This window comes from Dryobates pubescens, chromosome 30 (genome assembly GCF_014839835.1).
Source record: "Dryobates pubescens isolate bDryPub1 chromosome 30, bDryPub1.pri, whole genome shotgun sequence".
NCBI classification, from domain to species: domain Eukaryota; kingdom Metazoa; phylum Chordata; class Aves; order Piciformes; family Picidae; genus Dryobates; species Dryobates pubescens.
Genome location: NC_071641.1, coordinates 12,361,720 through 12,430,082, shown reverse-complemented (window position 1 = coordinate 12,430,082; position 68,363 = coordinate 12,361,720). Strand labels below are relative to the sequence as shown.

General features: G+C 54.9%; 4 protein-coding genes across 4 annotated transcripts in view; all 4 read left to right on the top strand.

The window, feature by feature from the left end:
- The window catches only part of LOC128898696 (electroneutral sodium bicarbonate exchanger 1-like), a 22,407-nt gene extending 17,748 nt beyond the window's left edge, over window positions 1-4,659 (top strand). The window contains 3 exon segments of the mRNA XM_054174628.1: window positions 3,562-3,691; window positions 4,342-4,412; window positions 4,587-4,659. Of these exon segments, the coding sequence (XP_054030603.1) occupies window positions 3,562-3,691; window positions 4,342-4,412; window positions 4,587-4,659 (274 nt within the window).
- Window positions 4,660-5,172: 513 nt separating this feature from the next.
- On the top strand, window positions 5,173-13,394 carry LOC128898695 (electroneutral sodium bicarbonate exchanger 1-like). The gene is given in 19 exon segments (XM_054174627.1): window positions 5,173-5,243; window positions 5,458-5,618; window positions 5,949-6,080; window positions 6,204-6,359; window positions 6,362-6,584; window positions 6,924-7,011; window positions 7,266-7,412; window positions 7,579-7,670; window positions 8,133-8,307; window positions 8,451-8,584; window positions 9,479-9,724; window positions 9,826-9,931; window positions 10,120-10,395; window positions 10,753-10,914; window positions 11,246-11,497; window positions 11,852-11,920; window positions 12,462-12,635; window positions 12,727-12,861; window positions 13,266-13,394. Coding segments are annotated over 19 exon segments (2,913 nt in total). The 5' UTR covers window positions 5,173-5,187.
- Window positions 13,395-32,522: 19,128 nt separating this feature from the next.
- LOC128898694 (electroneutral sodium bicarbonate exchanger 1-like) lies at window positions 32,523-51,716 on the top strand. The gene is given in 23 exon segments (XM_054174626.1): window positions 32,523-32,593; window positions 32,808-32,968; window positions 33,298-33,429; window positions 33,553-33,708; window positions 33,711-33,933; window positions 34,262-34,349; window positions 34,604-34,750; window positions 34,917-35,008; window positions 35,471-35,645; window positions 35,789-35,922; window positions 36,521-36,766; window positions 36,868-36,973; window positions 37,162-37,437; window positions 37,797-37,958; window positions 38,290-38,541; window positions 38,896-38,964; window positions 39,506-39,679; window positions 39,771-39,905; window positions 40,310-40,398; window positions 50,547-50,553; window positions 50,661-50,726; window positions 51,377-51,455; window positions 51,622-51,716. Coding segments are annotated over 23 exon segments (3,120 nt in total). The 5' UTR covers window positions 32,523-32,537.
- Window positions 51,717-52,199: 483 nt separating this feature from the next.
- On the top strand, window positions 52,200-60,263 carry LOC128898693 (electroneutral sodium bicarbonate exchanger 1-like). Its single transcript, XM_054174625.1, is given in 19 exon segments — window positions 52,200-52,270; window positions 52,482-52,642; window positions 52,974-53,105; window positions 53,280-53,384; window positions 53,387-53,609; window positions 53,949-54,036; window positions 54,291-54,437; window positions 54,604-54,695; window positions 55,158-55,332; window positions 55,476-55,609; window positions 56,385-56,630; window positions 56,732-56,837; window positions 57,026-57,301; window positions 57,661-57,822; window positions 58,152-58,403; window positions 58,757-58,825; window positions 59,367-59,540; window positions 59,632-59,766; window positions 60,171-60,263. Coding segments are annotated over 19 exon segments (2,826 nt in total). The 5' UTR covers window positions 52,200-52,214.
- The last annotated feature ends 8,100 nt before the right edge of the window (window positions 60,264-68,363 follow it).

Genomic DNA, 68,363 nt, shown 5'->3' with positions numbered 1-68,363 from the left:
GTTCCTAACCCATCGCAGTGTGCTCCCATCCAAGCCATGGGCTGACAGCTTGGCCAGGAGTTTGCTATGGGGAACGGTGTCAAAGGCCTTGCTGAGGTCCAGGTAGACTACATCCACAGGCCTCCCCACATCCACCAGGCGGGTCACCTGATCATAGAAGGAGATCAGGTTGGTCAGGCAGGACCTGCCCTTCCTAAACCCATGCTGGCTGGGCCTGATCCCTTGGCCATCCTCTAAGTGTTGTGTGATTGCACTCAGGATGACCTGCTCCATAATCTTTCCTGGCACTGAGGTCAGGCTGACAGGCCTGTAATTCCCTGGCTCATCCAACCAGCCCTTCTTGTGGATGGGTACCACGTTGGCCAGCTTCCAGTCAGCTGGGATCTCTCCAGTGAGCCAGGACTGATGAAAAATAATGGAGAGTGGCTTGGCCAGCTCATCTGCCAGCTCTCTCAGCACCCTAGGATGGATCCCATCTGGTCCCATGGACTTGTGGGGGTCCAAGCTGCTGAGGAGAGCTCCTATCACTTGCTCATGGAACACAGGGAAACCATGCAGCTCCCTGGCTCCCTCTGCCAGTTCTGCAGGCCAGCTGTCTGGTAGACGTTCTTTCCAGCTAGTAAAAACTGAGGTAAAGAAGGTGTTAAGTACCTCTGCCTTTTCCTCATCCTGTGTTACAACATTTCCCTCCATGTCAACCAAGGAGTGGAGGTTGTCCCTGCCCTTCCTCTTGCTATTAATATATTTATAGAAGGACTTTTTGTTGTCCTTCACATCAGAGGCCAGTTTAAGTTCCAAATATGCTTTTGCCTCCCTAATTTTCCTCCTACATGCCCTAGCAACCTCTTTAAACATTCCATGGGTTGCCTCACCTTTCTTCCAAAGACGATACACCCTCTTTTTTTCCCTTAGTTCTATTAAAAGTTCATTACACAGCCAGGCTGGCCGTCTGCCCCGGCGGCTCCTCTTCCTGCACACTGGCACAGCCTGCTCCTGAGCCTTCATCAGCTCTTTCTTGAAGCAGGTCCAGCCCTCCTGGACCCCTTTATTTTTAAGGGCTTTCTCCCAAGGAACCCTCTGAATTATTTCCTTGAGCAACCTAAAGTCCGCCCTCCGGCAGTCCAGAGTGGAGGTCTTCTTGCTGCCCCTCTTAGTTTGACCAAATACCGAAAATTCAATTATCTCGTGGTCGCTGGCCCCTAAACAGCCTCCGACCACCACATCACCCACCAGCCCTTCCCTGTTGGTGAAGAGGAGGTCAAGCAAAGCCTTGCCCCTGGTAGGCTCACGCAGCACCTGGGATAAGAAGCTGTCCTCCATGCAGTCTAAGAACCTCCTAGACTGCCTCCTCTCTGCTGTGTTGAGATCCCAGCAGATGTCAGGCAGGTTGAAGTCGCCCATGAGGACAAGGTCAGGAGATCTTGAGACAGCCTTAAGCTGTCTATAGAATGCTTCGTCGACATCATCCTCCTGGTTGGGTGGTCTATAACAGACTCCAACCAGGATGTCTGCCCTACCGGTCTTCCCTCTAATTCTTGCCCACAAGCATTCAACCTGATTGTCCCTAATCTCTAGCTCAAAGATCATCTAGATCCAAGCCCCTGCCATGGGCAGGGACACCTCCCACCAGCCCAAGCTCCTCAAGGCCTCATCCAGCCTGGCCTGCAACACCTCCAGGCAGGAGGCAGCCACAGCCTCCCTGGGCAACCTGTGCCAGTGTCTGCCCAGCCTCACTCTCAACAATTTCTTCCTCCTCTCCACTCTCAATCTCTCCTCTCTCAGCTCAAAGCCACTGTCCCTGGGCCTGGCACTCCCAGCCCTTGTCCAAAGTCCCTCCCCAGCTCTCCTGGAGCCCCTTCAGGTACTGGAGGGCTGCTCTGAGGGCTCGCTGGGGCCTTCTCCAGGCTGAACAGCCCCAACTCTCCCAGCCCTTCCCCATAGGGAAGGTTCTCCAGCCCTCTGGTATCTTTGTGGCCTCCTCTGGACCTGCTGCAGCAGTTCAACACCCGGAAGAAAGTGGAGAATGCATCCAAGGGAGCAGAGAAGAATTTTGTGTTTGGAAGCAAGAGAAAGGAGAGCAGGAATCAGAGAGTGCTCCGGGTGCCGCAGGGCTGGCAGCCCTTCTGCCACTGCTGCACCACAGCAGCACACACAGGGACACACTGAGGCTCAACACCAGCAGCCTCCCTCTGCCTGCAAAGTGCCCCTCCCTGTGCTGCTCTGGAGCTGCTCAGTGCCAGCAATGCAGCCAGGCTCACTGACAACACCTGCATGGCTTTGTTGGGAATGCTCCACATCACCACAAGCTGCTTCTGCCCACCTCTGTGCTGGCACATCCCAAAGGCACACTGTCACTGCTCTCCTTCAAGGGCTTGGAGCCTGCCAGCTGCTTCAAGTGTTCCTGAGCAGTTTTTGACTTCTTTCCCCTCAGAACTCAGACTGCTTTTGGTGGTGCTACTGGCAGCATTCTACACAGTGCTTTCCACCCTCTCAGGCCAGATAGGAATTACTGCAGGAGCAGCCCTGCAAGAGCAGGGCTTATGGCAAACCCCAGGTGGGGACAGAGAAGGAGTCCTGGGCTTTGGGTCTGCTTTGGAGGGGTGGAGAAGCCTTTGGCCTTTCGAGTCTCCCCCAGTGGCCATTAAGCAGAAGAGCTTTAGCTGCCCCCCAGCACACTTCCCAATGGAACTGACACAGTCAGACAAGCTCCGAGAAGCAAAGGCAACATCCGAGACAGAGTTGCTTTCTTTAATTACTTTGAAAGGCATTTTAGAGCCTTTAGAGTCTGCCCCAGTGCCCATGAACCCCAGACACCATGGCAGTGCCATCCTGCCCTGTCAGCTGCTGCCCCAGCACCAAGTGCTGCCCCACGGCTGGGTGCTGCCCCTGTGACAGGGGAAAGAAGAAGGGTTGAGAGTTGTGGTTTGTTGTGGATCACTTGGAGTTTTCCTGTAGGGAACGGTGCCTGTGGAGTCTCTGTGCCCTCAGTGTTTCCCTAGGACACCAGGGGCAGCAGTGCCAGCCCAGCACATGCCCACACAGCCCTGTGCCAGGCTGTGCCAGGCTGTGCCAGGCTGTGCCCCTGGCCCGGCTGCCTGGGCAGCCGCACTCAGGCCAGGCTGGCAGCGCTGTGTGGGCACAGGTACTGGCCCTGCCCCAGCCTCCCTGCCCTGTGGGAAGCCCTTGGCGCTGGGGGGCAGGCAGCAGCTCTCCTCTTGCCCTCCCAGCCCCTCCCTGCTCCCTGGCAGCAGATCTCAGCCCCTATGGAACAAAGGCAAACAAGGCCCTGAGCAGCTTGGCCCCCAGGGCCGCTCCAGAGCAGCCCTGCCTTGTCCCCAGCCTGCCTTTGGTGTCTGTTGGGGTCTGTGCACCAGCCCTGCTGGCCCTCCTCTTCCTCACCCCATTCCAGCCCAGGGGGACTTTTGCTTTCCTCTGTGCCCAGGCCTTTGCTGTCCCTATGAGTCTGACTGCCCCCATTATGAGGTCACCATGGGCCATCTCTGTCTCCACAGTGTTGGTGCTCCCTGGGAGCCACTTGAGCTTCAGCTCCTCTCCGTGCAGGCTGCTCTGCTGTGCTGGGGGAATCTGCCCCTTGGTTGCTCTCCAGGTGCAATTGTCTCCCAAAGCAGCCAGCGAGGCGAGGATGGACGAGAACGGAGGATACCGAATGGCCTCCCTGAAGGAGTTACTGGTAGCGTGGCTGGGGCTCTGCCCAGGGGCCCAGCATCCCCCACAGACAGGGCAAAACCGTCCCCCACAGCCCATAGGCATTTCCCCAGGGGGCAGAGGCATGGGCAGGAGGAGATGCGTTGCTCTGCTCTGCTTCAGCCTCGCTGCTCGGAGCAAGGAGGGGATGGGAAGGAAAACCTCCTGCAAGCCAAAGCTCCTCCAAACCTCTCTCCAGCTCCCTGGAAGGAGGCTGGAGTGAGGCTGCTGTTGGTCTCTTCTGCCAAGCAAGAAGTGACAGGATGAGAGGGAATGGGCTTGAGTGGTGCCAGGGGAGGTGTAGATTGGACATGAGGCAAACTTCTTTACTGAGAGGTCAGGCACTGGAGCAGGCTGCCCAGGGAGCTGGTGGAGTTGCCATCCCTGGAGCTGTTCAAGAAGCTGGAGGTGTGGTGCTTCAGGACACAGTTTAGTGCTCCTGCTAGCTGGGGTCTGGTTGGACTCGGGAATCTTAAAGGTCTTTTCCAACCTTCCTGAAGTCCACGTTTTTGGGTTTTCCTGGAGGAGGAGGAGGGGGCATGCAGAAATGGGATCCTTGTGGACTTGTGTGGGCACAGGGGGGGAGGAGGTAAAGGACCTCTAGACAGCTTTGCCCCTCTTGTCCTTGCTGAGCAGGAATACGACGAAGAGGCAGTGATTGACCAGGGCAAATGGAGCAGCACTGCCAGCTTGCACTATGAGGATGAGTTGGAAAGTAAGGCTGCACGGAGAGCCTGGCAGAGGAGCCAGCAGCCCAGTGCCTTCTCCCCAGGCACCAAGGTGGTGCTTCCTCCTGGGAAGGGCTGCTCTGGCTGAACAGTGGCACTGCCTCCCCCACCTCTGCAGCAGCAAGAGCACTGCAAGTGACTCTTCTTTTGCAGGCCACCGTGCCCGGGACGTGGGCAGGAGGCGGGTGATGAGAAGCCGATCCCCCCGCTGTGGCAGGCAGGGTGAGTGCCCCCCAGGCTGTTCCCTAAGCTCCTTGGGCTGTGTGCACCTGGGGGCTTCTGCAAGCAGCTCCCTGTGTCTTGCTTGTGTGGCTTGCTGCCCTCCTGAGGCAAATGGCAGCGTTTAGCAAGGCCTCCTTTGGCCAGGCTTTGCTCAGGAGGGGCTGGCAAGGCAGTTCCATGCATAATGGACTGAGGCTCCTCTTCCTTAGAGGGATCCTGGCATTAAAAATGGCCCTGTGGGGAAGGGAAGCTGCCCACCCTGTGTCAGAGGTGGAAGAGATGCTGCTCCTGCTCCATGGCTGTGTGCAGGCCTGGGCAGAGGAGGAGTCCAGGGGAGAGGAGCCAGGAACCAGCCCAGCATCTGTGGCTGAACTGGTGCTCTCTTGACATGAGAGCAGGACAGAGCTGATTCAGGCAGGCTGAGAGCACAGAGCTTTGTCTTCTGCCCCCAGCCAGCCCATCCCAGCGGGTGCAGCCCATCCTTGGGAGCCAGGAGGACGAGCAGCACGCTCCCCACAAACTCTTCTGCCAGATGGCTGAGATCTGCGTGGCAGAGGGTGAAGCTGCTGAGTGGAAGGATGCAGCAAGGTAAAGCCCTGCTGCTGGCAGCGGTGGGAGAGGAGCCCTGGGCCAGCAGCACTCAGAGCTCTCCTTTCCTCCCTGAGGGATGCAAAGCTCTCACAGCTGCTGCTGCTGCTGCCAGGAGCCTTCTTCTCTTGCTACCCCACAGCTCTGTCAAAGGGCTGCCAAAGCTGGGGGCACTTTTCCCATCGCTGGGGCTGATCACATCCTGTGCCTGCAGGTGGTTCAAGTTCGAGGAGGACATGGAAGACGGTAGTGAATGCTGGAGCAAGCCCTACGTGAGCACACTGTCCCTGCGCAGCCTCTTGGAGCTGAGGAGCTTGATCAGCAGTGGCACAGTGCTGCTGGACATCGGTGCCAACAGCATGGAAGAGATTGCAGGTACCCTGCGTTCTGTGTCCCTCTGGCAAGAGCCCAACTCAGCTGCCTCTGCTGCCCTTCCCTCCCCAGTCAAACCCTGCCCCAATGGCAGGCTCCTAGCCAGGAGTCCTGCTGTGGGTTTAAGCAGAGGCTGGGTGCCCAACCCTGGCACTGGGTTTTGCCTCCAGGGTGGGATCCTCTTGCAAGCAATTTGTGGGGTTAGAGAAGCGACTGCAGAGCATTCTCCAGCCAAAGAGAAGCAGGAGTCAGGGCTTGGCAGGTTGCTCTTAGAAGCAGGGTTGGGACTGGGGGGTTCTGCTCTGATGGCTTCTTTCCCTCTGCCCCCCCTAGATGCCATCCTGCACCAGCAGGGACAGAGCTCAGGGCTTGATGAGCAGGCACGGGCGAGAGTGCGAGAAGTGCTTCTGCTGCAGCATCACAACAAGGAGAGGAAGAGCTTCCTTGCCAGGGCTGTGGCCCGAGGTGAGCTGTTCTCCAGGGCTCTGACAGCTGCTGAAGGCTTCTGCAGGGCTTGGGTCCCAGCAGGCTCATCCTGGCAGAGCAGTGGCAACCTGCCCACCTCTCCAAGTGCCTTTGTTTCCCTAGCAGTGTCAGCACTCAGCCCTGAGCCTTCTGCAGACGCTGCCGTGGCTGAAGGAGGAAGGAAGCAGGAGAGCTCCACAAGGGCTTTAGGCAAGGTGAGAGCCCTGCAGCTTTCTTCTGCCTTCAGGGCCAGATTGGCTCTGGCAAGGTGGCCCCAGGGTGGGCTGCAGAGCGTCGAGGGCTTTGCTCTCGGGGCAGCTGCCTGAGGATTGCTTCTTGTGGCCAGGAGGAGCTGCGCTTGCTGAAGAGAATTCCCAGCGGGGCCGAAGCCTGCAGCCTGCTCGTAGGGGAGCTGGGGGCCCTTCAGCAGCCCCTGCTGGCCTTTGTCCGCCTGGCCCAGGCTGTGCTGCTCCCGGGGCCGACCCAAGTGCCCATCCCAACCAGGTCTGAGTGAGAAGCACACAGCTTTGCTTTCCCAAGAGCCCCCCACCACGGCATCCAGCTCCACGCATCAGTGGGGCTGCCAAGGGAACAAGCCCCCCCCCAAACCCCCTGCCCTTGCCTTTGTGTCTCCCTTCCCTGCTGGAGCTGTGATAGCCACCAGCCCATCTGAATGGCCCTTGGCCCCAGACTAAGTTTGGGATCGATTCTGATGAAGTTCAGATTCATTGCCTGTGTGTCCCCACTGGAGCCAGACTCTGGGCTGGCAGCTCCTGGGGCTTTCCTTGGGTGCTCTTGGAGCAAGGACACCTTCTTCTTCCTCATCTTGCTTTTCTTGCCCAGGTTCCTGTTTGTTTTGCTGGGGCCAGCAGGAAAAGCCCAGCAGTCCCATGAGGTCGGCAGGGCCATGGCTACTCTGATGATTGATGAGGTACCACCAGATAAGGGAGCTCTGGCTCACCTCTGGCTTCAAGCAAAAGGCTGTGGGGTGCCACTGGGGATGGGGACCTTGTGCAGGAGATGATTGCACCTGCCACAGCGGACAGATGTTTGCTCTGGGGGAATGTTGCCTGCCCCCAGCAGGAATGGTGGGGAAGATTCCCCTGCATTCAGGCAGGAGCCGATTGCCCCGGAGAGGGCATCCAAGGGGGGCTGTCCTCTCAGCAGCTTGCCTCCTGCTGGCAGGTTTTCCAAGCAGTTGCCTATAAAGGCAAGAAGCCAGGGGACCTGCTGGCTGGCCTGGAAGAGTTCCTGGAGCAGGTGAAGGTCTTGCCAACAAGCCAGTGGGATCCCTCCATCCGAATCGAGCCCCCGGAAAAGGTCCCTCCCCAGGTGGGTGCTGCAGGGAGGGAGGCGTGAGGGGCACGGGCAGCGTGGCAGCACGGCTGGGGATGTGCTCAGGGGGCCAGGCTCTCCAGGTGCCCCTCTGCCAGTGCCAGAGCCAGAGCAGGAGGAATGGTGACAGGTGGGCATCTGTACCTTGCTCCCATTTTCCCAGGAGAAAAGGAAGGTGCCAGGAGCTGTGGGTGGCAGTGCTGCGCCCAGCGAGCCGGCGAGACACACTGAGCCTGAGCTGGAGCGGACAGGAAGGTGATGTGAGCTGCCCCTGGCTGGCCTTGGTTCTGCTGGCCTTGGAAACGGGAGCCTGCAGCTGCCCTTCTAGCAGGGCTCTGGCCTTAGCTGCTTTGGGGCAGGGGCTGCACAGCTCCACCTCCCTGCCCTGGGCCCGGCAGGGGGAGAGGTGGGCAGCTGGGCTCAGGCGCAGCGGCATCGCCCCTGGTTTGCTGGATTTGGGGTCGGGGCAGAGGGGTAGAGACCCCCAGGGAGAGCACTGCTGCTGCTCAGGGTCAGAGGGGAGGGGCTCTGGGCTCAGGCCTGCTTGTGCTGCAGGAGCTCTGGTGTGTGCCTCCCTTTCTCCTGGCTATAAAGCAGGCTCCAGCAGACTTGTGCTTTGCAGCCCTGCAAGCTGCCCTGAGCTTGTGGCTGCCCGTGTGCAGCAGAGAGCTGCACAGCCCCTCCCGCAGCACGCTCAGGCTCTGTTCTTCCCTCCAGGTTCTGCGGAGGTCTCCTCCAGGACGTGAAGCGCAAAGTGCCCCGGTTCTGGAGCGACTTTCGGGACGCCTTCAGCCTGCAGTGCCTGGCGTCCGTCCTCTTCCTCTACTGTGCCGGCATGTGCCCTGTCATCACCTTCGGCGGCCTGCTGGGGGAGGCGACCCAAGGCTACATAGTGAGCAGCTCTCTCTGCCGGCTGGCACGGGGAGGGCCCGCCCTCGGGCACAAGTCCCTGCTGCGCTCACCTGGCTTTGCTGGGGGGTTTTGCCTTGCCCTGGATGATCTCTTTAGTGCCTGCTGCCTCTCTCCCCCGCGCAGAGTGCCATGGAGTCCCTGATGGGTGCCTGCCTGTGTGGCGTGGTCTATTGCCTCTTTGCTGGGCAGCCTCTCACCATCCTCGGCAGCACCGGACACATCCTGGTCTTTGAGAAGATCATCTACCAGTTCTGCAAGTAAGGCTGGCTGCCACAGCCAGGGGCTGGCAGAGGCTGCAGCAGGAGACAGGGAGGAGGAAAAGATGCTTGGGCTTTGCTGTTCTGGGTGGCAGTTGTTAGGTTTCAGTTGGCCTCTGTGGCAGAGCTGGTGCAGGCTGCTGCTGCTTTAGTAGGTGGTGGTGCAGGGGCTCTGAAGGGTGGAGGAGGGGAGTTGTGGGGGGTCGGTTGGCAGCAGGTGACTGGGCACAAACCCAGCCAGTGCTGGTGTTGGGGCATGAGAGTGATGTGAGAGCACAGCACCTCCCACAGCCGGCGCCTGACCTCCACTAGCCCCCAGGGCCTTAACCCAACTGCTGATAGAATAGAATAGAATAGAATAGAATAGAATAGAATAGAATAGAATAGAATAGAATGAACCAGGTTGGAAGAGACCTTCAAGATCATCGTGTCCAACCTATCATCCAACACCACCTAATCAACTAAACCGTGCAACCAAGCATCCTGTCAAGCCTCGCCCTGAACACCCCCAGTGACGGCGACCCCACCACCTCCTCCGGCAGCCCATTCCAATGGGCAATCGCTCTCTCTGTGTAGAACTTCCTCCTAACCTCCAGCCTCAACCTCCCCTGGCGCAGCCTGAGACTGTGTCCTCTTGTTCTGGTACTGATTGCCTGGGAGAAGAGATCAACCTCTGCCTGACTACAACCCCCCTTCAGTCCTTGGCCTCTCCTCCCGCGGCTCCAGAGCCCAGGCTGCAGCCCCGAGGCTGTCTGTGGCACTTGATGGAGACTGCCTTCCCCCCACCCCCAGCCTGGCCACGCTCCTAAACTGCTCCCAGCTTTGCCCAGGGAAGGCAGAGCTGGCAGCCCCGTGCTGGCCTCTCCCCCTTCCCACCTGGCTTTGCTTCCCTAGGGAGCAGGCACTCTCCTACCTGTCCCTGCGGGCGTGCATGGGGCTCTGGACCACCTTCTTCTCCCTGGTGCTGGTGGTGACCGACGCCAGCTCCCTGGTGCGCTACATCACTCGCTTCACCAAGGACACCTACGCCTCCTTCATCTGCCTCATCTTCATCTACGAGGCTCTGGAGAAGCTGAGTCAGCTGCGAGTCACCTACCCTCTGCACATACCCATCGCCATCGACTCCCTCACCAACTACGGGTGAGTGCTGCCCTGCTAAAGGCCGCTGCCTCTGGCCAGGAGCTCAGGGCTGCCTCTCCTTTGCCTTTTCCTTACCCCTCTCCTGGCTTCTCTCCCGCCAGCTGCAAGTGTGTGGCACCAGCCCAGCCCAGCCTCGAAACCCTGCGTTTCTGGGAGAGCATCAAGCTGGACGTGCCTGGCATCGCCTGGCAAAACCTCACGGTGACTGTGAGTGCCCCGAGCCACTGCTTCCTCGTGCCGCCGCCAGGGGGCATCCCCCCGGTGCACAAGACAGAGCCCTTCAGCTGGGAAGGGGCTGCCAAGCGTGCTGCTGCCAGATCCTCCTCACCCCCTCCTTACCCAGCGTGTCCTGGCCACACCTTCACCGCCTGTGTCCTGACTCTCTGTCTCTCCAGGAGTGCCGGCACTTGCGGGGAGAGTTCCGAGGCCCTGCCTGTGGGCCCCATGGCCCCTACGTGCCTAATGTCTTCTTGTGGTGCTGCATCCTCCTCTTCTGCACCTTTGCCCTGGCCAGCTTCCTGAAGAACCTGAGGAGCAGCCCTCTCTTCAGCACCAAAGTACACTCCCTCACCAGGGACTTTGCTCTCTTCCTCACCCTGGTCACCATGGTGCTGATCGACTCCCTGGTTGGGATCCCCTCGCCCAAGCTCCCGGTGCCCAGTGAGATCAAGGTAATGAGGCTGCTTGGCTTGGCACTGGCTTCAGCCCTCGGGGGTGCCACAAGGGAGGGGATGGCAGGGCAGGCTGGGGCTGAGCCTGCAGGACATGCTGGTGCTCTGCCCATCTCCTCTTGTGCCTCCAAGGCACGCGTTCTTTGTGCCAATGAGAAGCCAGCCCCTAAGCTGGGCACCTCCAGGAGAAGGATCTGCAGGTGCCTGCAGAGAGGCCACTGGCACTGCTGGAGCCCACCAGAGAGGGTGACCTGAAGCCAAGGCTGGGAGATGCTCTGCCTCAGGAGGAGAGGCAAAATGCAAGGCAGGGAAGTGTCTGGGCTGAGAGCTGCTGCTGAGGCCTGTGCTTTGCTGCAGCTGACCAGGGACGACCGCGGGTGGTTCATCAGCCCCCTAGGACCCAACCCTGTGTGGACAGTGTTCGCTGCGCTCATCCCAGCTCTGCTCTGCACCATCCTGATCTTCATGGACCAGCACATTGAGGTTGCTGTCGTCAACAGGAAGGACCACAAGCTGAAGGTAAGAGGCTGCAAGAGATGAGCCCATCCCACCCCGCCCTGGGCTGCAGCCAGCATCAGGCTGGGTGGCAGGATGCTCTCCTGCAGCAGTGGTGCCCCAGGGAGCAAAGCACAGGGGAGCTGAGACGAGCAGTCTGCTGCAGCAGCACATGGAGCTGGGTGCAGGAGAGCAATGTGCTGTGCTTGTGAAGTGGTGGCAGCAGCTGAGGGAAGGGAGCCTTCTGCTGTGCTGCCAGGACCGGCTCAAGCAGGGGCAGAGTCTGACTTGTGAGCCTGCCCTTGCTCTTGTGCTGTGGGATGCTCTGCTCCTTCTTTTGCTGCCTTCCTTGCAGAAAGGACGTGGCTACCGCCTGGACCTCTTTGTGCTGTCTGTGCTGCTCGGGGTGTGCTCCCTGATGGGCCTGCCCTGGTTTGTGGTTGCCACTGTGCTGTCCATCACCCACGTGAAGAGCCTCAAGGTGGAGTCTGCCAGCTCAGCTCCAGGAGAGCAGCCCAGGTGCCTGGGGGTGCGAGAGCAGAGAGTCACCGGCGTGATGGTCTTTGTGCTCATGGGCTGCTCCGTCTTCCTGACCTCGGTGTTAAAGGTGAGAGGGCAATGCCAACCCCCGACCAGCACCGGCTTTGTGGCACTGAGACACACACATCGCAGCCTCTGCAGCCGCCGGGAGCTGTGGAGCGGAGGAGGAGGTGATCCCCGAGCCTGGGGCTTGAGCTGTGCCGGGAAGCAGCTTGGGCTTTGCTTTGCAGCCCTTCGGCCCCCAGCGGGGTGCGCTGGAGGCAAGCGAGCAGCGCCCAGCGCTTTGGGCTCCAGCTGTCTTTGAGGGCCAGCCCTGCTGGGGGTTCAGGCGGCCGTGGGCAGCGCCCGCAGCGCCCGCAGAGCAGGGTGGTGAGCCTGCCAGTGCCACGGCAGGCACAGACCGTTGCCTTCTCCTCCGCAGCTCATCCCCATGCCTGTGCTTTACGGCATCCTCCTCTACATGGCTGTGTCGTCGCTCCGAGGACTCGAGGTACTGCCTCAGCGGCAGCCTGCAGCACGGCTGCTCCCTGCTGCCGCCTCTGCCCGGCAGCAAGGCCAGCGCAGGGCCGCGGCAAAGTCTCTCTGCAAGCGCGCAGGGAAAGCATTGGGTGTGAGGGAGAGGTTGGTGGGGGCCCAGGAGATCTCTGGGGCTGGCAGCAGCAGTTCCTCGGCGTGCTCGGCTCAGGGGCTAGGGCAGGGCAGGGTTTGCTGAGGGGAAAAGGGGGGAATTCAGTGCCGAGGGAAGGCAGCTTCCACTGCTGCTGGCAGCGCTTGCAGGGGCGTTCAGTGGGCCAGGAAAGGCAGAGAAGAGAACAGCATGGAGGAAGGGCAGGTCGGTGGCAGCTCCCGTGGGCAAGCCGGTTGGTAGCTGGAGGGGAGGGAAAGTGGCTGCTGCCCCCAGGAGGAGCGTCCAGAGCAGGTTTCGGGCCGCCTCCTTTCAAGCAGCATGCTGCAAAGAGCCTCCAGGTGTCAGCAGGGCCAGAAAGCTTCTGCAGTGCTCAGCTGGCAGCTCTTGGCCTGTGCCTTTGCAGTTCTTCAAGCGCTTGCTGCTGGTTCTGATGTCAAGGAAGCACCAGCCGGACTACATCTACCTGCGGCACGTCCCCCTGCGCAAGGTGCACCTCTTCACCTTGACCCAGGTCCTCTGCCTCACCGTGCTCTGCCTCATCAAGATGTCCCCTGCTGCCATCATCTTCCCCCTGCTGGTAAGAGCTGGTGCTGCTCAGCAGGCCATGTCTGCAGGGAGATGGAAGGCTCAGCTCTGGCCTCACCCTATCTGCCCTCTTGTTTGTGAAGAATTTGGCTGTGGTCTTGGTGCGGAAGGCGATGGAGTTCTGCTTCTCCAAGCGGGAGCTCAGCTTGCTGGATGACCTTCTGCCAGAGAGGAGGAAGGAGGAGGAGAGTGCCAAACCCGAAGGCCAGCAAGAAGAGGTAAGGCCTGCTGGGTGCCCGGGGCTGGGCATCTCCCTCAGGCTGGGAGGTTGCCTCTTTCTAGCACAGCTTCTCCTGACATGTTGGGGGACCATCAGAACTCCAAGGGAACTGATCCTAAGGGCCTGGATCCTGCTTCAACCCCTTGAGTTAGCACTGAGCTTCCCCCTCGGAGAGCTTTCTCAGTCAGTCATTTCTCATCAAGATGATGATTGTCCTTTTGCCAGGACAGTGCTTTAAACCCTCCCCAGGTGCTGGCAGTGAGCTCTGCCCCCTGCTGCACTGCCAGCGGAAGCTGCCCCGACTCAGCAGCAGAGGGCAGCGGGCAGTGATGTTCCTGGCTCTGGAGTTTCTCTCTGCTCCAAGGCAAGACAGACAGCTTGATTTGTCCCCTTTTATGGCAGGAATCCATGGAAGCTGCTGGTCCCAATCCAGTTCAGCTGGAGCTGGGGAAGACGGGCGACTTGGATCCCCCAGAGCAAAGCAGGGACAGGTAAAGCCCCAGCAAGGGCCAGGACCCCCAGCAGGATTAGCTGGCAGGTGTCTGGTGTGGTTTTCTCCACTTGTATCTTTGGGGTGGAGCATCCCATAGGAAGCAGCAGTCACAGTGGTGGGACAATGAAATGTGTGGGCAAGGCTGCCCGAGGGGATGGCAGGGCTCTGACCCTGACCAGCACTCGTGGTGGACCCCAAAACTTGCATCATCAGGGACCTGACAGTAGCTGCAGAGCCTCATTCTGAAACAGGTGGAGCTGCAGGCAGGATCTGTGCCAGCTGTTGCTAAGCCCCCAAAAGAGCCACTCCATGGAGCTGTTGCTCTGCAGCTCTCAGGCTTGCCCCTCACAAGTCCTCCTCCAGCCAAGCCTCCCGTGCTTATGCTGGGCTTTGATTCTCCAGGTCCCCTGTTCCTCTTGGCAAGGCTGCTAATGCCCTTGGTGACCTCAGTTCCCCTCCCCAAGACTGCCATGGAAAACCTCTCTTGCAGGGCTGCTCCTGCTGTAATCCTTATCGAGGCTGAGAGGGTGGGAAGCACTGTGCAGAAGGCTGCCAGCACCACCCCCAGCAGCAGCAGGCTGAGTTCTGGGGAGGAAGAAGTCAAGAACTGCTGAGGAACGTGCGAAGCAGCTGGCAGGCCCCAAGCCCTTGAAGGAGAGGAGTGAGAACATGACAGGCACCAGCCCTGCACACAGTGCTCCCTGCACCTACTTTTGCTTCCGAACTCCATTGTTACAGACTCTGTTGTTAGGAACTCTGTAGTTGTCGACTCTGTTGTTCTAAACTATTGCTTATACACTCTCTTGTTATAAACTTTATTGTTATGAACTCTACTGCTTCTCAACTCCATTGTTACAGACTCTGTTGTTAGGAACTCTGTAGTTGCAGACTCTGTTGTTCTAAACTATTGCTTATACACTCTCTTGTTATAAACTTTATTGTTATGAACTCTACTGCTTCTAAACTCCATTGTTATCAGCTCGGTTGTTATGACACATATTTCACCGTACCATCAAGGGTTTCATGATTCAGACTGGTGATCCAACTGGTACAGGAAGGGGCGGTGAAAGTATTTGGGCAGGAGAATTGGAAGATGAGTTTCACTCAACTTTACGACACGACAGACCATATACTCTCAGCATGGCTGATGCAGGACCAAATACGAACGGATCTCAGGTTTTTATAACAGTGGTTCCAACTCCATGGCCAGACAACAAGCACAGTGTGTTTGGACGGGTGACTAAAGGAATGGAAGTTGTGCAGAGAATCTCAAATGTAAAAGTCAATCCCCAAACTGACAAGCCCTAGGAGGACATCAGCATCATTAATATCACAGTGAAGTGATAAAGGAGATGAAGATTCCAGACAGAAGTTCAGCTTCCAGTGGACACAAAAAAAAGAAAAGAAAAAAAAAGAGGGGGAAAAAAGGCAGCTCAGCTCCAGGAAAAGCTCGGCACCATAGGAGCCAAAACAGGACCGAGAAAGAACAGGAGCATTTCTGAGAACTTCTGGACATAGGAAGTGCCAGGACAGAGCAATGGCTAGTTGTGCTGTTTTTAATGAACCTAAAGTGCCCTAAGATTGTATTCTGGTACTTTTGTATTTTAAAGTAAAAACACCTGGATGTTTGTTACAAAATCTGCTGGTTTTGTTGCATCTCTTCGATGCAAAACTGAAGATCAAACCCCACGCCCTGCCTCGTGACAATGGTTGTAAAATATGATCAAGGTGTCATTTGGAAATTGTTCATGCTATTTCCGTCTTTTGTAACTACTTACAGGTTCTAAAAGAAATGTTATGGGTAATAGGTTGGACTTGATGATCTTGAAGGTCTTTTCCAACCTGGTTGATTCTGTGATTCTACTTCATCCTTTTCACAGTATTAAACTCGGTTGTTCTGAACGTGGTTGTTAGGAGCTCTGTTTTAGGAGCTCTGTTGTTAGGAGCTCTGTTGCTGTAAACTCTGTTGCTGTAAACTCTGTTGTAAGGAATGTTCTAGAATGTTACCATCTTGAAAAGAATTGAAATAAAACACAAACCACAAACCACAAAAATCATTTAACGCGAGAGGTCTCAATTCCTTCTCTGGGGGAAACACACAAGTGCCAACAGGATGGGACCCAAAGCAGGCAGAATTGGCTAAGAGGGAGTTGCAAGAGCAAAGGAAGCAGCCGACAGCTCCCCTCTCCTCTGTGTATGTCAGTCACAAAGGGCCTCTGCTAAGTGCCTCCCCTGAGGTCTTGCTGTCAAATCAGCAGGAGGCTGTGTGAAGAGGGCAGACACCGAACAGAGCCTCAACTGCTGAACTGTTAGGACAGAGCAAAGGCTTCCCAGGCTACTGCATGTTAACTTCTCCCCCCAGAGGAGTGAAGAACCTAATTGAAATGCAGTTGGGATGTGTGATGCAGGGGGTTCCATGTGAAGGGGGACATGCAGGAGGCGTTTCAGGGAGACCGTAAATCCTGAGTAGCTCTGCCAGGGGGGAAAGGGAGAGGGAAATGTGTGTCTGGGAATTGAGGCTAGAAGGGAAGCTCTGCCTTCCAGCCATGGGAGAGACCCCAGAGGGAATGTCCGGTGGACTCTCCCTTGATACAAATAAAGTTTTACAAGATTCCTCTTGTCTCCTCTGTGAACAGGCTGACAGACCACAGGATGCTAGGGGTTGAAAGGGACCTCCAAATATCATCCAGGCCAACCCCCTGGCAGAACAGGAGCATAGAATCCAGCACAGGTCTCACAGGAACACATCCAGACAGGGCTGCAAAGGCTCCAGAGCCTCCTTAGGCTCCACAACCTCTCTGGGCAGCCTGCTCCTGGTGTCTGGAAGCCTCCCAGGCAAGAAGTTCCTCCTCATGCTGATCTGGAACCTCCTGGGCTGCACTTTCCATCCATTGCCCCTTGGCCTATGCCAGGGCACAGTGAGCAGAGCCTGTCCCTGTCCCTTCCTTCCTGACCCCCAGCCCTCAGACAGTTATAGACATTTTTCCTTACAGTTTGGATGCTCATCCTGGTGGGTTGGGGCTGTTGGTTCTATCTATACGGATACTGTGTCTCCTCATCAGCCTTGCAGGCCCCAGCAAGTCATCTGGGAACCCTCCGATGGGAATTGCTCCTGGGCTTTGTAAGGGTATGGAATCACACAGCTCAAGGGCTGTGCATAGCATTACAGAATCATAGAACCACAGAGACACAGAGACACCTGAACACTGGAGGTGCTCAGGAGGAGACTTGATAGGGTGCTTGGTTGCATGGTTTAGTTGATTAGGTGGTGTTGGATGATAGGTTGGACGCAATGATCTCGAAGGTCTCTCCCAACCTGGTCTAGTCTAGTCTAGTCTAGTCTAGTCTATTCTTCTACCATGTTTTGGTTTAATTGGAACTCTCGATTCTGGTCAGGGAGCACCTTTTACCTCAATGGTTTGAAAGGCCCTAACTTCAGAGATGTCAACAGAAAACATCTAACTTAGACCTGAATCTCATAATCGCTTAATTGATTTGAGAATATGTTCACATGGTAACTCAGCAGTCTGTCATGGTCAAATAATAATGTCAAAGAGTTAAAGGGAAGCTCTCATCCTCTGTGGCGGTGGCCATCCCTTGCGGCTCGCGTGGTAACACCTGGTGATTCAGGTGTGAGAATGCGCAGCTCCAACCCTGCACGTGCGCTACAGCCCTCTGTGGCTCAGCCATGATGCCGTGGCTCAGCCATGATGCCGTGACGCACGTTGAAATCCAGGCCATAACTGGCAAAAGAGTTTCTGTTCTCTCTCATTGTTTCCCCTTTTGCTGTGAGCCCCACCAGCGCTGAGCCAACGGCATGGTGTAAGCTGCCTTGCAAAACAGAACCGCTGTAGATTTTGTTGTTAGGGCAAGGTGAGAGTTGTCAAGAGTTTGAAGGCTCGTGTGGCATGAATCTGTTAGAGCCTTCGGTCTCTCTACATAAGCACATTCAAGAACTGGAATAGAGAGCAACACATTTGCAGACTGATAATGAAGGTTGGTTGGAAGCATTGTGTAAAGGATGGGCCTTCTCTGCTTGGTTTCTTTCGCTTGTTAGAGCTGGGTCCTTAATATTGCTAATTGTGATTGTGATGTTACTGATGTTGCCTTGCCCGATTAGTCTCTTGCAAAGGGCCCTGCAGCAGATGATCAAACCAACATTTGCAGCAGAAAACCAAAAGCGGGGAATTGTGGGAAGCTGTGATGAATTTGTGGAGCCTTTGATGGGCCAAGAAGAGATTGACCTTGCAAGTATTGCTGTGCATCGGTGAGCAAATGTTGTTATGTGCCCGTGAATGAATACATTGTCATGCAGCTTAGAGTATCTGGCAAGCCCCTGCAATGAATGTGGAGTTAGTTTAAGGCTGAGAAACTGCAAGAGAAGAAATACACCGGTGGTTACAAGAATCCAGGCTTTAGCAGGGTGGAATCTCATAGCCGAGTGGTTTCAGTGCAAGAAATCATTTAGCCCGATTCCGTTTGTACTCCTGCAGTGCTGTCTCTATAAACAATCTGAAATGGCAGCAATATTAAACCAGGGGACAACACCTGGCAATATATATTGGTAACAAAATAAAAAGGGACAAACCATCTCTGAGATGAGGGCTTTGAAGCAGAGATGAGTCTGCAGATGAGCCTTTAAAAAATGCTCTATAGTGTTTGACAAACCCATTGCTTTTTTTGTGTGCCATTTTGCTCTGTGTCATAGAAACCTCTTTCTAAAATAGCCTGTACCCTTGCACTTGTGCACCCAAGTGCATGTCATCTGGCAGAGCAGATTTCTATGATCTTGGAGCTGTGCTACTTTTTGCTAGAAATAGAAGAGAATAGAGTAGAATAGAGTAGAATAGAATAGAGTAGGATAGAGTATAGAATAGAATAGAATAGAATAGAATAGAATAGAATAGAATAGAATAGAATAGAATAGAATAGACCAGACCAGGTTGGAAGAGACCTTCAAGATCATCAAGTCCAACCTATCATCCAACACCACCTAATCAACTAACCCATGGCACCAAGCACCCCATCCAGGCTCTTCCTAAACACCTCCAGTGATAGTGACTCCACCACCTCCCTGGGCAGCACATTCCAATGGCCAATCTCTCTCTCTGTGTAGAATTTCTTCCTAATATCCAGTCTGAACCTCCCCTGGCACAGCTTGAGACTGTGTCCTCTTGTGCTGGTGCTGGTTGCCTGGGAGAAGAGACCAACTGCCTCCTGGCTACAACCTCCTGTAGAGAGCAAGAAGGTCTCCCCTGATCCTCCTCTTCTCCAGGCTAAGGAACCCCAGCTTCTTGACACATCTGCTCTCAATTTCACTGATCACTTGCTCTTGCTTAGAATAGCCCAGAAAACAGCAACAACAGGAACCCCAAACCAAACCCACACACCAACCAACCAAACCAGAAAAGGGATTCAAAGAGCCAGATGTATTATGGAGCTTGAAACAGGCATCATTGACTATTGTATCTCACTTGTTGAAGTGCAAGATAACATCCAGAACTAAATATTAAGTATTAAGCCTGAGAGCTTTCATTTATAGGATAACACCTTGCAGGACCTGCTGTCACTTGACCATCTCATAAATTTGGTGGAAAATGTCTGTTGTGATAGGATGAAGTTTCCTTGGTTACAGCAGCTGAAGCCCTCTCTGTGCCTTAGTAAATAACCTTATTTGCAGACTTCTCACCTCCCTGACAGTCAGTCCTTTCTTTGCTGGACAAGTCCCAAAAGTCCATTCTGAGCTGATTCCTTTTGCATGTAGAGCATGTGCTCCATTGCATGGGGATGTGTGCACACATGCTCCTGCATACATGCAAGGCTCTGCTTAACAAGAAATGCTCATGGACTCAATCTCTGACAAACAGTACTCAAGGACAGGTCTTATGAGGAGCAGCTGAGGGAGCTGAGCTTGTTTAGTCTAGAGAACAGGAGGCTGAGGGGAGACCTCACTCTCTACAACTGCCTGAAGAGAGGTTGGAACAAGGCAGGGGCCAGTCTTATCTCCCAAGTGACAGGATGAGAGGAAATGGCCTTGAGTTGCACCAGAGGAGGTTTAGGTTGGATATTAGATGAAACTTCTTCACCAAAAAGGTTCTGAAACACTGGAATTGGCTCCCTAGGGAGGTGGTTGAATCCCCATCCCTGGAGGTGCCTTAAAAGAGGCAGAGAAGTGGTACTGAAGGCCACGTTTTAGCACCAGACTTGGTAGAGTTAGAGAAGGGTTGGAATTCATGATCTTAAAGGTATTTTCCAACAAAAGCAATGCTATGGTTCCATGATGCTTGTGTGATGTTTTCATTTCACTGTCCCAGGGTCAAGTGTGGAAGTTGTTGCAGCTCTGGCTCACTGTGATTGTCTCTTGTGGGCTGTGCTCAGTACACCAGGGAGCTCTGCGTACTGAGGAGCACGCAGCCATGTGTCCTAACTAAGGATGATGACTGGCAGAAGAACTAAATAGTCTGGAAGGCAGTAGTTGTGATAGGGACCAGCCATCTTGACACTGCAAATGTGATCAATCAAGAGGCTGCTTTCCAGAGGATGTGATCTGCATCAAATGGGCTCCAGGCATCTATCACAGCACAAGAAGGCTGCACAGAGGTGTCGTGTCGGCAGACCTTCGGCAATGCCTGCTCTCGTTTTGCTAGCTTTGGTGAGCTTGTTAAAACACCTGAGAGGAAAGTTGACGAGAATGGAGACAGGGACAACAGCACTCAATATGAGTGATAGTAATCATCCAACTTTATTGTTCCACACTTCATTATTTATAGTCTTATACACAGTTAATTCTTTTCTAATTTAACACATACTATTGGTTTCTCTCTAACAGGTTACAGCATTGTTTTCACTACTCTATGGAATTTTTCTACTCAGTCTAATTGCTCTTTTTCCCAGCTCTTTGCCTGCTCCTTATCTTGTTTGCCTCCATTCTCAGGGGCAGCTTGACTTCAGCATACCAAGCAATCAGAACTTTTCCACAACTCCTACTCCATTGCTATGTTAATAACAGAAAATCCTTCAAGGCCCGGCTTGCACAGGTGTTCCTGGGACCCATGTCCCCTCTTGCTCAAACCAATCCCCAACATTTCCCCTGTTTTTCTTTTGTGCAAGTAAGGCCTTGGAGGTTATTCTTTGAACACTTTGCATAATACAATTATAAACAAGCTTAACAATAATCAAAATTTGTACAATAATACCAGAAACCTTAAAACTTCTTTTATCAATTGTATAACCCACTGTGACACATTCCCAAGTACTGATCTTAACCAATCATCTAAGGGACTTTTTACCATTGTAACAACACGTGTATGATTCTTTAGCCACCTAATCTCAGCATGCATCAACACTCCATGACCAGACAAGTTAAAACAACACATTCCTTCAAAATCTTCGCATCCATGCCCTTGAGCCAACAACAAAAAATCAATTGCAGCAGGATTTTGCAGTAACGCGTGTTTCAATGACTTTTGGTCTAACAATAGCTCTTACAACACCTGAGTGGTAACATTTGTGTTTTTACTGACCAACACGCTACTCCTTCTACTTCACTCAAAGCCTTGCTGTCCTCGAAACTTTGCTCTGAATATCATACATGTGTGAGTAGGTTAGCTGATGCATTGCCAACTTGTTGTGAGCCCAGCAGTCGTAGTTCTTCAGGATCATACGGTAACCGCTGAATCAGTCCCTTAATCAATAATGCGCTACAATTCGCCACCTCACTCTTATTACCACAATTATTACTACTATAATTAACAAGCATATTTACATCAAATCTGGGTATCCCTATTAGACACATCTGAAAAGGTTCACCCACAGTTTGTAAGCTCAAACAAAATTCATTATAGCCTGTTATGTTGGCCCATGTTACCCATACAAGGCACGGCGCTTAAGCTGAACTAGTTAGAATGTTCTAACAGCGTTGGCATAATACATGGTCAAAGATAACAGACATTGTAAAGAAGAACTTGGATCTTAATAGTTCCGATCTTTACATTTCACTTATTGACAGAGAAGACCTGATTATGCCTAAACACATTGCACACAGAGATTAAGACACAAATGCAATCCTTAGCACTATCTTTTACAATCTGCTTTAGGGTTATGTTGGATTTTTATGTGTTCTAGGATGGTCAAAAATCATCAATTGTTGAATGGCAGCAAGATTTCTTTAATCTGTAAAGGTAGATCTGGCCAGGCTCTAGCTTCACAGACAGAAAACTTGCAGGCAAACAGCAAGAGCAAAAAGGGCTTCATTGCTTTGCCCAATATAAAATTACACATAATAATGTGTTTTTTTTGCTCATCCTAGTAATACTGATCTCCTATTGGTACCATTAAAAACCTTTTTGCTATTTTGGCTATGGGGTATTCTCCCTTCCCCCCCCCCCGTGGTCATTTGAGGCTGTGCCTTTAAGAACAAGCAGTGCTGAGACACTGGCTAAATGTTTTCGGTACTAGAACCAAAACATTCTGATATTCTAAACGACTTTCATTGGTTGATAAACAAAAATGCAGCTTTAGATTGTGAAGCAGTTGGAATTTTTTTTTCCTCAGTTCAGTTCGGTTTGGGAGTTGGGGGAGTGTGGGTTTCAGCCTGTTCTCCCTGCCTGCTTCTCTGCGAACTGCTGGAGTTGGCCTTCAGATAAGCAAACACTAATCCTGCATGGGCTTTTGAAGCTTACTAACAACTCTTCTCCTTAGTAACTTGCCTTCCTCTCTCTCTAACCACTTTTTGGGGAAAAAGGGAGGTAGGGGAGAGGGAGAGAGGGGGTTGCAAGGAGGGGATCCCTCCCTCGGGGAGGGATTTTCGTCGTGTTATTTCTCTTTGCTGTGTATTTCTGTGTATATATTGTAAATACCTGTATGTATTGTGTCATATATAACCTGCTTTCCATATATGCTTGTAAATATATAGCTTGCGCTTCGATTGGGCTAGTTGTGGTTTCTTACTCTGTGGAGGAGGGAGAGCTAAGCCCTCTCTCAACCTACCACCCCCCCCCTTTTTTTTTAAAAAAAAAAATTTGAGATAACATATAAGTCCATAGGAACATTTAATCATACAACAATCAAACAACCCTAATATTCAGTCCTTATTCACGTAGTGCTGTAGTACATTCTTCTGATTGATGCTTTTGATCCTAGATTATCGTAACAGTTATTGTGATCGATGTTCGGCTTCACAGGAAATGCTGTTTCTTCACAGCCTTGATTCTTCTGCACATTAGCTAAGGAATACTTTTAAAAATGAATACCTATTTACTACAAATCTTAACTATATTACATGGAGCTCCTTTGAAATGCCGAGGCACACAACTAAGAAGGTTCGAACCAAAAGAAAATCATACAATTTGAACTCATCACTAAGTAGGTATACCTTGCCACAATTACTGTGTACTAAGTACCTGTAAATACCAAATGCTTACTATTCGTTATTCTTATTAGAAAAACTTAGCAAAACTCTAAATAGCAAATCTCTGAAAGACATTACAACCAGAAATGAGAAAACTAGCACTTTTGCTTTAAATCAGAGCAGAGTCGCACCAGAAAAGGAAAGGGGGTGGGGGGTGGGGGTGTAGCGCAGCTGAAGCCGCTGGGGGTGGGGTGTGTGGTCGTAAGGATGCCGTAACCGCCAATGGCCACAATTACAAATGTTTGTCTGAAGTTAAGACCACACCCAATTGCTGCATCACATCTCATCCCACCAGAGCATCGACTCCATTAGGTAACGGCATAGCGGTAACTGTGATTAAAGCCTGTTTTCCTTCAATTTTCACTACAAGTTTGTGACTACTTTGCATTATTGCTTGGGTTCCTCCAACACCTTCTACTTCTCCTACTGCTGGTGTTAAAGACCAGTCTTCCAGCCAGTGTATATTACTCATGATTGTGATGTCAGCACCAGTATCTAGCAGACAGGTTAATTTCACATGCTGAGACCCATACCCAAACTCTACACTAGCAACTGGTCGCCTTCCCTTTGGTATAGTCAAGAGAGCAAGTCCCCCTGTGGATCCAAAGCCCTTGTCACCTTGTACAGGCCGATCGTATGCCATGTCTGCAACTGAATTTGGAATGGGTACCAATTGAGCTACACGGCTGCCTTGCTGTACAAAAATTGGAGGATACATAGTCTACATCACAACACAAATAACGCCACTGTAATCCGCATCGATTACCCCTGGCAATATCATTACCCCTTTAACACCCATAGTTGATCGACCCATCAACAATGCTCCTACAGGCTGACCAGTGATGTATACAGGCCCCTTTACATTTGTTTCCACTTTAATAGGCCGATTATCTATTAAGGTAACATCTACTGCTGTTGCCACGTCCAAGCCGATGCTCCCTCTGGTTGCTGGTTGTAAGGCTGAGGTGTCGTTATCGTTCCTGCGTCCTGTTGGTAATACACTGGAGCTGCCACTTGTGTCCCAGTGCGGCAGCTCTTCGTGATGCTCCGGCCGTTTCCCGAGCTTTTTTAATGCCTTTTGGGCACACTCCCATCGATTCCTGAAAGACCGCAGGATCACTTCGACCTTGCCATTCAACACCCCTGTTCCCATTAATTGTTGTGCCGTGACTCCAGCCAAAGGATCCCCCTGCTGCCGTTGTATACTCTCTGAGAGTTGACAAAATTGACCCCAAAACTTATCAAACATAATCATTTGAGAAGGAGTCAAGATCATTCTCATCAGTGTCTTAATATCCTCTGGAATCAACAAATCATTACCCCAAATACACTGCAACATTTGACGGGTAGGCTTGCTATGTAGCCCACTCTCAGCTACCGTTGCTCTCAATTGCTGCAAAATCTTCCAGTCCAAAACCTGATAGAGGCCTTGATTATTAGCATAATCATACATTACAGGAGAACACAGTACATCAGACAACTCAGCAGCCACATCATAACATCCAGTTTTCACAGCCTCCTGCGCAATCGCTTTCCAGTTAATTCACACAGCTGCTTTCGAGCTCGGTTTCTTCTCTGTTTCACCCCCTTTATTTCCTGATGGCATTTCTCTTCCCTGGGAACTTTCCAAAATCAGTTTTTGACACATACGCTCCACTAACTTTTCCAGCTGATCCGGAGAAATAGATAACGGTGCCTCCCTCTGAGTCACTTGTCTGTTTGCAATGCTGCGTTGCTGCTCAGTTCAGCCGAAGCTCCCGCTCCCTTAGCCAGGCAGGCTGCGCCTGGAGCTAGGTTATCAGGCGCCTCACTGAATTCTGTCGGTGGGGGTGGAGGTGGAGGTGGAAACTCAGGTCTTGCAGGGCACGGCAGCGGTATTGTGTGCTGTGCCGGAGGTGGCCCCGGGCGATACTTTTCAAACACATCGTTGGGTTGCAATTCAGATACAACCGGCGCTGCATCTCGCTCTGACAAATTCGCTGTCACTGCAGCAGCCATTCGCTGTTCTAACTTATATTTTTTAATACAGTTTATGCATTCTCTCCACGGCTTTTGTAACTTTATAGCAGTTTTATCACCATCTATCACCAAGTCCCACAGTCTGTTTCCATATTCTCTCCAACAAGTTTCATCAAAACAACTATCTCCGCTCGGGAAATAACCTAAAGCGGATCCATGGGCCACAAGCCCAGGAATTACTTTGGGTGATATCTGCGCCTTACGCTTTTCTAAAAAGCATTGAAATAAGGAGAGCGCTGCCTCTCCTTCCATATTCACTGCCGCCATCTGTTACCCGCCGGTGTCCGCTGCTCCTTTCCTCGGGCCTGCCAATACTGGCCCGCCCAAGCTGCCGTTGGCCCGCCGATTCTGGCCCGCCGACGCTTTCTGCAGGCCTGCTAATATCGGCCCGCCAAGACTGGCCCGCCCGAGCCTTCCTCCACAGTCGGCTCGCCCGTAATTCCTGGGAGCGGTCTCCACTGTCGTCCCGGTCGACATGGCTCAGAGTACCCGCAGAATCGGGTCCCTGGTTCAGGTGCCACTTGACGAGAACGGAGGCAGGGACGACAGCACTCAATATGAGTGATAGTAATCATCCAGCTTTATTGTTCCACACTTCATTATTTATAGTCTTATACATAGATAATTCTATTCTAATCTAACACATACTATAGGTTTCTCTCTAAAAGGTTACATCACTCTTTTCACTATTCTGTGGAATTTCTCTACTCAGTCTAATTGCTCTTTTTCCCAGCTCTTTGCCAGCTCCTTATCTTGTTTGCCTCCATTCTCAGGGGCAGCTTGACTTCAGCATACCAAGCAATCAGAACTTTTCCACAACTCCTACTCCATTGCTATACTAATAACAGAAAATTCTTCAAGGCCTGGCTTGCACAGGTGTTCCTGGGACCCATGTCCCCTCTTGCTCAAGCCAATCCCAAACACTCTCTCATTGTTTCCCCTTTTGCTGTGAGCCCCACCAGTGCTGAGCCAACGGCATGGTGTAAGCTGCCTTGCAAAACAGAACCGCTGTAGATTTTGTTGTTAGGGCAAGGTGAGAGTTGTCAAGAGTTTGAAGGCTCGTGTGGCATGAATCTGTTCGAGCCTTCGGTCTCTCTACATAAGCACATTCAAGAACTGGAATAGAGAGCAACACATTTGCAGACTGATAATGAAGGTTGGTTGGAAGCATTGTGTAAAGGATGGGCCTTCTCTGCTTGGTTTCTTTCGCTTGTTAGAGCTGGGTCCTTAATATTGCTAATTGTGATTGTGATGTTACTGATGTTGCCTTGCCTGATTAGTCTCTTGCAAAGGGCCCTGCAGCAGATGATCAAACCAACATTTGCAGCAGAAAACCAAAAGCGGGGAATTGTGGCAAGCTGTGATGAATTTGTGGAGCCTTTGATGGGCCAAGAAGAGATTGACCTTGCAAGTATTGCTGTGCATCGGTGAGCAAATGTTGTTATGTGCCCGTGAATGAATACATTGTCATGCAGCTTAGCGTATCTGGCAAGCCCCTGCAATGAATGTGGAGTTAGTTTAAGGCTGAGAAACTGCAAGAGAAGAAATACACTGGTGGTTACAAGAATCCAGGCTTTAGCAGGGTGGAATCTCATACCCGAGTGGTTTCAGTGCAAGAAATCATTTAGCAGGGGTAAAGTGTAGATATCCTTACTGCAGGGCTATTGCTGTGGTGTAGAAAAAGGTCGCATTGGAGTTAGCATACAGTAATTTGTAGGATAAAGAGGTAAGGAGAACTGGGCCAAGAGAGTCAGTTCGGACCAGCTCCTGCAAAGCGGAAGAGGGCGAGGCCGAGGAAGGAACCAGGACCGCGGCTCAAGAAGCTCTGCCGAGGGCTGCAACCACGTAGGGCTGAGACCGCCGGGTAGCGTGGACCCGAGCGGACCTCTTCTGATGCTCTATGGAGCCCTGTTGGTCCTGGGACAAGCACAAAACTGCAGTGATTGCATAAGTGCCACCTGACAGGGGAAGGTGGTTAGCCAAACCTTGGTGTATCAGCCCATCTACGAGTGTAAGGGAGCCAAATGAAGCCCTTGTGATATGAATCTGAGAGAGTATGCCCGGGGTAATGGAAATGGGAGGATAACCTCTTATGATCCGAAGGAGAAGCCCTCTCAGTATTGGAGAGAGGTGAGAACAAATAGCCAGCAAGGGAGGCTGGTAGGGAAAAGTGCGATTTTCACAAAGCTCAGTGAGCCACAGTGGGTTAAGTTGGATGCATGTGATGCCATAGAGGATGATTCATATGCCAGTTGTGGAAATATGGGATGGAGGAGAATGGTGGAGACGCTTGGGAACAGTAGTAGGGGAATTGTTTGGGGGATTATTGATCATTCCTCGTAGGATTCCTTGTCTCATGAGACTTATTCAGACTATAGTTCAGGACGTGGAATTCACTGCCACTCGGCTAGGAACCAGTAGAGAAGATCAGCAACCTCTCCTGGTTGTAAAGATGCACCAACCAAAGCCAGAACCAACCAAAATTCAGCTGGTTTTGGCCAAACCGGAAGCGAAGGCACGAATTAATGGCGTTCAAAAGAAGAGGAGGGATTGTGATGAGTGGAGTGCTAATTCCTGTCCATCAGGTGATTTTGATTAAGAGGAACTCTGAAGCAGAAGTATGGAACTAAAAAGTGGGAGAGGGAACCAGACACAGGAAATTGTAAGATAGGAGTAAAATGTTTTCTTTTACTATAAAATGTTCCTTATTCTTTGCCTTTGCTATCATTGTTTCTATTTGGTTTGCTTGATTCTATTTACGTGGAAGCCTGAAGAGTAGAGTGAAATATTAGTGTAATTAGGGAAGCTAACAGCTTGTGTGAAAAATAGCCTGTGTAACAATAAGCTGCTGAAGGAGGTGCAAGGAGAAGAATCTTCCTGCTTTCCTGCCAGCTGCTGCCAGCGTGCCAGGGAAGAGACTTTGCGAGGACAGAGCTGAAGAAAAAGAATTCCAGGGAAAATGAAGGAAGAAGGAGGAAGAAAGGAGGCAGAGGCCCCAGGGCACAGTCTCCAGGCCTCCCTTGGCCTCTCCTGTCACTGCAGAGCAGATTCCAAGGTGCAGTTCTAAGAGCTCCCTTACCCTCAGCTTACAGCCAGGGACAAGGAGAGGACAGTTCTGCATTCTGCAGCTTCCAGGGCGGTGGCAGAGCCAAAGCAAAGCCACAAGCAAGAAACATACAACCAAGTGTGATGTAGATGTGGCACACAGGGAGCAAATGCCTTTCCTTCCCCTTAGCCCAGCTGCTGGGACACTCCCTCCATGGCCCCACCACAGAGGGCATCCCTCTCAGGTACCAGTGAGGGAGGGAAGAGTTCACTGGAGCCAGGACCCCAAACCAGAGCCAAGACCAGGCCGCGATGAGGAACCCTAGAATCACAGAATGCTTTGGCTTGGAAGGGGCCTTCAAGATCATCTAGATCCAAGCCCCTGCCATGGGCAGGGACACCTCCCAGCAGCCCAAGCTCCTCAAGGCCTCATCCAGCCTGGCCTGCAACACCTCCAGGCAGGAGGCAGCCACAGCCTCCCTGGGCAGCCTGTGCCAGTGTCTGCCCACCCTCACTCTCAACAATTTCTTCCTCCTCTCCACTCTCAATCTCTCCTCTCTCAGCTCAAAGCCACTGTCCCTGGGCCTGGCACTCCCAGCCCTTGTCCAAAGTCCCTCCCCAGCTCTCCTGGAGCCCCTTCAGGGACTGGAGGGCTGCTCTGAGGGCTCGCTGGGGCCTTCTCCAGGCTGAACAGCCCCAACTCTCCCAGCCCTTCCCCATAGGGAAGGTTCTCCAGCCCTCTGGTATCTTTGTGGCCTCCTCTGGACCTGCTGCAGCAGTTCAACACCCGGAAGAAAGTGGAGAATGCATCCAAGGGAGCAGAGAAGAATTTTGTGTTTGGAAGCAAGAGAAAGGAGAGCAGGAATCAGAGAGTGCTCCGGGTGCCGCAGGGCTGGCAGCCCTTCTGCCACTGCTGCACCACAGCAGCACACACAGGGACACACTGAGGCTCAACACCAGCAGCCTCCCTCTGCCTGCAAAGTGCCCCTCCCTGTGCTGCTCTGGAGCTGCTCAGTGCCAGCAATGCAGCCAGGCTCACTGACAACACCTGCATGGCTTTGTTGGGAATGCTCCACATCACCACAAGCTGCTTCTGCCCACCTCTGTGCTGGCACATCCCAAAGGCACACTGTCACTGCTCTCCTTCAAGGGCTTGGAGCCTGCCAGCTGCTTCAAGTGTTCCTGAGCAGTTTTTGACTTCTTTCCCCTCAGAACTCAGACTGCTTTTGGTGGTGCTACTGGCAGCATTCTACACAGTGCTTTCCACCCTCTCAGGCCAGATAGGAATTACTGCAGGAGCAGCCCTGCAAGAGCCCAGCATGAGTTCTGGTCAGGGTCAGAGCCCTGCCATCCCCCCCTGCAGCCTTGCCCACACATTTGATTTCCCCACCACCGTGACTAGGGTTTCCTATGGGATGCTCCACCCCAGAGATGCAGGTGGAGAAAAGCACAGCAGACACCTCCCAGCTAATCTTGCTGCCCCTGCTCCCAGGCTTCCCCTGGGGAGGAGCAGCAGTGGTGGCACTTGAGGAGAGCGGCTGCTGCTGTGGCCCCCAAAAGCGGGGCAGTGGCCAGCAGGGCTCACTTGCCTGACTCTCACTGATCACAGCCCAGCTCTGCTCTCTCGAGGGAGCCACCAAGCTGGTTCTGATCTGAGCTCTCCCCCACCATGTGGCAGCCTCTGCCCTCCTGGGTGTGCAGCCTCAGCCAGGGAGCAGACACACAGGCTTGGGGCTGGCCCTGGGCAGCAGGAGTGGGGCAGGAGATGTGGGGGGTCTGATGGTGAGGGTGGGTGGGTGCAGGGCAGCATCTTGGCATGCAGGCTGGAGGTGAGGAGAAAGTTCTTCCCAGAAAGAGTAATTGGCCCTTGGAATGTGCTGCCCTGGGAGGTGGTGGAGTCCTCATCCCTGGAGCTGTTCAAAGAAGGCTTGGATGTGGCACTTGGAGCCACGGTTCAGTTGTCGTGAGGTGTTGGGTGACAGGTTGGTCTTGACGATCCTTGAGGTCTCTTCCAACCTTATTGATTCTGTGATTCTACTCTGGGGGGATGGATCAGAGCCCTGGGGCTTATGGCAAACCCCAGGTGGGGGCAGAGAAGGAGTCCTGGGCTTTGGGTCTGCTTTGGAGGTGTGGAGAAGCCTTTGGCCTTTCGAGTCTCCCCCAGTGGCCATTAAGCAGAAGAGCTTTAGCTGCCCCCCAGCACACTTCCCAATGGAACTGACACAGTCAGACAAGCTCCGAGAAGCAAAGGCAACATCCGAGACAGAGTTGCTTTCTTTAATTACTTTGAAAGGCATTTTAGAGCCTTTAGAGTCTGCCCCAGTGCCCATGAACCCCAGACACCATGGCAGTGCCATCCTGCCCTGTCAGCTGCTGCCCCAGCACCAAGTGCTGCCCCACGGCTGGGTGCTGCCCCTGTGACAGGGGAAAGAAGAAGGGTTGAGAGTTGTGGTTTGTTGTGGATCACTTGGAGTTTTCCTGTAGGGAACGGTGCCTGTGGAGTCTCTGTGCCCTCAGTGTTTCCCTAGGACAGCAGGGGCAGCAGTGCCAGCCCAGCACATGCCCACACAGCCCTGTGCCAGGCTGTGCCAGGCTGTGCCAGGCTGTGCCCCTGTCCCGGCTGCCTGGGCAGCCGCACTCAGGCCAGGCTGGCAGCGCTGTGTGGGCACAGGTACTGGCCCTGCCCCAGCCGCCCTGCCCTGTGGGAAGCCCTTGGCGCTGGGGGGCAGGCAGCAGCTCTCCTCTTGCCCTCCCAGCCCCTCCCTGCTCCCTGGCAGCAGATCTCAGCCCCTATGGAACAAAGGCAAACAAGGCCCTGAGCAGCTTGGCCCCCAGGGCCGCTCCAGAGCAGGCCCTGCCTTGTCCCCAGCCTGCCTTTGGTGTCTGTTGGGGTCTGTGCACCAGCCCTGCTGGCCCTCCTCTTCCTCACCCCATTCCAGCCCAGGGGGACTTTTGCTTTCCTCTGTGCCTAGGCCTTTGCTGTCCCTATGACTCTGACTGCCCCCATTATGAGGTCACCATGGGCCACCTCTGTCTCCAGGGTGTTGGTGCTCCCTGGGAGCCACTTGAGCTTCAGCTCCTCTCCGTGAGGCTGCTCTGCTGTGCTGGGGGAATCTGCCCCTTGGTTGCTCTCCAGGTGCAATTGTCTCCCAAGGCAGCCAGCGAGGCGAGGATGGACGAGAACGGAGGATACCGAATGGCCTCCCTGAAGGAGTTACTGGTAGCGTGGCTGGGGCTCTGCCCAGGGGCCCAGCATCCCCCACAGACAGGGCAAAACCGTCCCCCACAGCCCATAGGCATTTCCCCAGGGGGCAGAGGCATGGGCAGGAGGAGATGCGTTGCTCTGCTCTGCTTCAGCCTCGCTGCTCGGAGCAAGGAGGGGATGGGAAGGAAAACCTCCTGCAAGCCAAAGCTCCTCCAAACCTCTCTCCAGCTCCCTGGAAGGAGGCTGGAGTGAGGCTGCTGTTGGTCTCTTCTGCCAAGCAAGAAGTGACAGGATGAGAGGGAATGGACTTGAGTGGTGCCAGGGGAGGTGTAGATTGGACATGAGGCAAACTTCTTTACTGAGAGGTCAGGCACTGGAACAGGCTGCCCAGGGAGCTGGTGGAGTTGCCATCCCTGGAGCTGTTCAAGAAGCTGGAGGTGTGGTGCTTCAGGACACAGTTTAGTGCTCCTGCTGGCTGGGGTCTGGTTGGACTCAGGAATCTTAAAGGTCTTTTCCAACCTTCCTGAAGTCCACGTTTTTGGGCTTTCCTGGAGGAGGAGGAGGGGGCATGCAGAAATGGGATCCTTGTGGACTTGTGTGGGCACAGGGGGGGAGGAGGTAAAGGACCTCTAGACAGCTCTGCCCCTCTTGTCCTTGCTGAGCAGGAATACGACGAAGAGGCAGTGATTGACCAGGGCAAATGGAGCAGCACTGCCAGCTTGCACTATGAGGATGAGTTGGAAAGTAAGGCTGCATGGAGAGCCTGGCAGAGGAGCCAGCAGCCCAGTGCCTTCTCCCCAGGCACCAAGGTGGTGCTTCCTCCTGGGAAGGGCTGCTCTGGCTGAACAGTGGCACTGCCTCCCCCACCTCTGCAGCAGCAAGAGCACTGCAAGTGACTCTTCTTTTGCAGGCCACCGTGCCCGGGACGTGGGCAGGAGGCGGGTGATGAGAAGCCGATCCCCCCGCTGTGGCAGGCAGGGTGAGTGCCCCCAGGCTGTTCCCTAAGCTCCTTGGGCTGTGTGCACCTGGGGGCTTCTGCAAGCAGCTGCCTGTGCCTCGCTTGTGTGGCTTGCTGCCCTCCTGAGGCAAATGGCAGCGTTTAGCAAGGCCTCCTTTGGCCAGGCTTTGCTCAGGAGGGGCTGGCAAGGCAGTTCCATGCATAATGGACTGAGGCTCCTCTTCCTTAGAGGGATCCTGGCATTAAAAATGGCCCTGTGGGGAAGGGAAGCTGCCCACCCTGAGTCAGAGGTGGAAGAGATGCTGCTCCTGCTCCATGGCTGTGTGCAGGCCTGGGCAGAGGAGGAGTCCAGGGCAGAGGAGCCAGCCCAGCATCTGTGGCTGAACTGGTGCTCTCTTGACATGAGAGCAGGACAGAGCTGATTCAGGCAGGCTGAGAGCACAGAGCTTTGTCTTCTGCCCCCAGCCAGCCCATCCCAGCGGGTGCAGGCCATCCTTGGGAGCCAGGAGGACGAGCAGCACGCTCCCCACAAACTCTTCTGCCAGATGGCTGAGATCTGCGTGGCAGAGGGTGAAGCTGCTGAGTGGAAGGATGCAGCAAGGTAAAGCCCTGCTGCTGGCAGCGGTGGGAGAGGAGCCCTGGGCCAGCAGCACTCAGAGCTCTCCTTTCCTCCCTGAGGGATGCAAAGCTCTCACAGCTGCTGCTGCTGCTGCCAGGAGCCTTCTTCTCTTGCTACCCCACAGCTCTGTCAAAGGGCTGCCAAAGCTGGGGGCACTTTTCCCATCGCTGGGGCTGATCACATCCTGTGCCTGCAGGTGGTTCAAGTTCGAGGAGGACATGGAAGACGGTAGTGAATGCTGGAGCAAGCCCTACGTGAGCACACTGTCCCTGCGCAGCCTCTTGGAGCTGAGGAGCTTGATCAGCAGTGGCACAGTGCTGCTGGACATCGGTGCCAACAGCATGGAAGAGATTGCAGGTACCCTGCATTCTGTGTCCTCTGGCAACAGCCCAACTCAGCTGCCTCTGCTGCCCTTCCCTCCCCAGTCAAACCCTGCCCCAATGGCAGGCTCCTAGCCAGGAGTCCTGCTGTGGGTTTAAGCAGAGGCTGGGTGCCCAACCCTGGCACTGGGTTTTGCCTCCAGGGTGGGATCCTCTTGGAAGCAATTTGTGGGGTTAGAGAAACGACTGCAGAGCATTCTCCAGCCAAAGAGAAGCAGGAGTCAGGGCTTGGCAGGTTGCTCTTAGAAACAGGGTTGGGACTGGGGGGTTCTGCTCTGATGGCTTCTTTCCCTCTGCCCCCCCCAGATGCCATCCTGCACCAGCAGGGACAGAGCTCAGGGCTTGATGAGCAGGCACGGGCGAGAGTGCGAGAAGTGCTTCTGCTGCAGCATCACAACAAGGAGAGGAAGAGCTTCCTTGCCAGGGCTGTGGCCCGAGGTGAGCTGTTCTCCAGGGCTCTGACAGCTGCTGAAGGCTTCTGCAGGGCTTGGGTCCCAGCAGGCTCATCCTGGCAGAGCAGTGGCAACCTGCCCACCTCTCCAAGTGCCTTTGTTTCCCTAGCAGTGTCAGCACTCAGCCCTGAGCCTTCTGCAGACGCTGCTGTGGCTGAAGGAGGTAGGAAGCAGGAGAGCTCCACAAGGGCTTTAGGCAAGGTGAGAGCCCTGCAGCTTTCTTCTGCCTTCAGGGCCAGATTGGCTCTGGCAAGGTGGCCCCAGGGTGGGCTGCAGAGCGTCGAGGGCTTTGCTCTCGGGGCAGCTGCCTGAGGATTGCTTCTTGTGGCCAGGAGGAGCTGCGCTTGCTGAAGAGAATTCCCAGCGGGGCCGAAGCCTGCAGCCTGCTCGTAGGGGAGCTGGGGGCCCTTCAGCAGCCCCTGCTGGCCTTTGTCCGCCTGGCCCAGGCTGTGCTGCTCCCGGGGCCGACCCAAGTGCCCATCCCAACCAGGTCTGAGTGAGAAGCACACAGCTTTGCTTTCCCAAGAGCCCCCCACCACGGCATCCAGCTCCACGCATCAGTGGGGCTGCCAAGGGAACAAGCCCCCCCCCCAAACCCCCTGCCCTTGCCTTTGTGTCTCCCTTCCCTGCTGGAGCTGTGATAGCCACCAGCCCATCTGAATGGCCCTTGGCCCCAGACTAAGTCTGATGAAGTTCAGATTCATTGCCTGTGTGTCCCCACTGGAGCCAGACTCTGGGCTGGCAGCTCCTGGGGCTTTCCTTGGGTGCTCTTGGAGCAAGGACACCTTCTTCTTCCTCATCTTGCTTTTCTTGCCCAGGTTCCTGTTTGTTTTGCTGGGGCCAGCAGGAAAAGCCCAGCAGTCCCATGAGGTCGGCAGGGCCATGGCTACTCTGATGATTGATGAGGTACCACCAGATAAGGGAGCTCTGGCTCACCTCTGGCTTTAAGCAAAAGGCTGTGGGGTGCCACTGGGGATGGGGACCTTGTGCAGGAGATGATTGCACGTGCCACAGCGGACAGATGTTTGCTCTGGGGGAATGTTGCCTGCCCCCAGCAGGAATGGTGGGGAAGATTCCCCTGCATTCAGGCAGGAGCCGATTGCCCCGGAGAGGGCATCCAAGGGGGGCTGTCCTCTCAGCAGCTTGCCTCCTGCTGGCAGGTTTTCCAAGCAGTTGCCTATAGAGGCAAGAAGCCAGGGGACCTGCTGGCTGGCCTGGAAGAGTTCCTGCAGCAGGTGAAGGTCTTGCCAACAAGCCAGTGGGATCCCTCCATCCGAATCGAGCCCCCGGAAAAGGTCCCTCCCCAGGTGGGTGCTGCAGGGAGGGAGGCGTGAGGGGCACGGGCAGCGTGGCAGCACGGCTGGGGATGTGCTCAGGGGGCCAGGCTCTCCAGGTGCCCCTCTGCCAGTGCCAGAGCCAGAGCAGGAGCAATGCTCACAGGTGGGCATCTGTACCTTGCTCCCATTTTCCCAGGAGAAAAGGAAGGTGCCAGGAGCTGTGGGTGGCAGTGCTGCGCCCAGCAAGGCGGCGAGACACACTGAGCCTGAGCTGGAGCGGACAGGAAGGTGATGTGAGCTGCCCCTGGCTGGCCTTGGTTCTGCTGGCCTTGGAAACGGGAGCCTGCAGCTGCCCTTCTAGCAGGGCTCTGGCCTTAGCTGCTTTGGGGCAGGGGCTGCACAGCTCCACCTCCCTGCCCTGGGCCCGGCAGGGGGAGAGGTGGGCAGCTGGGCTCAGGCGCAGCGGCATCGCCCCTGCTTTGCCGGATTTGGGGTGGGGGCAGAGGGGTAGAGACCCCCAGGGAGAGCACTGCTGCTGCTCAGGGTCAGAGGGGAGGGGCTCTGGGCTCAGGCCTGCTTGTGCTGCAGGAGCTCTGGTGTGTGCCTCCCTTTCTCCTGGCTATAAAGCAGGCTCCAGCAGACCTGTGCTTTGCAGCCCTGCAAGTTGCCCTGAGCTTGTGGCTGCCCGTGTGCAGCAGAGAGCTGCACAGCCCCTCCCGCAGCACACTCAGGCTCTGTTCTTCCCTCCAGGTTCTGCGGAGGTCTCCTCCAGGACGTGAAGCGCAAAGTGCCCCGGTTCTGGAGCGACTTTCGGGACGCCTTCAGCCTGCAGTGCCTGGCGTCCGTCCTCTTCCTCTACTGTGCCGGCATGTGCCCTGTCATCACCTTCGGCGGCCTGCTGGGGGAGGCGACCCAAGGCTACATAGTGAGCAGCTCTCTCTGCCGGCTGGCACGGGGAGGGCCCGCCCTCGGGCACAAGTCCCTGCTGCGCTCACCTGGCTTTGCTGGGGGGTTTTGCCTTGCCCTGGATGATCTCTTTAGTGCCTGCTGCCTCTCTCCCCCGCGCAGAGTGCCATGGAGTCCCTGATGGGTGCCTGCCTGTGCGGCGTGGTCTATTGCCTCTTGGCTGGGCAGCCTCTCACCATCCTCGGCAGCACCGGACACATCCTGGTCTTTGAGAAGATCATCTACCAGTTCTGCAAGTAAGGCTGGCTGCCACAGCCAGGGGCTGGCAGAGGCTGCTGCAGGAGACAGGGAGGAGGAAAAGATGCTTGGCCTTTGCTGTTCTGGGTGGCAGTTGTTAGGTTTCAGTTGGCCTCTGTGTCAGAGCTGGTGCAGGCTGCTGCTGCTTTAGTAGGTGTTGGTGCAGGGGCTCTGAAGGGTGGAGGAGGGGAGTTGTGGGGGGTCGGTTGGCAGCAGGTGACTGGGCACAAACCCAGCCAGTGCTGGTGTTAGGGCATGAGAGTGATGTGAGAGCACAGCACCTCCCACAGCCGGCACCTGACCTCCACTAGCCCCCAGGGCCTTAACCCAACTGCTGATAGAATAGAATAGAATAGAATAGAATAGAATAGAATAGAATAGGACTACAACCCCCCCTTCAGTCTTTGGCCTCTCCTCCCGCGGCTCCAGAGCCCAGGCTGCAGCCCCGAGGCTGGCTGTGGCACTTGATGGAGACTGCCTTCCCCCCTCCCCCAGCCTGGCCACGCTCCTAAACTGCTCCCAGGTTTGCCCAGGGAAGGCAGAGCTGGCAGCCCCGTGCTGGCCTCTCCCCCTTCCCACCTGGCTTTGCTTCCCTAGGGAGCAGGCACTCTCCTACCTGTCCCTGCGGGCGTGCATCGGGCTCTGGACCACCTTCTTCTCCCTGGTGCTGGTGGTGACCGACGCCAGCTCCCTGGTGCGCTACATCACTCGCTTCACCAAGGACACCTACGCCTCCTTCATCTGCCTCATCTTCATCTACGAGGCTCTGGAGAAGCTGAGTCAGCTGCGAGTCACCTACCCTCTGCACATACCCATCGCCATCGACTCCCTCACCAACTACGGGTGAGTGCTGCCCTGCTAAAGGCCGCTGCCTCTGGCCAGGAGCTCAGGGCTGCCTCTCCTTTGCCTTTTCCTTACCCCTCTCCTGGCTTCTCTCCCGCCAGCTGCAAGTGTGTGGCACCAGCCCAGCCCAGCCTCGAAACCCTGCGTTTCTGGGAGAGCATCAAGCTGGACGTGCCTGGCATCGCCTGGCAAAACCTCACGGTGACTGTGAGTGCCCCGAGCCACTGCTTCCTCGTGCCGCCGCCAGGGGGCATCCCCCCGCTGCACAGGGCAGAGCCCTTCAGCTGGGAAGGGGCTGCCAAGCGTGCTGCTGCCAGATCCTGCTCACCCCCTCCTTACCCAGCGTGTCCTGGCCACACCTTCACCGCCTGTGTCCTGACTCTCTGTCTCTCCAGGAGTGCCGGCACTTGCGGGGAGAGTTCCGAGGCCCTGCCTGTGGGCCCCATGGCCCCTACGTGCCTAATGTCTTCTTGTGGTGCTGCATCCTCCTCTTCTGCACCTTTGCCCTGGCCAGCTTCCTGAAGAACCTGAGGAGCAGCCCTCTCTTCAGCACCAAAGTACACTCCCTCACCAGGGACTTTGCTCTCTTCCTCACCCTGGTCACCATGGTGCTGATCGACTCCCTGGTTGGGATCCCCTCGCCCAAGCTCCCGGTGCCCAGTGAGATCAAGGTAATGAGGCTGCTTGGCTTGGCACTGGCTTCAGCCCTCGGGGGTGCCACAAGGGAGGGGATGGCAGGGCAGGCTGGGGCTGAGCCTGCAGGACATGCTGGTGCTCTGCCCATCTCCTCTTGTGCCTCCAAGGCACGCGTTCTTTGTGCCCATGAGAAGCCAGCCCCTAAGCTGGGCACCTCCAGGAGAAGGATCTGCAGGTGCCTGCAGAGAGGCCACTGGCACTGCTGGAGCCCACCAGAGAGGGTGACCTGAAGCCAAGGCTGGGAGATGCTCTGCCTGAGGAGGAGAGAGGCAAAATGCAAGGCAGGGAAGTGTCTGGGCTGAGAGCTGCTGCTGAGGCCTGTGCTTTGTTGCAGCTGACCAGGGACGACCGCGGGTGGTTCATCAGCCCCCTAGGACCCAACCCTGTGTGGACAGTGTTCGCTGCGCTCATCCCAGCTCTGCTCTGCACCATCCTGATCTTCATGGACCAGCACATTGAGGTTGCTGTCGTCAACAGGAAGGACCACAAGCTGAAGGTAAGAGGCTGCAAGAGATGAGCCCATCCCACCCCGCCCTGGGCTGCAGCCAGCATCAGGCTGGGTGGCAGGATGCTCTCCTGCAGCAGTGGTGCCCCAGGGAGCAAAGCACAGGGGAGCTGAGACGAGCAGTCTGCTGCAGCAGCACATGGAGCTGGGTGCAGGAGAGCAATGTGCTGTGCTTGTGAAGTGGTGGCAGCAGCTGAGGGAAGGGAGCCTTCTGCTGTGCTGCCAGGACCGGCTGAAGCAGGGGCAGAGTCTGACTTGTGAGGCTGCTCTTGCTCTTGTGCTGTGGGATGCTCTGCTCCTTCTTTTGCTGCCTTCCTTGCAGAAAGGACGTGGCTACCGCCTGGACCTCTTTGTGCTGTCTGTGCTGCTCGGGGTGTGCTCCCTGATGGGCCTGCCCTGGTTTGTGGTTGCCACTTTGCTGTCCATCACCCACGTGAAGAGCCTCAAGGTGGAGTCTGCCGGCTCAGCTCCAGGAGAGCAGCCCAGGTGCCTGGGGGTGCGAGAGCAGAGAGTCACCGGCGTGATGGTCTTTGTGCTGATGGGCTGCTCCGTCTTCCTGACCTCGGTGTTAAAGGTGAGAGGGCAATGCCAACCCCCGACCAGCAGCGGCTTTGTGGCACTGACACACACACATCGCAGCCTCTGCAGCCGCCGGGAGCTGTGGAGCGGAGGAGGAGGTGATCCCCGAGCCTGGGGCTTGAGCTGTGCCGGGAAGCAGCTTGGGCTTTGCTTTGCAGCCCTTCGGCCCCCAGCGGGGTGCGCTGGAGGCAAGCGAGCAGCGCCCAGCGCTTTGGGTTCCAGCTGTCTTTGAGGGCTAGCCCTGCTGGGGGTTCAGGCGGCCGTGGGCAGCGCCCGCAGCGCCCGCAGAGCAGGGTGGTGAGCCTGCCAGTGCCACGGCAGGCACAGACCGTTGCCTTCTCCTCCGCAGCTCATCCCCATGCCTGTGCTTTACGGCATCCTCCTCTACATGGCTGTGTCGTCGCTCCGAGGACTCGAGGTACTGCCTCAGCGGCAGCCTGCAGCACGGCTGCTCCCTGCTGCCGCCTCTGCCCGGCAGCAAGGCCAGCGCAGGGCCGCGGCAAAGTCTCTCTGCAAGCGCGCAGGGAAAGCATTGGGTGTGAGGGAGAGGTTGGTGGGGGCCCAGGAGATCTCTGGGGCTGGCAGCAGCAGTTCCTCGGCGTGCTCGGCTCAGGGGCTAGGGCAGGGCAGGGTTTGCTCAGGGGAAAAGGGGGGAATTCAGTGCCGAGGGAAGGCAGCTTCCACTGCTGCTGGCAGCGCTTGCAGGGGCGTTCAGTGGGCCAGGAAAGGTAGGGAAGAGAACAGCATGGAGGAAGGGCAGGTCGGTGGCAGCTCCCGTGGGCAAGCCGGTTGGTAGCTGGAGGGGAGGGAAAGTGGCTGCTGCCCGCAGGAGGAGCGTCCAGAGCAGGTTTCGGGCCGCCTCCTTTCAAGCAGCATCCTGTAAAGAGCCTCCAGGTGTCAGCAGGGCCAGAAAGCTTCTGCAGTGCTCAGCTGGCAGCTCTTGGCCTGTGCCTTTGCAGTTCTTCAAGCGCTTGCTGCTGGTTCTGATGTCAAGGAAGCACCGGCCGGACTACATCTACCTGCGGCACGTCCCCCTGCGCAAGGTGCACCTCTTCACCTTGATCCAGGTCCTCTGCCTCACCGTGCTCTGCCTCATCAAGATGTCCCCTGCTGCCATCATCTTCCCCCTGCTGGTAAGAGCTGCTGCTGCTCAGCAGGCCATGTCTGCAGGGAGATGGAAGGCTCAGCTCTGGCCTCACCCTATCTGCCCTCTTGTTTGTGAAGAGTTTGGCTGTGGTCTTGGTGCGGAAGGCGATGGAGTTCTGCTTCTCCAAGCGGGAGCTCAGCTTGCTGGATGACCTTCTGCCAGAGAGGAGGAAGAAGGAGGAGAGTGCCAAACCCGAAGGCCAGCAAGAAGAGGTAAGGCCTGCTGGGTGCCTGGGGCTGGGCATCTCCCTCAGGCTGGGAGGTTGCCTCTTTCTAGCACAGCTTCTCCTGACATCTTGGGGGACCATCAGAACTGCAAGGGAACTGATCCTAAGGGCCTGGATCCTGCTTCAACCCCTTGAGTTAGCACTGAGCTTCCCCCTCGGAGAGCTTTCTCAGTCAGTCATTTCTCATCAAGATGATGATTGTCCTTTTGCCAGGACAGTGCTTTTAACCCTCCCCAGGTGCTGGCAGTGAGCTCTGCCCCCTGCTGCACTGCCAGCGGAAGCTGCCCCGGCTCAGCAGCAGAGGGCAGCGGGCAGTGATGTTCCTGGCTCTGGAGTTTCTCTCTGCTCCAAGCCAAGACAGACAGCTTGATTTGTCCCCTTTTATGGCAGGAATCCATGGAAGCTGCTGGTCCCAATCCAGTTCAGCTGGAGCTGGGGAAGACAGGCGACTTGGATCCCCCAGAGCAAAGCAGGGACAGGTAAAGCCCCAGCAAGGGCCAGGACCCCCAGCAGGATTAGCTGGCAGGTGTCTGGTGTGGTCTTCTCCACTTGCATCTTTGGGGTGGAGCATCCCATAGGAAGCAGCAGTCAGAGTGGTGGGACAATCAAATGTGTGGGCAAGGCTGCCCGAGGGGATGGCAGGGCTCTGACCCTGACCAGCACTCGTGGTGGACCCCAAAACTTGCATCATCAGGGACCTGACAGTAGCTGCAGAGCCTCATTCTGAAACAGGTGGAGCTGCAGGCAGGATCTGTGCCAGGTGTTGCTAAGCCCCAAGAAGAGCCACTCCATGGAGCTGTTGCTCTGCAGCTCTCAGGCTTGCCCCTCACAACTCCTCCTCCAGCCAAGCCTCCCATGCTTATGCTGGGCTTTGATTCTCCAGGTCCCCTGTTCCTCTTGCCAAGGCTGCTAATGCCCTTGGTGACCTCAGTTCCCCTCCCCAAGACTGCCATGGAAAACCTCTCTTGCAGGGCTGCTCCTGCTGTAATCCTTATCGAGGCTGAGAGGGTGGGAAGCACTGTGCAGAAGGCTGCCAGCACCCCCAGCAGCAGCAGGCTGAGTTCTGGGGAGAAAGAAGTCAAGAACTGCTGAGGAACGTGCGAAGCAGCTGGCAGGCCCCAAGCCCTTGAAGGAGAGGAGTGAGAACGTGACAGGCTCCAGCCCTGCACACAGTGCTCCCTGCACCTACTTTTGCTTCCAAACTCCATTGTTATAGACTCTGTTGTTAGGAACTCTGTAGTTGTAGACTCTGTTGTTCTAAACTATTGCTTATACACTCTCTTGTTATAGGGTTAGGGTTTAGGGTTAGTGTTGGGGTTAGGGTTAGGGTTATACACTCTCTTGTTATAAACTTTATTGTTATGAACTCTACTGCTTCTCAACTCCATTGTTACAGACTGTTGTTAGGAACTCTGTAGTTGCAGACTCTGTTGTTCTAAACTATTGCTTATACACTCTCTTGTTATAAACTTTATTGTTATGAACTCTACTGCTTCTAAACTCCATTGTTATCAGCTCGGTTGTTATGACACATATTTCACCGTACCATCAAGGGTTTCATGATTCAGACTGGTGATCCAACTGGTACAGGAAGGGGCGGTGAAAGTATTTGGGCAGGAGAATTGGAAGATGAGTTTCACTCAACTTTACGACACGACAGACCATATACTCTCAGCATGGCTGATGCAGGACCAAATACGAACGGATCTCAGGTTTTTATAACAGTGGTTCCAACTCCATGGCCAGACAACAAGCACAGTGTGTTTGGACGGGTGACTAAAGGAATGGAAGTTGTGCAGAGAATCTCAAATGTAAAAGTCAATCCCCAAACTGACAAGCCCTAGGAGGACATCAGCATCATTAATATCACAGTGAAGTGATAAAGGAGATGAAGATTGCAGACAGAAGTTCAGCTTCCAGTGGACACAAAAAAAAGAAAAGAAAAAAAAAGAGGGGGAAAAAAGGCAGCTCAGCTCCAGGAAAAGCTCGGCACCATAGGAGCCAAAACAGGAGCGAGAAAGAACAGGAGCATTTTTGAGAACTTCTGGACATAGGAAGTGCCAGGACAGAGCAATGGCTAGTTGTGCTGTTTTTAATGAACCTAAAGTGCCCTAAGATTGTATTCTGGTACTTTTGTATTTTAAAGTAAAAACACCTGGATGTTTGTTACAAAATCTGCTGGTTTTGTTGCATCTCTTCGATGCAAAACTGAAGATCAAACCCCACGCCCTGCCTCGTGACAATGGCTGTAAAATATGATCAGGGTATCATTTGGAAATTGTTCATGCTATTTCCGTCTTTTGTAACTACTTACAGGTTCTAAAAGAAATGTTATGGGTAATAGGTTGGACTTGATGATCTTGAAGGTCTTTTCCAACCTGTTTGGTTCTGTGATTCTACTTCATCCTTTTCACAGTATTAAACTCGGTTGTTCTGAACGTGGTTGTTAGGAGCTCTGTTGTTAGGAGCTCTGTTGTTAGGAGCTCTGTTGCTGTAAACTCTGTTGCTGTAAACTCTGTTGTAAGGAATGTTCTAGAATGTTACCATCTTGAAAAGAATTGAAATAAAACACAAACCACAAACCACAAAAATCATTTAACGTGAGAGGTCTCCATTCCTTCTCAGGGGGAAACACACAAGTGCCAACAGGATGGGACCCAAAGCAGGCAGAATTGGCTAAGAGGGAGTTGCAAGAGCAAAGGAAGCAGCCGACAGCTCCCCTCCCCTCTGTGTATGTCAGTGACAAAGGGCCTCTGCTAAGTGCCTCCCCTGAGGTCTTGCTGTCAAATCAGCAGGAGGCTGTGTGAAGAGGGCAGACACCGAACACAGCCTCAACTGCTGAACTGTTAGGACAGAGCAAAGGCTTCCCAGGCTACTGCATGTTAACTTCTCCCCCCAGAGGTGTGAAGAACCTAATTGAAATGCAGTTGGGATGTGTGATGCAGGGGCTTCCATGTGAAGGGGGACATGCAGGAGGCGTTTCAGGGAGACCGTAAATCCTGAGTAGCTCTGCCAGGGGGGAAAGGGAGAGGGAAATGTGTGTCTGGGAATTGAGGCTAGAAGGGAAGCTCTGCCTTCCAGCCATGGGAGAGACCCCAGAGGGAATTGTCCGGTGGACTCTCCCTTGATACAAATAAAGTTTTACAAGATTCCTCTTGTCTCCTCTGTGAACAGGCTGACAGACCACAGGATGCTAGGGGTTGAAAGGGACCTCCAAATACCATCCAGTCCAACCCCCTGGCAGAACAGGAGCATAGAATCCAGCACAGGTCTCACAGGAACACATCCAGACAGGGCTGCAAAGGCTCCAGAGCCTTCTTAGGCTCCACAACCTTTCTGGGCAGCCTGCTCCAGGTGTCTGGAAGCCTCCCAGGCAAGAAGTTCCTCCTCATGCTGATCTGGAACCTCCTGGGCTGCACTTTCCATCCATTGCCCCTTGGCCTATGCCAGGGCACAGTGAGCAGAGCCTGTCCCTGTCCCTTCCTTCCTGACCCCCAGCCCTCAGACAGTCATAGACATTTTTCCTTACAGTTTGGTTGCTCATCCTGGTGGGTTGGGGCTGTTGGTTCTATCTATACGGATACTGTGTCTCCTCATCAGCCTTGCAGGCCCCAGCAAGTCATCTGAGAACCCTCCGATGGGAATTGCTCCTGGGCTTTGTAAGGGTATGGAATCACACAGCTCAAGGGCTGTGCATAGCATTACAGAATCACAGAACCACAGAGACACAGAGACACCTGAACACTGGAGGTGCTCAGGAGGAGACTTGATAGGGTGCTTGGTTGCATGGTTTAGTTGATTAGGTGGTGTTGGATGATAGGTTGGACGCAATGATCTCGAAGGTCTCTCCCAACCTGGTCTAGTCTAGTCTAGTCTAGTCTAGTCTATTCTTCTACCATGTTTTGGTTTAATTGGAACTCTCGATTCTGATCAGGGAGCACCTTTTACCTCAATGGTTTGAAAGGCCCTAACTTCAGAGATGTCAACAGAAAACATCTAACTTAGACCTGAATCTCATAATCGCTTAATTGATTTGAGAATATGTTCACATGGTAACTCAGCAGTCTGTCATGGTCAAATAATAATGTCAAAGAGTTAAAGGGAAGCTCTCATCCTCTGTGGCGGTGGCCATCCCTTGCGGCTCGCGTGGTAACACCTGGTGATTCAGGTGTGAGAATGCGCAGCTCCAACCCTGCACGTGCGCTACAGCCCTCTGTGGCTCAGCCATGATGCCGTGGCTCAGCCATGATGCCGTGACGCACGTTGAAATCCAGGCCATAACTGGCAAAAGAGTTTCTGTTCTCTCTCATTGTTTCCCCTTTTGCTGTGAGCCCCACCAGTGCTGAGCCAACGGCATGGTGTAAGCTGCCTTGCAAAACAGAACCGCTGTAGATTTTGTTGTTAGGGCAAGGTGAGAGTTGTCAAGAGTTTGAAGGCTCGTGTGGCATGAATCTGTTAGAGCCTTCGGTCTCTCTACATAAGCACATTCAAGAACTGGAATAGAGAGCAACACATTTGCAGACTGATAATGAAGACTGGTTGGAAGCATTGTGTAAAGGATGGGCCTTCTCTGCTTGGTTTCTTTCGCTTGTTAGAGCTGGGTCCTTAATATTGCTAATTGTGATTGTGATGTTACTGATGTTGCCTTGCCTGATTAGTCTCTTGCAAAGGGCCCTGCAGCAGATGATCAAACCAACATTTGCAGCAGAAAACCAAAAGCGGGGAATTGTGGCAAGCTGTGATGAATTTGTGGAGCCTTTGATGGGCCAAGAAGAGATTGACCTTGCAAGTATTGCTGTGCATCGGGGAGCAAATGTTGTTATGTGCCCGTGAATGAATACATTGTCATGCAGCTTAGCGTATCTGGCAAGCCCCTGCAATGAATGTGGAGTTAGTTTAAGGCTGAGAAACTGCAAGAGAAGAAATACACTGGTGGTTACAAGAATCCAGGCTTTAGCAGGGTGGAATCTCATAGCCGAGTGGTTTCAGTGCAAGAAATCATTTAGCAGGGGTAAAGTGTAGATATCCTTACTGCAGGGCTATTGCTGTAGTGTAGAAAAAGGTCGCATTGGAGTTAGCATACAGTAATTTGTAGGATAAAGAGGTAAGGAGAACTGGGCCAAGAGAGTCAGTTCGGACCAGCTCCTGCAAAGCGGAAGAGGGCGAGGCCGAGGAAGGAACCAGGACCGCGGCTCAAGAAGCTCTGCCGAGGGCTGCAACCACGTAGGGCTGAGACCGCCGGGTAGCGTGGACCCGAGCGGACCTCTTCTGATGCTCTATGGAGCCCTGTTGGTCCTGGGACAAGCACAAAACTGCAGTGATTGCATAAGTGCCACCCGACAGGGGAAGGTGGTTAGCCAAACCTTGGTGTATCAGCCCATCTACGAGTGTAAGGGAGCCAAATGAAGCCCTTGTGATATGAATCTGAGAGAGTATGCCCGGGGTAATGGAAATGGGAGGATAACCTCTTATGATCCGAAGGAGAAGCCCTCTCAGTATTGGAGAGAGGTGAGAACAAATAGCCAGCAAGGGAGGCTGGTAGGGAAAAGTGCGATTTTCACAAAGCTCAGTGAGCCACAGTGGGTTAAGTTGGATGCATGTGATGCCATAGAGGATGATTCATATGCCAGTTGTGGAAATATGGGATGGAGGAGAATGGTGGAGACGCTTGGGAACAGTAGTAGGGGAATTGTTTGGGGGATTATTGATCATTCCTTGTAGGATTCCTTGTCTCACGAGACTTATTCGGACTATAGTTCGGGACGTGGAATTCACTGCCACTCGGCTAGGAACTAGTAGAGAAGATCAGCAACCTCTCCTGGTTGTAAAGATACACCAACCAAAGCCAGAACCAACCAAAATTCAGCTGGTTTTGGCCAAACCGGAAGCTAAGGCACGAATTAATGGCGTTCAAAAGAAGAGGAGGGGTTGTGATGAGTGGAGTGCTAATTCCTGTCCATCAGGTGATTTTGATTAAGAGGAACTCTGAAGCAGAAGTATGGAACTAAAAAGTGGGAGAGGGAACCAGACACAGGAAATTGTAAGATAGGAGTAAAATGTTTTCTTTTACTATAAAATGTTCCTTATTCTTTGCCTTTGCTATCTTGTTTCTATTTGGTTTGCTTGATTCTATTTACGTGGAAGCCTGAAGAGTAGAGTGAAATATTAGTGTAATTAGGGAAGCTAACAGCTTGTGTGAAAAATAGCCTGTGTAACAATAAGCTGCTGAAGGAGGTGCAAGGAGGTGCAGAGCCAAAGCAAAGCCACAAGCAAGAAACATACAACCAAGTGTGATGTAGATGTGGCACACAGGGAGCAAATGCCTTTCCTTCCCCTTAGCCCAGCTGCTGGGACACTCCCTCCATGGTCCCACCACAGAGGGCATCCCTCTCAGGTACCAGTGAGGGAGGGAAGAGTTCACTGGAGCCAGGACCCCAAACCAGAGCAGAGACCAGGCCGCAATGAGGAACCCTAGAATCACAGAATGCTTTGGCTTGGAAGGGGCCTTCAAGATCATCTAGATCCAAGCCCCTGCCATGGGCAGGGACACCTCCCAGCAGCCCAAGCTCCTCAAGGCCTCATCCAGCCTGGCCTGCAACACCTCCAGGCAGGAGGCAGCCACAGCCTCCCTGGGCAGCCTGTGCCAGTGTCTGCCCACCCTCACTCTCAACAATTTCTTCCTCCTCTCCGCTCTCAATCTCTCCTCTCTCAGCTCAAAGCCACTGTCCCTGGGCCTGGCACTCCCAGCCCTTGTCCAAAGTCCCTCCCCAGCTCTCCTGGAGCCCCTTCAGGGACTGGAGGGCTGCTCTGAGGGCTCGCTGGGGCCTTCTCCAGGCTGAACAGCCCCAACTCTCCCAGCCCTTCCCCATAGGGAAGGTTCTCCAGCCCTCTGGTATCTTTGTGGCCTCCTCTGGACCTGCTGCAGCAGTTCAACACCCGGAAGAAAGTGGAGAATGCATCCAAGGGAGCAGAGAAGAATTTTGTGTTTGGAAGCAAGAGAAAGGAGAGCAGGAATCAGAGAGTGCTCCGGGTGCCGCAGGGCTGGCAGCCCTTCTGCCACTGCTGCACCACAGCAGCACACACAGGGACACACTGAGGCTCAACACCAGCAGCCTCCCTCTGCCTGCAAAGTGCCCCTCCCTGTGCTGCTCTGGAGCTGCTCAGTGCCAGCAATGCAGCCAGGCTCACTGACAACACCTGCATGGCTTTGTTGGGAATGCTCCACATCACCACAAGCTGCTTCTGCCCACCTCTGTGCTGGCACATCCCAAAGGCACACTGTCACTGCTCTCCTTCAAGGGCTTGGAGCCTGCCAGCTGCTTCAAGTGTTCCTGAGCAGTTTTTGACTTCTTTCCCCTCAGAACTCAGACTGCTTTTGGTGGTGCTACTGGCAGCATTCGACACAGTGCTTTCCACCCTCTCAGGCCAGATAGGAATTACTGCAGGAGCAGCCCTGCAAGAGTCCAGCATGAGTTCTGGTCAGGGTCAGAGCCCTGCCATCCCCCCCTGCAGCCTTGCCCACACATTTGATTTCCCCACCACCGTGACTAGGGTTTCCTATGGGATGCTCCACCCCAAAGATGCAGGTGGAGAAAAGCACAGCAGACACCTCCCAGCTAATCTTGCTGCCCCTGCTCCCAGGCTTCCCCTGGGGAGGAGCAGCAGTGGTGGCACTTGAGGAGAGCGGCTGCTGCTGTGGCCCCCAAAAGCGGGGCAGTGGCCAGCAGGGCTCACTTGCCTGACTCTCACTGACCACAGCCCAGCTCTGCTCTCTCGAGGGAGCCACCGAGCTGGTTCTGATCTGAGCTCTCCCCCACCATGTGGCTGCCTCTGCCCTCCTGGGTGTGCAGCCTGAGCCAGGGAGCGCACACAGAGGCTTGGGGCTGGCCCTGGGCAGCAGGACTGGGGCAGGAGATGTGGGGGGTCTGATGGTGAGGGTGGGTGGGTGCAGGGCAGCATCTTGGCATGCAGGCTGCAGGGGTGCCTGAGGCGTGGGTGGCTCTGTGTGTCCATGCAGAGCTGCTGGGACTCCTTTGGCCTCTGTGTGTGTGTGAGGGGCAGGGGAGCTGTGTGTGGAGCACACAGAGCTGTGGCTGTGCCTCTGTGTGGGGGAAGGATCTGTGTCATGGACTCACAGGAGTGGGTGGCTTGGCAATAAACCTTTAAAATCAAGTCCGACTGTGGCCCAGCACTGCCCCATGTGCCTCAGCACCATGGCTGCTGTGTGTAATGGGTTGGGGCAGACCCCCTCCCCACCACAGGCAGAAATAACGACTCAGACAAACGGATTGCAAAAGTGATGAAAGTTTAAATAGAAAGCAGTGAATGTTACAGAGAACCCAAAGCGCAGTGACAAAGAAAGATCCCATCCCCACCTGAGGGTGCATCCAAAACCCCCAGGGCTCCTTCTTCCCCCTCCCTCTGCTGGGCTAGTCTCAGCTGGCCAGGCCTGAGACTGCCCATCCCCCTGTGGCCTTGGGCCCAATCAGGCCCATGGCCGGGAGATCTCTCCCCCAGTTACCAAGTCTCGGAGAGGGAAGGAAAGAGGAAGTGCCAGACCCCACCGCAAAATTTATAGTGGTGCAAGGGATTATGGTAGAAATACCTAATTTCCTGAGTCCACCCACTGGGATGGACTTCTGGACACAGGAAACACCCGTGTAGCAGAAGGCACCCAGCCCAAACTACGACACTGTGTCATGGGCTGAGGCTTATGCCTTGAGCAAAGTACAGAGAGGAGCTCCAGGAGGTGCAGAGGGGTCCAGGTGTGAAGAGGATATTTGTAACCTTTGGGTATTTCCTTCCCATCACTCTGTTCTCTGACTCTATTGCAGCTGGCAGCCAGCCCAGCTCTTGCCTCTTCCCTTCCCTCTCTTCTCCCTGGATGCAGGCAGCTTCCTTCTGTGCTGTGGGGAGAGGATGGTTCCAGGCTTGGCTGTGCCCTTCAGGGCCAGACCAGGCCTTACCTGCGGCCTTCGGGGCCAGACAACATTTTCCCTGCGCAGTTTTGTGCCTGAAAATAGTGTGGCCAGCAGGAGCAGGGAAGTCCTTGTGCCCTGTGCCCAGCACTGCTTAGGCCACACCTTGAGTCCTGTGTCCGCTTCTGGGCTCTTCAATTTCAGAAGGACATTGAGACTCCTGAAGGTGTCCAGAGAAGGGCAACAAAGCTGGGGAGGGGTCTGGAGCACAAGGCTGGGGAGGGGTCTGGAGCACAGCCCTGTGAGGCGAGGCTGAGGGAGCTGGGGTTGCTTAGCCTGGAGAAGAGGAGGCTCAGGGGAGACCTTCTTGCTCTCTCCAACTCCCTGAAGGGAGGTTGTAGCCAGGTGGCGGTTGGTGTCTTCTCCCAGGCCCCCAGCACCAGAACAAGAGGACACAGTCTCAAGGTGTGCCAGGGGAGGTTTAGGCTGGAGGTGAGGAGAAAGTTCTTCCCAGAAAGAATAATTGGCCCTTGGAATGTGCTGCCCTGGGTGGTGGTGGAGTCCTCATCCCTGGAGCTGTTCAAAGAAGGCTTGGATGTGGCACTTGGAGCCACGGTTTAGTTGTCGTGAGCTGTTGGGTGACAGGTTGGTCTTGACGATCCTTGAGGTCTCTTCCAACCTTATTGATTCTGTGATTCTACTCTGGGGGGATGGAGATGGATCAGAGCCCTGGGGCTTATGGCAAACCCCAGGTGGGGGCAGAGAAGGAGTCCTGGGCTTTGGGTCTGCTTTGGAGGTGTGGAGAAGCCTTTGGCCTTTCGAGTCTCCCCCAGTGGCCATTAAGCAGAAGAGCTTTAGCTGCCCCCAGCACACTTCCCAATGGAACTGACACAGTCAGACAAGCTCCGAGAAGCAAAGGCAACATCCGAGACAGAGTTGCTTTCTTTAATTACTTTGAAAGGCATTTTAGAGCCTTTAGAGTCTCCCCCAGTGCCCATGAACCCCAGACACCATGGCAGTGCCATCCTGCCCTGTCAGCTGCTGCCACAGCACCAAGTGCTGCCCCACGGCTGGGTGCTGCCCCTGTGACAGGGGGAAAGAAGAAGGGTTGAGAGTTGTGGTTTGTTGTGGATCACTTGGAGTTTTCCTGTAGGGAACGGTGCCTGTGGAGTCTCTGTGCCCTCAGTGTTTCCCTAGGACACCAGAGGCAGCAGTGCCAGCCCAGCACATGCCCACACAGCCCTGTGCCAGGCTGTGCCAGGCTGTGCCAGGCTGTGCCCCTGGCCCGGCTGCCTGGGCAGCCGCACTCAGGCCAGGCTGGCAGCGCTGTGTGGGCACAGGTACTGGCCCTGCCCCAGCCTCCCTGCCCTGTGGGAAGCCCTTGGCGCTGGGGGGCAGGCAGCAGCTCTCCTCTTGCCCTCCCAGCCCCTCCCTGCTCCCTGGCAGCAGATCTCAGCCCCTATGGAACAAAGGCAAACAAGGCCCTGAGCAGCTTGGCCCCCAGGGCCGCTCCAGAGCAGGCCCTGCCTTGTCCCCAGCCTGCCTTTGGTGTCTGTTGGGGTCTGTGCACCAGCCCTGCTGGCCCTCCTCTTCCTCACCCCATTCCAGCCCAGGGGGACTTTTGCTTTCCTCTGTGCCTAGGCCTTTGCTGTCCCTATGACTCTGACTGCCCCCATTATGAGGTCACCATGGGCCATCTCTGTCTCCAGGGTGTTGGTGCTCCCTGGGAGCCACTTGAGCTTCAGCTCCTCTCCGTGAGGCTGCTCTGCTGTGCTGGGGGAATCTGCCCCTTGGTTGCTCTCCAGGTGCAATTGTCTCCCAAGGCAGCCAGCGAGGCGAGGATGGACGAGAACGGAGGATACCGAATGGCCTCCCTGAAGGAGTTACTGGTAGCGTGGCTGGGGCTCTGCCCAGGGGCCCAGCATCCCCCACAGACAGGGCAAAACCGTCCCCCACAGCCCATAGGCATTTCCCCAGGGGGCAGAGGCATGGGCAGGAGGAGATGCGTTGCTCTGCTCTGCTTCAGCCTCGCTGCTCAGAGCAAGGAGGGGATGGGAAGGAAAACCTCCTGCAAGCCAAAGCTCCTCCAAACCTCTCTCCAGCTCCCTGGAAGGAGGCTGGAGTGAGGCTGCTGTTGGTCTCTTCTGCCAAGCAAGAAGTGACAGGATGAGAGGGAATGGGCTTCAGTGGTGCCAGGGGAGGTGTAGATTGGACATGAGGCAAACTTCTTTACTGAGAGGTCAGGCACTGGAGCAGGCTGCCCAGGGAGCTGGTGGAGTTGCCATCCCTGGAGCTGTTCAAGAAGCTGGAGGTGTGGTGCTTCAGGACACAGTTTAGTGCTCCTGCTAGCTGGGGTCTGGTTGGACTCAGGAATCTTAAAGGTCTTTTCCAACCTTCCTGAAGTCCACGTTTTTGGGTTTTCCTGGAGGAGGAGGAGGGGGCATGCAGAAATGGGATCCTTGTGGACTTGTGTGGGCACAGGGGGGGAGGAGGTAAAGGACCTCTAGACAGCTCTGCCCCTCTTGTCCTTGCTGAGCAGGAATACGACGTAGAGGCAGTGATTGACCAGGGCAAATGGAGCAGCACTGCCAGCTTGCACTATGAGGATGAGTTGGAAAGTAAGGCTGCACGGAGAGCCTGGCAGAGGAGCCAGCAGCCCAGTGCCTTCTCCCCAGGCACCAAGGTGGTGCTTCCTCCTGGGAAGGGCTGCTCTGGCTGAACAGTGGCACTGCCTCCCCCACCTCTGCAGCAGCAAGAGCACTGCAAGTGACTCTTCTTTTGCAGGCCACCGTGCCCGGGACGTGGGCAGGAGGCGGGTGATGAGAAGCCGATCCCCCCGCTGTGGCAGGCAGGGTGAGTGCCCCCAGGCTGTTCCCTAAGCTCCTTGGGCTGTGTGCACCTGGGGGCTTCTGCAAGCAGCTGCCTGTGCCTCGCTTGTGTGGCTTGCTGCCCTCCTGAGGCAAATGGCAGCGTTTAGCAAGGCCTCCTTTGGCCAGGCTTTGCTCAGGAGGGGCTGGCAAGGCAGTTCCATGCATAATGGACTGAGGCTCCTCTTCCTTAGAGGGATCCTGGCATTAAAAATGGCCCTGTGGGGAAGGGAAGCTGCCCACCCTGAGTCAGAGGTGGAAGAGATGCTGCTCCTGCTCCATGGCTGTGTGCAGGCCTGGGCAGAGGAGGAGTCCAGGGCAGAGGAGCCAGCCCAGCATCTGTGGCTGAACTGGTGCTCTCTTGACATGAGAGCAGGACAGAGCTGATTCAGGCAGGCTGAGAGCACAGAGCTTTGTCTTCTGCCCCCAGCCAGCCCATCCCAGCGGGTGCAGCCCATCCTTGGGAGCCAGGAGGACAAGCAGCACGCTCCCCACAAACTCTTCTGCCAGATGGCTGAGATCTGCGTGGCAGAGGGTGAAGCTGCTGAGTGGAAGGATGCAGCAAGGTAAAGCCCTGCTGCTGGCAGCGGTGGGAGAGGAGCCCTGGGCCAGCAGCACTCAGAGCTCTCCTTTCCTCCCTGAGGGATGCAAAGCTCTCACAGCTGCTGCTGCTGCCAGGAGCCTTCTTCTCTTGCTACCCCACAGCTCTGTCAAAGGGCTGCCAAAGCTGGGGGCACCTTTCCCATCCCTGGGGCTGATCACATCCTCTGCCTGCAGGTGGTTCAAGTTCGAGGAGGACATGGAAGACGGTAGTGAATGCTGGAGCAAGCCCTACGTGAGCACACTGTCCCTGCGCAGCCTCTTGGAGCTGAGGAGCTTGATCAGCAGTGGCACAGTGCTGCTGGACATCGGTGCCAACAGCATGGAAGAGATTGCAGGTACCCTGCGTTCTGTGTCCCTCTGGCAAGAGCCCAACTCAGCTGCCTCTGCTGCCCTTCCCTCCCCAGTCCAAACCCTGCCCCAATGGCAGGCTCCTAGCCAGGAGTCCTGCTGTGGGTTTAAGCAGAGGCTGGGTGCCCAACCCTGGCACTGGGTTTTGCCTCCAGGGTGGGATCCTCTTGCAAGCAATTTGTGGGGTTAGAGAAGCGACTGCAGAGCATTCTCCAGCCAAAGAGAAGGAGGAGTCAGGGCTTGGCAGGTTGCTCTTAGAAACAGGGTTGGGACTGGGGGGTTCTGCTCTGATGGCTTCTTTCCCTCTGCCCCCCCCAGATGCCATCCTGCACCAGCAGGGACAGAGCTCAGGGCTTGATGAGCAGGCACGGGCGAGAGTGCGAGAAGTGCTTCTGCTGCAGCATCACAACAAGGAGAGGAAGAGCTTCCTTGCCTGGGCTGTGGCCCGAGGTGAGCTGTTCTCCAGGGCTCTGACAGCTGCTGAAGGCTTCTGCAGGGCTTGGGTCCCAGCAGGCTCATCCTGGCAGAGCAGTGGCAACCTGCCCACCTCTCCAAGTGCCTTTGTTTCCCTAGCAGTGTCAGCACTCAGCCCTGAGCCTTCTGTAGACGCTGCTGTGGCTGAAGGAGAAAGGAAGCAGGAGAGCTCCACAAGGGCTTTAGGCAAGGTGAGAGCCCTGCAGCTTTCTTCTGCCTTCAGGGCCAGATTGGCTCTGGCAAGGTGGCCCCAGGGTGGGCTGCAGAGCGTCGAGGGCTTTGCTCTCGGGGCAGCTGCCTGAGGATTGCTTCTTGTGGCCAGGAGGAGCTGCGCTTGCTGAAGAGAATTCCCAGCGGGGCCGAAGCCTGCAGCCTGCTCGTAGGGGAGCTGGGGGCCCTTCAGCAGCCCCTGCTGGCCTTTGTCCGCCTGGCCCAGGCTGTGCTGCTCCCGGGGCCGACCCAAGTGCCCATCCCAACCAGGTCTGAGTGAGAAGCACACAGCTTTGCTTTCCCAAGAGCCCCCCACCACGGCATCCAGCTCCACGCATCAGTGGGGCTGCCAAGGGAACAAGCCCCCCCCCACACCCCCTGCCTTTGCCTTTGTGTCTCCCTTCCCTGCTGGAGCTGTGACAGCCACCAGCCCATCTGAATGGCCCTTGGCCCCAGACTAAGTCTGGGATCGATTCTGATGAAGTTCAGATTCATTGCCTGTGTGTCCCCACTGGAGCCAGACTCTGGGCTGGCAGCTCCTGGGGCTTTCCTTGGGTGCTCTTGGAGCAAGGACACCTTCTTCTTCCTCATCTTGCTTTTCTTGCCCAGGTTCCTGTTTGTTTTGCTGGGGCCAGCAGGAAAAGCCCAGCAGTCCCATGAGGTCGGCAGGGCCATGGCTACTCTGATGATTGATGAGGTACCACCAGATAAGGGAGCTCTGGGTCACCTCTGGCTTTAAGCAAAAGGCTGTGGGGTGCCACTGGGGATGGGGACCTTGTGCAGGAGATGATTGCACCTGCCACAGCGGACAGATGTTTGCTCTGGGGGAATGTTGCCTGCCCCCAGCAGGAATGGTGGGGAAGATTCCCCTGCATTCAGGCAGGAGCCGATTGCCCCGGAGAGGGCATCCAAGGGGGGCTGTCCTCTCAGCAGCTTGCCTCCTGCTGGCAGGTTTTCCAAGCAGTTGCCTATAGAGGCAAGAAGCCAGGGGACCTGCTGGCTGGCCTGGAAGAGTTCCTGGAGCAGGTGAAGGTCTTGCCAACAAGCCAGTGGGATCCCTCCATCCGAATCGAGCCCCCAGAAAAGGTCCCTCCCCAGGTGGGTGCTGCAGGGAGGGAGGCGTGAGGGGCACGGGCAGCGTGGCAGCACGGCTGGGGATGTGCTCAGGGGGCCAGGCTCTCCAGGTGCCCCTCTGCCAGTGCCAGAGCCAGAGCAGGAGGAATGCTCACAGGTGGGCATCTGTACCTTGCTCCCATTTTCCCAGGAGAAAAGGAAGGTGCCAGGAGCTGTGGGTGGCAGTGCTGCGCCCAGCGAGGCGGCGAGACACACGGAGCCTGAGCTGGAGCGGACAGGAAGGTGATGTGAGCTGCCCCTGGGTGGCCTTGGTTCTGCTGGCCTTGGAAACGGGAGCCTGCAGCTGCCCTTCTAGCAGGGCTCTGGCCTTAGCTGCTTTGGGGCAGGGGCTGCACAGCTCCACCTCCCTGCCCTGGGCCCGGCAGGGGGAGAGGTGGGCAGCTGGGCTCAGGCGCAGCGGCATCGCCCCTGCTTTGCTGGATTTGGGGTGGGGGCAGAGGGGTAGAGACCCCCAGGGAGAGCACTGCTGCTGCTCAGGGTCAGAGGGGAGGGGCTCTGGGCTCAGGCCTGCTTGTGCTGCAGGAGCTCTGGTGTGTGTCTCCCTTTCTCCTGGCTATAAAGCAGGCTCCAGCAGACTTGTGCTTTGCAGCCCTGCAAGTTGCCCTGAGCTTGTGGCTGCCCGTGTGCAGCAGAGAGCTGCACAGCCCCTCCCGCAGCACACTCAGGCTCTGTTCTTCCCTCCAGGTTCTGCGGAGGTCTCCTCCAGGACGTGAAGCGCAAAGTGCCCCGGTTCTGGAGCGACTTTCGGGACGCCTTCAGCCTGCAGTGCCTGGCGTCCGTCCTCTTCCTCTACTGTGCCGGCATGTGCCCTGTCATCACCTTCGGCGGCCTGCTGGGGGAGGCGACCCAAGGCTACATAGTGAGCAGCTCTCTCTGCCGGCTGGCACGGGGAGGGCCCGCCCTCGGGCACAAGTCCCTGCTGCGCTCACCTGGCTTTGCTGGGGGGTTTTGCCTTGCCCTGGATGATCTCTTTAGTGCCTGCTGCCTCTCTCCCCCGCACAGAGTGCCGTGGAGTCCCTGATGGGTGCCTGCCTGTGCGGCGTGGTCTATTGCCTCTTGGCTGGGCAGCCTCTCACCATCCTCGGCAGCACCGGACACATCCTCGTCTTTGAGAAGATCATCTACCAGTTCTGCAAGTAAGGCTGGCTGCCACAGCCAGGGGCTGGCAGAGGCTGCTGCAGGAGACAGGGAGGAGGAAAAGATGCTTGGGCTTTGCTGTTCTGGGTGGCAGTTGTTAGGTTTCAGTTGGCCTCTGTGTCAGAGCTGGTGCAGGCTGCTGCTGCTTTAGTAGGTGGTGGTGCAGGGGCTCTGAAGGGTGGAGGAGGGGAGTTGTGGGGGGTCGATTGGCAGCAGGTGACTGGGCACAAACCCAGCCAGTGCTGGTGTTAGGGCATGAGAGTGATGTGAGAGCACAGCACCTCCCACAGCCGGCACCTGACCTCCACTAGCCCCCAGGGCCTTAACCCAACTGCTGATAGAATACAATAGAATAGAATAGAATAGAATAGAATAGAATAGAATAGAATAGAATAGAATAGAATAGAATAGAATAGAATAGAATGAACCAGGTTGGAAGAGACCTTCAAGATCATCGTGTCCAACCTATCATCCAACACCACCTAATCAACTAAACCCTGCAACCAAGCATCCTGTCAAGCCTCGCCCTGAACACCCCCAGTGACGGCGACCCCACCACCTCCTCGGGCCCCCCTTCAGTCTTTGGCTTCTCCTCCCGCGGCTCCAGAGCCCAGGCTGCAGCCCCGAGGCTGTCTGTGGCACTTGATGGAGACTGCCTTCCCCCCTCCCCCAGCCTGGCCACGCTCCTAAACTGCTCCCATGTTTGCCCAGGGAGAAAGAGCTGGCAGCCCCTTGCTGGCCTCTCCCCCTTCCCACCTGGCTTTGCTTCCCTAGGGAGCAGGCACTCTCCTACCTGTCCCTGCGGGCGTGCATCGGGCTCTGGACCACCTTCTTCTCCCTGGTGCTGGTGGTGACCGACGCCAGCTCCCTGGTGCGCTACATCACTCGCTTCACCAAGGACACCTACGCCTCCTTCATCTGCCTCATCTTCATCTACGAGGCTCTGGAGAAGCTGAGTCAGCTGCGAGTCACCTACCCTCTGCACATACCCATCGCCATCGACTCCCTCACCAACTACGGGTGAGTGCTGCCCTGCTAAAGGCCGCTGCCTCTGGCCAGGAGCTCAGGGCTGCCTCTCCTTTGCCTTTTCCTTACCCCTCTCCTGGCTTCTCTCCCGCCAGCTGCAAGTGTGTGGCACCAGCCCAGCCCAGCCTCGAAACCCTGCGTTTCTGGGAGAGCATCAAGCTGGACGTGCCTGGCATCGCCTGGCAAAACCTCACGGCGACTGTGAGTGCCCCGAGCCACTGCTTCCTCGTGCCGCCGCCAGGGGGCATCCCCCCGCTGCACAGGGCAGAGCCCTTCAGCTGGGAAGGGGCTGCCAAGCGTGCTGCTGCCAGATCCTCCTCACCCTCTCCTTACCCAGCGTGTCCTGGCCACACCTTCACCGCCTGTGTCCTGACTCTCTGTCTCTCCAGGAGTGCCGGCACTTGCGGGGAGAGTTCCGAGGCCCTGCCTGTGGGCCCCATGGCCCCTACGTGCCTAATGTCTTCTTGTGGTGCTGCATCCTCCTCTTCTGCACCTTTGCCCTGGCCAGCTTCCTGAAGAACCTGAGGAGCAGCCCTCTCTTCAGCACCAAAGTGCACTCCCTCACCAGGGACTTTGCTCTTTTCCTCACCCTGGTCACCATGGTGCTGATCGACTCCCTGGTTGGGATCCCCTCGCCCAAGCTCCCGGTGCCCAGTGAGATCAAGGTAATGAGGCTGCTTGGCTTGGCACTGGCTTCAGCCCTCGGGGGTGCCACAAGGGAGGGGATGGCAGGGCAGGCTGGGGCTGAGCCTGCAGGACATGCTGGTGCTCTGCCCATCTCCTCTTGTGCCTCCAAGGCACGCGTTCTTTGTGCCAATGAGAAGCCAGCCCCTAAGCTGGGCACCTCCAGGAGAAGGATCTGCAGGTGCCTGCAGAGAGGCCACTGGCACTGCTGGAGCCCACCAGAGAGGGTGACCTGAAGCCAAGGCTGGGAGATGCTCTGCCTCAGGAGGAGAGAGGCAAAATGCAAGGCAGGGAAGTGTCTGGGCTGAGAGCTGCTGCTGAGGCCTGTGCTTTGCTGCAGCTGACCAGGGACGACCGCGGGTGGTTCATCAGCCCCCTAGGACCCAACCCTGTGTGGACAGTGTTCGCTGCGCTCATCCCAGCTCTGCTCTGCACCATCCTGATCTTCATGGACCAGCACATTGAGGTTGCTGTCGTCAACAGGAAGGACCACAAGCTGAAGGTAAGAGGCTGCAAGAGATGAGCCCATCCCACCCCGCCCTGGGCTGCAGCCAGCATCAGGCTGGGTGGCAGGATGCTCTCCTGCAGCAGTGGTGCCCCAGGGAGCAAAGCACAGGGGAGCTGAGACGAGCAGTCTGCTGCAGCAGCACATGGAGCTGGGTGCAGGAGAGCAATGTGCTGTGCTTGTGAAGTGGTGGCAGCAGCTGAGGGAAGGGAGCCTTCTGCTGTGCTGCCAGGACCGGCTCAAGCAGGGGCAGTCTGACTTGTGAGGCTGCCCTTGCTCTTGTGCTGTGGGATGCTCTGCTCCTTCTTTTGCTGCCTTCCTTGTAGAAAGGACGTGGCTACCGCCTGGACCTCTTTGTGCTGTCTGTGCTGCTCGGGGTGTGCTCCCTGATGGGCCTGCCCTGGTTTGTGGTTGCCACTGTGCTGTCCATCACCCACGTGAAGAGCCTCAAGGTGGAGTCTGCCGGCTCAGCTCCAGGAGAGCAGCCCAGGTGCCTGGGGGTGCGAGAGCAGAGAGTCACCGGCGTGATGGTCTTTGTGCTCATGGGCTGCTCCGTCTTCCTGACCTCGGTGTTAAAGGTGAGAGGGCAATGCAACCCCCGACCAGCAGCGGCTTTGTGGCACTGAGACACACACATCGCAGCCTCTGCAGCCGCCGGGAGCTGTGGAGCGGAGGAGGAGGTGATCCCCGAGCCTGGGGCTTGAGCTGTGCCGGGAAGCAGCTTGGGCTTTGCTTTGCAGCCCTTCGGCCCCCAGCGGGGTGCGCTGGAGGCAAGCGAGCAGCGCCCAGCGCTTTGGGTTCCAGCTGTCTTTGAGGGCCAGCACTGCTGGGGGTTCAGGCGGCCGTGGGCAGCGCCCGCAGCGCCCGCAGAGCAGGGTGGTGAGCCTGCCAGTGCCACGGCAGGCACAGACCGTTGCCTTCTCCTCCGCAGCTCATCCCCATGCCTGTGCTTTACGCCATCTTCCTCTACATGGCTGTGTCGTCGCTCCGAGGACTCGAGGTACTGCCTCAGCGGCAGCCTGCAGCACGGCTGCTCCCTGCTGCCGCCTCTGCCCGGCAGCAAGGCCAGCGCAGGGCCGCGGCAAAGTCTCTCTGCCAGCGCGCAGGGAAAGCATTGGGTGTGAGGGAGAGGTTGGTGGGGGCCCAGGAGATCTCTGGGGCTGGCAGCAGCAGTTCCTCGGTGTGCTCGGCTCAGGGGCTAGGGCAGGGCAGGGTTTGCTCAGGGGAAAATGGGGGACTTCAGTGCCGAGGGAAGGCAGCTTCCACTGCTGCTGGCAGCGCTTGCAGGGGCGTTCAGTGGACCGGGAAAGGCAGAGAAGAGAACAGCATGGAGGAAGGGCAGGTCGGTGGCAGCTCCCGTGGGCAAGCCGGTTGGTAGCTGGAGGGGAGGGAAAGTGGCTGCTGCCCGCAGGAGGAGCGTCCAGAGCAGGTTTCGGGCCGCCTCCTTTCAAGCAGCATGCTGCAAAGAGCCTCCAGGTGTCAGCAGGGCCAGAAAGCTTCTGCAGTGCTAAGCTGGCAGCTCTTGGCCTGTGCCTTTGCAGTTCTTCAAGCGCTTGCTGCTGGTTCTGATGTCAAGGAAGCACCAGCCGGACTACATCTACCTGCGGCACGTCCCCCTGCGCAAGGTGCACCTCTTCACCTTGATCCAGGTCCTCTGCCTCACCGTGCTCTGCCTCATCAAGATGTCCCCTGCTGCCATCATCTTCCCCCTGCTGGTAAGAGCTGCTGCTGCTCAGCAGGCCATGTCTGCAGGGAGATGGAAGGCTCAGCTCTGGCCTCACCCTATCTGCCCTCTTGTTTGTGAAGAGTTTGGCTGTGGTCTTGGTGCGGAAGGCGATGGAGTTCTGCTTCTCCAAGCGGGAGCTCAGCTTGCTGGATGACCTTCTGCCAGAGAGGAGGAAGAAGGAGGAGAGTGCCAAACCCGAAGGCCAGCAAGAAGAGGTAAGGCCTGCTGGGTGCCTGGGGCTGGGCATCTCCCTCAGGCTGGGAGGTTGCCTCTTTCTAGCACAGCTTCTCCTGACATCTTGGGGGACCATCAGAACTGCAAGGGAACTGATCCTAAGGGCCTGGATCCCGCTTCAACCCCTTGAGTTAGCACTGAGCTTCCCCCTCGGAGAGCTTTCTCAGTCAGTCATTTCTCATCAAGATGATGATTGTCCTTTTGCCAGGACAGTGCTTTTAACCCTCCCCAGGTGCTGGCAGTGAGCTCTGCCCCCTGCTGCACTGCCAGCGGAAGCTGCCCCGACTCAGCAGCAGAGGGCAGCGGGCAGTGATGTTCCTGGCTCTGGAGTTTCTCTCTGCTCCAAGCCAAGACAGACAGCTTGATTTGTCCCCTTTTATGGCAGGAATCCATGGAAGCTGCTGGTCCCAATCCAGTTCAGCTGGAGCTGGGGAAGACAGGCGACTTGGATCCCCCAAAGCAAAGCAGGGACAGGTAAAGCCCCAGCAAGGGCCAGGACCCCCAGCAGGATTAGCCGGCAGGTGTCTGGTGTGGTTTTCTCCACTTGTATCTTTGGGGTGGAGCATCCCATAGGAAGCAGCAGTCACAGTGGTGGGACAATCAAATGTGTGGGCAAGGCTGCCCGAGGGGATGGCAGGGCTCTGACCCTGACCAGAACTCGTGGTGGACCCCAAAACTTGCATCATCAGGGACCTGACAGTAGCTGCAGAGCCTCATTCTGAAACAGGTGGAGCTGCAGGCAGGATCTGTGCCAGCTGTTGCTAAGCCCCAAAAAGAGCCACTCCATGGAGCTGTTGCTCTGCAGCTCTCAACCTTTGCCCCTCACAACTCCTCCTCCAGCCAAGCCTCCCGTGCTTATGCTGGGCTTTGATTCTCCAGGTCCCCTGTTCCTCTTGCCAAGGCTGCTAATGCCCTTGGTGACCTCAGTTCCCCTCCCCAAGACTGCCATGGAAAACCTCTCTTGCAGGGCTGCTCCTGCTGTAATCCTTATCGAGGCTGAGAGGGTGGGAAGCACTGTGCAGAAGGCTGCCAGCACCCCCAGCAGCAGCAGGCTGAGTTCTGGGGAGAAAGAAGTCAAGAACTGCTGAGGAACGTGCGAAGCAGCTGGCAGGCCCCAAGCCCTTGAAGGAGAGGAGTGAGAACGTGACAGGCACCAGCCCTGCACACAGTGCTCCCTGCACCTACTTTTGCTTCCGAACTCCATTGTTACAGACTCTGTTGTTAGGAACTCTGTAGTTGTAGACTCTGTTGTTCTAAACTATTGCTTATACACTCTCTTGTTATAGGGTTAGGGTTTAGGGTTAGTGTTGGGGTTAGGGTTAGGGTTATACACTCTCTTGTTATAAACTTTATTGTTATGAACTCTACTGCTTCTCAACTCCATTGTTACAGACTCTGTTGTTAGGAACTCTGTAGTTGTCGACTCTGTTGTTCTAAACTATTGCTTATACACTCTCTTGTTATAAACTTTATTGTTATGAACTCTACTGCTTCTAAACTCCATTGTTATCAGCTCGGTTGTTATGACACATATTTCACCGTACCATCAAGGGTTTCATGATTCAGACTGGTGATCCAACTGGTACAGGAAGGGGCGGTGAAAGTATTTGGGCAGGAGAATTGGAAGATGAGTTTCACTCAACTTTACGACACGACAGACCATATACTCTCAGCATGGCTGATGCAGGACCAAATACGAACGGATCTCAGGTGTTTATAACAGTGGTTCCAACTCCATGGCCAGACAACAAGCACAGTGTGTTTGGACGGGTGACTAAAGGAATGGAAGTTGTGCAGAGAATCTCAAATGTAAAAGTCAATCCCCAAACTGACAAGCCCTAGGAGGACATCAGTATCATTAATATCACAGTGAAGTGATAAAGGAGATGAAGATTCCAGGCAGAATTTCAGCTTCCAGTGGACACAAAAAAAAGAAAAGAAAAAAAAAGAGGGGGAAAAAAGGCAGCTCAGCTCCAGGAAAAGCTCGGCACCATAGGAGCCAAAACAGGACCGAGAAAGAACAGGAGCATTTCTGAGAACTTCTGGACATAGGAAGTGCCAGGACAGAGCAATGGCTAGTTGTGCTGTTTTTAATGAACCTAAAGTGCCCTAAGATTGTATTCTGGTACTTTTGTATTTTAAAGTAAAAACACCTGGATGTTTGTTACAAAATCTGCTGGTTTTGTTGCATCTCTTCGATGCAAAACTGAAGATCAAACCCCACGCCCTGCCTCGTGACAATGGCTGTAAAATATGATCAGGGTATCATTTGGAAATTGTTCATGCTATTTCCGTCTTTTGTAACTACTTACAGGTTCTAAAAGAAATGTTATGGGTAATAGGTTGGACTTGATGATCTTGAAGGTCTTTTCCAACCTGTTTGGTTCTGTGATTCTACTTCATCCTTTTCACAGTATTAAACTCGGTTGTTCTGAACGTGGTTGTTAGGAGCTCTGTTGTTAGGAGCTCTGTTGTTAGGAGCTCTGTTGCTGTAAACTCTGTTGCTGTAAACTCTGTTGTAAGGAATGTTCTAGAATGTTACCATCTTGAAAAGAATTGAAATAAAACACAAACCACAAACCACAAAAATCATTTAACGTGAGAGGTCTCCATTCCTTCTCAGGGGGAAACACACAAGTGCCAACAGGATGGGACCCAAAGCAGGCAGAATTGGCTAAGAGGGAGTTGCAAGAGCAAAGGAAGCAGCCGACAGCTCCCCTCCCCTCCCCTCTGTGTATGTCAGTCACAAAGGGCCTCTGCTAAGTGCCTCCCCTGAGGTCTTGCTGTCAAATCAGCAGGAGGCTGTGTGAAGAGGGCAGACACCGAACACAGCCTCAACTGCTGAACTGTTAGGACAGAGCAAAGGCTTCCCAGGCTACTGCATGTTAACTTCTCCCCCCAGAGGAGTGAAGAGCCTAATTGAAATGCAGTTGGGATGTGTGATGCAGGGGGTGCCATGTGAAGGGGGACATGCAGGAGGCGTTTCAGGGAGACCGTAAATCCTGAGTAGCTCTGCCAGGGGGGAAAGGGAGAGGGAAATGTGTGTCTGGGAATTGAGGCTAGAAGGGAAGCTCTGCCTTCCAGCAATGGGAGAGACCCCAGAGGGAATTGTCCGGTGGACTCTCCCTTGCTACAAATAAAGTTTTACAAGATTCCTCTTGTCTCCTCTGTGAACAGGCTGACAGACCACAGGATGCTAGGGGTTGAAAGGGACCTCCAAATATCATCCAGTCCAACCCCCTGGCAGAACAGGAGCATAGAATCCAGCACAGGTCTCACAGGAACACATCCAGACAGGGCTGCAATGGCTCCATAGAAGGAGACTCCACAACCTCTCTGGGCAGCCTGCTCCAGGCCTCTGGGACCCTCACAGGGAAGAAGTTCTTCCCCATGCTGATCTGGAACCTCCTGGGCTGCACTTTCCATCCATTGCCCCTTGGCCTATGCCAGGGCACAGTGAGCACAGCCTGTCCCTGTCCCTTCCTTCCTGACCCCCAGCCCTCAGACAGTTATAGACATTTTTCCTTACACTTTGGATGCTCATCCTGGTGGGTTGGGGCTGTTGGTTCTACCTATACGGATACTGTGTCTCCTCATCAGCCTTGCAGGCCCCAGCAAGTCATCTGAGAACCCTCCGATGGGAATTGCTCCTGGGCTTTGCAAGGGTATGGAATCACACAGCTCAAGGGCTGTGCATAGCATTACAGAATCACAGAACCACAGAGACATCCAGGGTGGCAAAGCCCCTCAGGATCACCAAGTCCAACCACTGACCCTACCCTACAAGGGTCACCCCTAACCCATAGAGCCCGAAGCACCACATCCAAAGCACCTTGAAACACCTCCAGGCTTGGGGATTCCACCATCTCCCTGGGCAGCCTCTGCCAAGCTCTGACCACTCTTGCTGGGAAAAGCCTTTGCCTGGTGTCCAGTCTGAGCCTGCCCTGCTGCAGCCTGAGGCCATTGCCCCTTGTTCATCACCTGTGAGAAGAGAGCGGCAGCAGCCTCTCCACAACCTCCTCTGAGGGACCTGCAGAGAGCAGAGAGCTCTCCCCTCAGCCTCCTCTTGTCCACACTAACCACCCCCAGCTCCTTCAGCCTCTCCTCATCAGATTTCTTCTGCAGGCCCTTCCCAGCTTCCTTGCCCTCCTCTGCCCTGGCTCCAGCACCTCCACCTCTCTCTTGTCTTGAGGAGCCCAACTCTGGGCACAGCACTGGAGCTGCGGCCTCAGCACTCTCTGATTCCTGCTCTCCTTTCTCTTGCTTCCAAACACAAAATTGTTATCGGCTCCATTTGATGCATTCTCTGTTGGGGATTGCCTTAGGTCAAAAGGGACATGGGTCCCAGGAAGATCTGTGCAAATTAGGCCTTGAAGGACTTTCTGTTGAAAATATAGCAATGGAGTAGGAGTTGTGGGAAAGTGCCTGGTATGCTAAGGTCAAGCTGCACCTGAGAAGAGACAAACAAGATAAGGAGGAGGCAAGATCTGGGAAAAAGAGCAATTAGACTGAGTAGAAAAAACCACAGAACAGTGAAATAATGATGTAACCTTTTAGAGATAAACCAATGGTATGTGTTAAATTAGACTAGAATTAACTGTGCATAAGATAAGACTATAAATCATGAAGCGTGGAACAATAAAGTTGGAAGATTTCTCTCACTCATATTGAGTGCTGTCGTCCCTGTCTCCGTTCTCGTCAATTCTCCACTTTCTATGGGGAAGGGCTGGGGGAGTTGGGGCTGTTCAGCCTGGAAGAAGGCCCCAGCAAGACCTCAGAGCAGCCCTCCAGTACCTGAAGGGCTCCAGGCGAGCTGGGGAGGGACTTTGGACAAGGGCTGGGAGTGCCAGGCCCAGGGACAATGGCTTTGAGCTGGAAGAGGAGAGATTGAGAGTGGAGAGGAGGAAGAAATTGTTGAGAGTGAGGGTGGGGAGACACTGGCACAGGTTGCCCAGGGAGGCTGTGGCTGCCTCCTGCCTGGAGGTGTTGCAGGCCAGGCTGGATGAGGCCTGTAGTGACAGGACGGGGGGCAATGGCTTTGAGCTGAGTGGTGCCACAGGTTCACTGGGCACTGGAGAGACAGAAGCAGAATCAGTGGTGTTATAAATGACAAAGCCAATTAAAATTTGATTAAGATCAATGTTATTTTGAAAAGAGCCATTTAAGGCAATAAGAGGCAAGCAAACAGCGCTGGGGGCGTGTGGGTGGAGCGCAGCAGTACATGTTAGAGGGCATCAGAAAGGAACTGGTTGTTATGGAAGGGGAAATAATCTTGCTGATAGGGAAGCTCAAGAAGCAGCCCTCAGAAAACACACTCAAGTCTTAGCTTTACAAGAACTGCGTGACGGCCAAAGAGCACAGAAGAGGTATACAGAGGTGGAGATAAAATCCATGGGAAAGATAGGGGCAGAAATAAAAGAAGGCAAATGGGCCTTACCTGATGGGAGGAAAAGACTGCCAAAAGAGCAGGCGAGAAGAATGCTTCTGCAGCTGCATTCGCATACCCGTTGGGGAAGGAAGGCACCGGGGGATCAGGTTTTGAAATGTTATGGGTGTGCAGGGATTGATGAGGTGGCTAAGCAAACTGCTGAAGGATGTTTAACATGTCAAAAGAGAAATGGAAAGGTGATCAGACAAATACCCACTGGAGGGAGAAAAGTTGCATGTAGACCATTTGAAAAGACACAGGTCGATGGTACTGAACTACCCAAGGTGGGTCGGTGTGGATATCCGCTAGTGATTGTAGATCAGCTCACACCTTGGGTAGAGGCACACCCAGCAACACCACCTACTGCTTCTGTAGCAGCTGAGAGTTCTCCCAGGCACCCAGCACTAGAACAAGAGGACACAGTCTCAGGCTGCGCCAGGGGAGGTTTAGGCTGGAGGTTAGGGAGAAGTTGTACACAGAGAGAGTAATTGCCCGTTGGAATGGGCTGCCCGGGGAGGTGGTGGAATCACCATCACCATCACCTGAACACTGGAGGTGTTCAGGAGGAGACTTGATAGGGTGCTTGGTTGCATGGTTTAGTTGGTTAGGTGGTGTTGGATGATAGGTTGGACGCAATGATCTCCAAGGTCTTTCCCAACCTGGTCTAGTCTAGTCTAGTCTAGTCTAGTCTAGTCTATTCTTCTACCATGTTTTGGTTTAATTGGAACTCTCGATTCTGATCAGGGAGCACATTTTACCTCAATGGTTTGAAAGGCCCTAACTTCAGAGATGTCAACAGAAAACATCTAACTTAGACCTCAATCTCATAATCGCTTAATTGATTTGAGAATATGTTCACATGGTAACTCAGCAGTCTGTCATGGTCAAATAATAATGTCAAAGAGTTAAAGGGAAGCTCTCATCCTCTGTGGCGGTGGCCATCCCTTGCGGCTCGAGTGGTAACACCTGGTGATTCAGGTGTGAGAATGCGCAGCTCCAACCCTGCACGTGCGCTACAGCCCTCTGTGGCTCAGCCATGATGCCGTGGCTCAGCCATGATGCCGTGATGCACGTTGAAATCCAGGCCATAACTGGCAAAAGAGTTTCTGTTCTGTCTCATTGTTTCCCCTTTTGATCCTTCGGTCTCTCTACATAAGCACATTCAAGAACTGGAAGAGAGAGCAACACATTGGCAGACTGATAATGAAGGTTGGTTGGAAGGATTGTGTAGATATCCTTACTGCAGGGCTATTGCTATAGTGCAGAAAAAGGTCGCATTGGAGTTAGCATACAGTAATTTGTAGGATAAAGAGGTAAGGAGAACTGGGCCAAGAGAGTCAGTTCGGACCAGCTCCTGCAAAGCGGAAGAGGGCGAGGCCGAGGAAGGAACCAGGACCGCGGCTCAAGAAGCTCTGCCGAGGGCTGCAACCACGTAGGGCTGAGACCGCCGGGTAGCGTGGACCCGAGCGGACCTCTTCTGATGCTCTATGGAGCCCTGTTGGTCCTGGGACAAGCACAAAACTGCAGTGATTGCATAAGTGCCACCCGACAGGGGAAGGTGGTTAGCCAAACCTTGGTGTATCAGCCCATCTACGAGTGTAAGGGAGCCAAATGAAGCCCTTGTGATATGAATCTGAGAGAGTATGCCCGGGGTAATGGAAATGGGAGGATAACCTCTTATGATCCGAAGGAGAAGCCCTCTCAGTATTGGAGAGAGGTGAGAACAAATAGCCAGCAAGGGAGGCTGGTAGGGAAAAGTGCGATTTTCACAAAGCTCAGTGAGCCACAGTGGGTTAAGTTGGATGCATGTGATGCCATAGAGGATGATTCATATGCCAGTTGTGGAAATATGGGATGGAGGAGAATGGTGGAGACGCTTGGGAACAGTAGTAGGGGAATTGTTTGGGGGATTATTGATCATTCCTTGTAGGATTCCTGGTCTCACGAGACTTATTCGGACTATAGTTCAGGACGTGGAATTCACTGCCACTCGGCTAGGATCTAGTAGAGAAGATCAGCAACCTCTCCTGGTTGTAAAGATACACCAACCAAAGCCAGAACCAACCAAAATTCAGCTGGTTTTGGCCAAACCGGAAGCTAAGGCACGAATTAATGGCGTTCAAAAGAAGAGGAGGGGTTGTGATGAGTGGAGTGCTAATTCCTGTCCATCAGGTGATTTTGATTAAGAGGAACTCTGAAGCAGAAGTATGGAACTAAAAAGTGGGACAGGGAACCAGACACAGGAAATTGTAAGATAGGAGTAAAATGTTTTCTTTTACTATAAAATGTTCCTTATTCTTTGCCTTTGCTATCGTTGTTTCTATTTGGTTTGCTTGATTCTATTTACGTGGAAGCCTGAAGAGTAGAGTGAAATATTAGTGTAATTAGGGAAGCTAACAGCTTGTGTGAAAAATAGCCTGTGTAACAATAAGCTGCTGAAGGAGGTGCAAGGAGAAGAATCTTCCTGCTTTCCTGCCAGCTGCTGCCAGCGTGCCAGGGAAGAGACTTTGCGAGGACAGAGGTGAAGAAAAAGAATTCCAGGGAAAATGAAGGAAGAAGGAGGAAGAAAGGAGGCAGCGGCCCCAGGGCACAGTCTCCAGGCCTCCCTTGGCCTCTCCTGTCACTGCAGAGCAGATTCCAAGGTGCAGTTCTAAGAGCTCCCTTACCCTCAGCTTACAGCCAGGGACAAGGAGAGGACAGTTCTGCATTCTGCAGCTTCCAGGGCGGTGGCAGAGCCAAAGCAAAGCCACAAGCAAGAAACATACAACCAAGTGTGATGTAGATGTGGCACACAGGGAGCAAATGCCTTTCCTTCCCCTTAGCCCAGCTGCTGGGACACTCCCTCCATGGTCCCACCACAGAGGCCATCCCTCTCAGGTACCAGTGAGGGAGGGAAGAGTTCACTGGAGCCAGGACCCCAAACCAGAGCAGAGACCAGGCCGCGATGAGGAACCCTAGAATCACAGAATGCTTTGGCTTGGAAGGGGCCTTCAAGATCATCTAGATCCAAGCCCCTGCCATGGGCAGGGACACCTCCCAGCAGCCCAAGCTCCTCAAGGCCTCATCCAGCCTGGCCTGCAACACCTCCAGGCAGGAGGCAGCCACAGCCTCCCTGGGCAGCCTGTGCCAGTGTCTGCCCACCCTCACTCT